The 54,835-nt window shown below is 46.1% G+C and overlaps 2 protein-coding genes across 4 annotated transcripts in view; both read left to right on the plus strand.

Annotated features, from left to right (window-relative positions):
- LOC135902408 (sodium/potassium/calcium exchanger 5-like) overlaps positions 1-3,756 on the plus strand; it is a 52,400-nt gene extending 48,644 nt beyond the window's left edge. For both annotated transcript variants that reach the window (XM_065432429.2, XM_065432428.2), the window contains exons 10-11: positions 300-401; positions 1,187-3,756. In XM_065432429.2, the coding sequence (XP_065288501.1) occupies positions 300-401; positions 1,187-1,506 (422 nt within the window). In that variant the 3' untranslated portion in view covers positions 1,507-3,756. The remainder of the gene's footprint in view (positions 1-299; positions 402-1,186) is intronic.
- A 10,791-nt stretch (positions 3,757-14,547) lies between these two features.
- Positions 14,548-52,522, plus strand: LOC135902407 (sodium/potassium/calcium exchanger 5-like). 2 transcript variants are annotated; one of them, XM_065432426.2, is made up of 9 exons: positions 14,548-15,035; positions 30,521-30,724; positions 32,543-32,626; positions 32,993-33,099; positions 34,904-35,004; positions 37,662-37,887; positions 41,852-42,065; positions 44,992-45,327; positions 52,044-52,522. In XM_065432426.2, the coding sequence occupies exons 1-9, from the start codon at positions 14,828-14,830 to the stop codon at positions 52,364-52,366; spliced, it is 1,803 nt and encodes a 600-aa protein (XP_065288498.1). In that variant the 5' UTR covers positions 14,548-14,827; the 3' UTR covers positions 52,367-52,522. The 2 variants fall into 2 exon arrangements, with proteins under 2 accessions (XP_065288498.1, XP_065288499.1); XM_065432427.2 differs by having other exon boundaries at positions 37,662-37,752.
- The last annotated feature ends 2,313 nt before the right edge of the window (positions 52,523-54,835 follow it).

The raw sequence follows: 54,835 nt of genomic DNA on the forward strand, positions 1-54,835 counted from the left end.
CGTTGTATCCAATACTGGTTTAAGCATACACGGAGATGTGGAGTAAAATAAACATTTGCCCTATTTAATGTTGGTTCGGTATATATCTGACAATTCGTCGTATCGGTGTTTTCTTCAAACGTACAAGTCCTAGTTAATGAAAATGAAAGGTAATAAGAAAAATAACGAGAACCGGTTCTGTTATTTATTACTTTTTCCTTTGTTTTCACCGATAATTTTACCTCAATTAACGAATGTATTGTTGTGAGTGAATATAAAACACCAATATGAAGTTGGTCTTTGTTTCTTTGTTGACGCAGGTTATACTCTGAACATACCGGATTCGGTTTCTGGCATAACCATTCTTGCGGCTGGAATCAGCGTACCTGAAATCATCACCACAGTCCTCATAGTGAAAATGGGTAAGCCGGACGTCGTTTGTCTGTTTTGAGGATTTTATTGAATGATGCCCTTACGGGAAAAGTTCATCTCTTTTCTTTGTAATCAAATGCACACGTAACACAGAAATGTCCCCTTTGGCAGCACACTGAGCAGATCTAAGCGAAACTTGTTCCATTCAAAGAAAAGAAACCTATACTAGTGACGGTTGGCACTATATTGTTAATTTAGGCTATAATATAGAATGCTTACATTGCAAAAAATACACATAGAACAACTTAATTGATTTTGCAACAATATAACTCCACAGAAATGAGGACAACAAAAAGACGTCGCCCTCCTGTAAATCATACGTTAAGCTTCAAAAGCAAAAAAATGATAGATCTTAGAAATTACAGCTGTGTTGTAAACAAGAATTTTGTAAAATTCACCTAAACTATCTTAGCTTATTTCTTGTAAACTAAAAATATTAAGGCTTCCCTACTTTCTCAGCTTTAACAACCTATTAATATGAAGAGTCAAAAGGAAGATGCGCAGTGACGGCCGTTAGCTGTAACAGGAACCTCAAGTAACGATAAATATCGGCATTTCAGTACTAATGACAGTGCGGACCAATATTTTCAAGTTTATCCTAAATTTTCTGCATACAAGGAAGTTCGCCTTCTGACTTGATAATTTTATTGACAGAGTACTCTGTGGATACAGCACATCATAAACATAGACTCGACACACTTCTGCAAGTCAGTGTAGCGCGTAAATCGTAGGACTGTGTGCGTGTTGTGAATAAGCGTGATGTAACTGTTCGCAGGTTTTGGCAATATGGCATTCAGCAACCTGATCGGGAGCAACATCTTCGACATCCTGTTCTGCTTGGGCCTTCCCTGGTTGGTGAAGACCCTCTCCAACTCCGGAGGCCGGCTGCGCATCAACAGCGGCGCGCTCACTTACACGACGCTCACGCTGCTGGCCACCACCGTGCTCATGCTAGTCACATTGTGTGCCGCCAGGTGGCGCCTCAACTGGCGCGTGGGCCTCGTCTGCCTGGGACTGTACGTCGCCTTCCTAACGCTGGCGTGCTGCTACGAGCTCAACTACTTCGGGCCTTTCAACCCGCCCACGTGCCGATAATAACGCGGAGACCTCAGTTCGGACGCCTGCATCACGTGCACTGTGCCGGTTTCAACTTCATGCAGCAAGGAACCAGACTCGTTGGTGCATCGTGTGCCGCTTCATTCGTCCACGCGTTTCTTTCACAGCGCCTACCTCAGGTGGACCACGGTTACGCGTATAACTTGTCACTGTAGGGGCGACGATAATTATGGATAGCTCCTCTTGAGCCGTGTTCAGTGCTCATAGAGAGCTGATGGTGCTACGTGACTTCAGTTGCCTCAGGACGTGCTCCTCAAAGACCTGCGACGAGCGTCGTGTCAGTTTGGTGTGTGACACCGATCACGGTCGCGATGACGTCCGAATGTGCGTGCATAATTACGCGCTGTAGAGGTACTAACTATACTCACTGGAAGCTGCGTGTTTGTGACCGACGGACAGTTTACACACGTTTGTACGCGCGTGCCGTGCACAAACGCACGGGGAACGAGCGCTTTACATTTACTTTGTTATACACCATAATTCGCTGTATCCAAAGCGTGATGTGAACGAACTGAGAGTAGGGAATTGCTACGGCGGTGCATTCACAGCTCGTGCCAGCTTCTCCGTCGTGATACCGTGTCACTCAGTGCACACGCCGCAGTGCCCCTGTTTTTTTTTTTAAAAAAAATATCCGGGGTTGTAACACGTGCCAAAAACATGATCTGATTATGAGGCCCGCCGTAGTGGGAGGCTCCGGAATAATTTTGACCACCGAAGGTTCTTTAACGTGCACCCAAAGCAACATGCACGAGCATTTTCGCATAATGACCCCACCGAAATGCGGCCGCCGCGACCAGGATGGAATCCGTGACCTGTGCCACTGTCTGCCTTGAACGCGCAACAGTGATTATGCTTATTTTTTTGCCCTATAGGTGACCATATGCGTGATATGGTGAAAACCCATGGCCTAATTCGCTAGCATCTTCGTTCGTGACAAACATTTTGCTTTGGCTGGCCACCTTCGCTGAAGTGATCTTCACAATCATGACTTGTCCAATACCCCTTATTACGAACTCCACTGGTGTACGAATTGCTTTGTGCATATGGTCATTGATAATGAACCATTATGAGGTAACGTATGTGGACCGTCATTGTTCATGGTGATGTTTAGCACGAACGGAAGTATTTGTTTTACTGCCTGTTTTTTCTCTTTCGTATACAAGTTGATATATGCAGTTGTGCTGAAGAGCACTCTCCTGGAAATTCACTTGTCGGCAGAGTAGTTATTTCCAAGCTACAGCGTTAGCAGTTCCTATGCTTTGTACCTACAGGCAAGTGCTGATTTACAAAAACATGGATTTAGTCGCGGTTTGCACTTGATGACCAAGTCGGCGGGTATGCATTTGGCTTAAGTTAGTAATTTTGTCGCTGCATTACTGTCGTCACGATGCGAACTATATATCAGAGTTCTTGTTGCAAATAATGTTGTAGTGGTTAAAAAGCAGGTTTAACATTTGGAGCGTGAGGTGTCGAGAATTCTCGGTGTGAGTTTTCGTTCTCATGGCACGTACAGCCTTCTGAGAACTGAATGGTACTTAAGAACCAAAACGTGGTAAAGGTACTGCTAGTATTGTTGGGTGAAGGTCGATTCTAGACTACCAACCAAAGCACCGTACTGCCTGTTGGGATAGTTTGGTAGATTTGAGTTAGATTTGGGTTCATCCTCATTGCAGTAAGGATGAACCGCATATGGCGAATAGAATTACTTAGATTGCATTCGAGTTCGTAATCGAAGAGAGCCTCTTGGCTCTCGTCTCCTTTTCACTGCCATGCTAAATACTTTGTTAGCAATATTTGTTACCTCGATTTAAGTAGGTGATATTCATTCATAAATTCTTAATTGTCTCTTCTTAAACGTAGGTTTTATGCTTACCGTAATCTGACTACAATTCATGAAGGAGTTCTTTCTCTTTTCTGTTCTATTTGCTTTCGATACAAGTTCAATGACAAACTGACCGTAAGACGCGTTGTGTTAACTTGTGAATATCAAAATGAAGTCCATCGTAGCACTTTCAAACGTATAGAATGTGTTTAAAGGTGAAGCAAGTAATGACGATAACAGTAGCAGCATAAGTATACAAATAAAGCTTTTAACTAGAGTAATATTGTGTTATTTTAACTTTTTTATTCAGTTCCAGAGTACAACAACGATATTATTTTCTTCGTTAGTGTTTGAGCATGAAACCTATGACAGTGCAACTAATAAAACATGGGGCCACTGTGGCGGAACGATTCTGTTACGATACTATTCTTTTTCGCACTTCGTCAGTGGTTCGAGCGGCGCTACGCCCATGTTATCACCACGACCGGCTGATCGTGGGTGATGAATAAAAAGAAAGTAATAGAATCAAGCAAATAGGATTCGCTACATTAAACCGGCCATGATTAACGCGGATGGTACGATACGAGGAATGACAGCTGGAACGGTGTACCAGAAATTGTGCTGCACAAGACCGAATATATGTGAAGACAAAACAACACCACCAACAAATTTAAACAAAGTCAACTCCACGTGACATCTGCGTAATGCGGTCAGGCAGAGAATGGTGCTTATGAATCGTATAAGTGTTCTGCATCGAGCGGTCAATGCTTTTTCGACGAATTGCGAGCTCATGCAGAGTGTAGCGGCGACGCCGAGTAGCTGGCTAGAGGAATATACCTCAGGCCGACCTTTCTGCGTTTCATATCGTTAAACTCCTCTCTCTCTCTCTCAGAGTGATACACATTGACCCACCTTGGCGTCAAAGAGGGTCGTTGAAGTGTTGCACATACCCAGTGGCACATGTACAGTAGCCCCAGGGGCCCATACCCAGCGCTCTTCAAGACCAGCCCACTGTCTTCGCATCGGCTTACACTTTAGACTACACTATCTTTGGGATCGGCCCACATTTTTCGGATACACTATTTTCGGGATGGACTCATGAAAACAGCGAGATAGTCACTAGATAGTCCATAAGGAACACTGGGTTGAACTCGCCAAGAATGATCCGCATTAGAACAATTGCCGAAGTAATTTTCTGCATTCAAAATTTCTGATAATATTTCTGCATGAAGAGAGGCAGTGGCTCATGGATACGTCACCTCAGCCTTGAGGCTATCTTCATCTGCGTACGGCATCTGTAGCAACTTTCACTGCCAATAGTTGCGTATGCTGGTTGGTTGGCTGTGGTATTAACCATTGCATACGGAAGTATTTGGGCATTCTTTTCTTAATTGAAATTTAAAAAATGTTTGTACATTTTGGTAGCTCACAACTTGTCTTCAGTACCGCCAACAGCATCAACTGATCACTGCCTCCCAATCCGACAATGTAGTCGTTGCTTGTAGGATTCTAGGGAGGTCTATTTTGGAGTTCTTGCTCTTTATAATTCTTACCGGCGACCTAGTACGTCGTTTCACCTGCATAGGGCGGCTCTATAACGGTGACAGTTTTCGGAAATCATGGCAAAGATGTATAGAATCGTAAAAAAAGCTTGAATTTTATTTAGCATTAGTGGAATATGGCATTCATTATATGACACAAAGACAGGGTCAACACTCAAAGTTTATTCGCAAGCGCATCAAATTTCTCTTGCAGTACGTTTAGGGAACGTATGCATTCGTAAAAGTGCGAACCAGCGCTAGGAAACCGGACACGAGACGATGTCGAGATGAAGCCCGAGACCACATAGCGCAGAACTAACAAGTGAACTCGGCGGCGTGTTGCGTCGCCTCAACCTCGTGTTCTCTGGCACTGGTGTTCGCATAATGAAAAAAAAAAGCCCAACGTGATGTGCTAGCATTGTTAAAGCTTTAGTACACAAGTAGCTCGGTGAGGAGTTCCGAAATAATAAAAAATAATTTTAGACCATGTCGGCGCTCTTAGATGGCACCGGCCCCTTCTCGTCATTTGGTGAACAACATGAAATCCCGATAGGCACCGAAGAACACTGAACACAGTCGAAGAACACGAACACACGCAAAGTTGTGTTCACGAGTCTAGGAAGCCCTAGATCTGTAAACTGTAACTCGGAGAAACAAAAGTTTACAGCGTTACGTTTAAAGAGATCCGAGTGACCCATTGTCCCCCCCTGGAATTTTCGTAAGGCTACACAGAAAGTAAAAAAAAAAAAAGATTCTGCAATTGAATCAAGGAGAAGCTTAATTATGCTTGCAGGGTGATATCAAGTCCATTTAGGAACGGCAGGTTTGAAACCTGACGTCATGTCGGTTCCAAAAAGAAACTCGAACTCCTATGCAGCATTTACGTTTACAAATGTGGCGACAAACCCGGCGACTTGCTTACTTATCCCATCATTTTATTTCTACTGAGACTTAGACCTGAACGGGAGTTTTGAGAAATAAGAATACTGCGATTGACCTTCTGAAAGAGAATTCATTTTTATATCCCATGGGATTATTGTGTGCAACAAACTGCTTTTCATTTTGGCCTTGCGTCCAAGGCACAGTTTCATGGACTTTTGCCCGATTTCACTTGTTTCTACCTTGGCATTAGTAATTTTTCTTGGAACGTACTCTGTTGTCTTGCCTGTTGTATTGTTTCTTCATCAGTGTAAAATATTGACTATTGTACCTTTGCCCCACCCTGCCACAGTTCCTTTAATGGCACTGCAAGTGCTGCAAATAAATAAAATAAAAAAATAGGCGAAGTAAGTCATGTGGGCCTTGCTCGTCGAAAGTATCTGTCGGTTTGCTCCCCTTCGCGTGCTCTCATCGCAGGCACCTTTGTCCGGTCACTGAGCAGCGTGAACAGCACTCGGATTACTCACCCACACACGCCATCGCAAAGTGCGTTTTTTTAGATGTTTTCCTCCCCCATGCAAGCACCTGTCAGCTTGCTCAGCGCACTCGCTCAGCAAGGCGCGTGACTTCAGCCGCGACCTTCATCTTGAATGACGCTATTCTGTGCATCACGTAGTAGAATGCCTGCGCGCGGATGATATACGGAGCGAAATACGACGAACCGCGACCGGAGCTGCCGCGGCGCCGCTTCAACTCGTTTGTCAGACTCGCGTTTCACGGACAAAGAGCACCATGCGCTAAGAACCGCGCTCCGCGGCAGGCTCGACAAATTTGACAACCGTCACATTACGTAAATTCTTGGACCCTGGTACCAGCCGACGATTGGCCGTGGCCGAGTTGTTATGAAAACGCTCATATAGAAGAGTAAAATGATCTCACAGGCTCGAGTTTTCGTTTACTTACAAACATATGATGCAAACAGCCAATTTCGCTACAGAGGGCCTAGAGGAATTTAATTTTATCTCTTTTATAAAAGCGTCGAGACTGTATTAAAATGTGTAGTCATTGTCAGGCGCCAGTATTCGTGCTTTTGCGGATGTATTCTTTTTGGATTGTCATGCAGACAGTAGATTGCTTCCACTCATCCTGTACCTCCAGGGAGCCGACGTTGTTGTCCCAATATCGATGTCGCGAGGACTAACTTTTTACTGCCTCCGCAACAACGCTCTTTACAAAAAGAACTTCGAAAACAGCCAGGAAACGTTCCTTCTCGTCGTCCCAGTTTCACTGCGCGAAGAAGTGTTGCAAGCGTGTCATGACGACCCGTGTGCCGGACACTTAGGCTTGGCCAGCACTTTAGCGTGCATACGCCAGAAGTATTACTGGCCGTAGGGGTTCTCGTCCGTTCAGCGCTACGTGAGAAGCTGCCGTGATTGTCAGCGGTGCAAGGTTCCTCCTTTGAAACCTGCTGGTCTTCTGCAATCCCTGGACCCTCCTCAAGCCCCGTTTCAACAGGTTTGATTGGGTCTTCTCGGTCCATTCCCCACGTCATCCGCAGGCTACAAATAGATAGTCGTCGCAACGGACTACCTAACGCGGTACGCAAAAACAAAAGCTATACCACCCGCCGTGGTTGCTCAGTGGCTATGGTGTTGGGCTGCTGAGCACGAGGTCGCGGGATCGAATCCCGGCCACGGCGGCCGCATTTCGATGGGGGCGAAATGCGAAAACACCCGTGTACTTAGATTTAGGTGCACGTTAAAGAACCCCAGGTGGTCAAAATTTCCGGAGTCCCCCACTACGGCGTGCCTCATAATCAGAAAGTGGTTTTGGCACGTAAAACCCCATATATTATTAAAAGCTATACCCCGCGGAACCTGTACAGAAGTCGCCATGTTCTTTGTCCATGACATCGTACTACGTCACGGGGCCCCGTTCTTCTTAATAACCAATCGAGGGACTGCATTTTGCTGACTTAATACAGGAGATCGTCACACTGACCCACGCCAATCACCGGAAAACTACGCCCTATCACCCACAAACTAATGGACTTATGTAGCGCCTCAATATAACTATCGCCGATATGATCCCTATGTACGTTGACGTAGAGTACAAGTTATGGGGCCAAATTTTACCGTACGTGACATTCGCATACAATACGGGTGTTAAGGAAACCACCCAATTCACACCGTTTGAACTGGTTTATGGGCGCTGCGTAACAACACTTTTAGACGCCATGCTCCTGATCGACAACGAAACAAGAAGCCACAATGCTGACGACATCGTCCAGAAGGCCGAAGAAGCTCGACAGCTTGCTCGTAACCGCATCCGCCTCCAGCAGAGTACTGGCGCCCGCCATTACAACAGTGGCCGAAGGAACATCCAGTACGAACCCGGCAACTACGTTTGGGTCTGGACACCCATCCGTCATCAGGGGCTGTCGGAAAAATTACTGCGTAGATACTTTGGACCGTACAAGTTCGCCAGGCGACTCCGTGACGTTAACTACGAGGTAGTCCCTCAGAGTACTACTATGAGCTCGAGCCGTCGATGGCCACGAGCCGAGATTCTCCATGTAGTACAGATGAAACCGTACTACGCCCGCGAAGATGTGTCCGTCTGATAAAATTTCTCCCCCGCCCTCTGTCGCCCTTTACTCTCTCCGATCACTGACCGGGACGGTAGCTTTTCAGTTGGGGAGTAATGACGCGAAGTAAGCTGCCCACTACGACTCCCGATGGCCAGAAGTCAGCTGCCCACTACAAGCACTGATCGCCAGAGGGAAGACGATGAAGAGCGAAGTTGTGCACCGAGTTTTTTGGGTGTCGGCCATCATTAAAAGAAGACTGTTTTGTTTCGACGAGCACGCATAAGTTATCTTCGTGACAATATCTTCTATTCTCTTATTCTCCCCCCGTCCCTCCCACACCCTTCCCACGTGCAGAGGAGCCAATGGCACAGTTATACTCAGGTTAACTTGTCTGCCTTGCACTTCTTGCGTTCCTTCTCTCGAGTTTCCTGGTTGGTATTGAAGGGACACCAAAGAGAAAGGCTAAATCTATTCTTACCGACAAATATTTCTTTCAAAGCCCTTCTTTGTTGATTTCGCGGCAGGAGCTTGAATACCAGACGAGAAAATGACGGCCAGACTTCTATTCCTTGAATTTCGCGTCGAGACCAAAGCGCCGGTGCGTGAGTGTGACGTCGCGGATTCCAAGCGTTCCGTCTCATTTGAGCCTGGTTTGGCTCTGTACAAGTTCTTGAAACTCGCTAAATTCAGCCTTTGGATTTAATAGAATGCATTGTGTTTCATGTTTACCGATAAATGGCTTACTTTCATATTTACTAATACATCCGTCAATATCCACGACGTCGCGGGAAGCTGGAGCGGGAGCTTCAAGGTTGTGTTACTCAACCTGTTCTTCGTCTTTGCGTCTTTTCTGAATTGTTGAGCCTCCTCCAAACGGCGAGAGTGGCTTTTCCGGCATTGTACATGGACAATTTATCAATACAACTTAACCAATCTTTCCCCTTTAGCATCCCTCCAAGTTTTCTTTTTTTTATCCCCCACCTCCTCCCCCGCGCAAGATGGCCAACCGAAACTACCTCTGGTTAACCTCCCTGCCTTTCTATGCATTTCTCTCTCTCTCTCTCTCTCTTGGATTCCCGTGGAAACGGCACTCGACCAACTCGGCACAAAGCGCGGTATCTAAGGCGAGGGACCATCGGATGCGCTTTGTTAGGCATATTGGTGAGCATGATGTCGTTATGTTTTCCCTTGTTGAGCAACTGCGCACGTGAAGAGCGATGATAAATGTAGTATTTGAACAATGATATTCGAGTTCGCCTATGTTTTTCGCTTCTAACTCGAGCTTATCAACGGTGAGCGAACGGAAGCGGCCGCTTTGTCTTCAGCGCAATTTCGTTTGCAGATTGGACAATGCTATCTTATCGATACGGGCAGGTGGCCTCTCTCCCACCTCTTTTGACATTGCTACAATTTTTCCTCGGCTAGAAGACATTAGTTACAGGCTAGTAGGCCACGCTCAATGTCGACATGTGGAAATTTTACGTGGCCGAATTGTGCAGCTCTGGAGTGGAGCGAGCGATTGAGAGGATGAGCGAGTGAGTGGATGAGTGAGTTACTTGTGTGCAAGGGCGACTATAGCCTTGCACAGCTATGCCGAAACGGCTCCGGAACTACGTTTACTGCAGAGGGAAGCGATAATTACGATGAAAATAAATTTTCCGGCAGCTGACTCATGCTTCAAGGCAATGATACAGTCGACAAAGCCTCCGCGGATTTACTAGCATTTGCTAACACACCGCGAGGGAATTTATATGCGTAACCCACGGGGAGCAATTGTTTTGCGGCCAGCATTATTTGGCTGAATAAAAAAAAATTAGTTATAGGGTTTTACGTGCCGCAACCACGATCTGATTATGAGGCACTCCATAGTGGGGGACTGGGGAAATTATGTATACATGTATATATATATAAACATACTGCCCATCCCAAGAAGGGATTATTACAGGAAGGGCAAAAAAAATACAATACGAAAATACAAATAGGAGAGTGAATATACAGGCGCACTAATTTCTTGTGGAGTGCTGAAAGTATTAAAGTGTTGTTGTTTATGGAAAACATGCAATATTAGCCATCAAGAGTACATCATCAATATGCACAAATACAAGGGGCCGTACAGAGTGGATTAGATGAACAATTGTTTTTGCATCATGCAATTTGGAAACCAAGAACAACAGTTAACAAAACTTTAATGGCATTGCAACACAATGGAATGAAGTCGACGAGTCATGTCTGCGAGGCATGTAGGTGAATCTCATAAGATTGTAGAAAGGTTCCTAATAATGGACTGAGGATAATGTGTGAAGGTAAGTTGTTCTATTCTCTGTTTGCAAGTGGAAGGAAGAAAAATCTAAAACAGTCGATGCTAAAACGGTAATCTTGTAGTGATTGGGGATTACCATGACGTGTCTGTCTATATTAAGATTTAGTCAAGTAGCGGGCGCTATCTATAAACAAGATCTTATGTTATAGCTGGTAGATTACTTTCAGACGAGCAAGTTTGGCACGATTTTGTAAAGGGAGTAATCCGCCTCTGTTAATTAGCTGGGCTGGGGAGGCAGTTAGGTTGTATTCGTTGTAAATAAATTAGATTGCCTTTCTCTGCACTCTCTCTAGCATTGTTATTAGTTTATTAGTATGAGGAAACCAGAAGACATTTGCGTATTCTAGGATAGGTCTAACAAATGTGGTATAGGGGAGTAGTTTAATTTCTGGTGCAATTCGATGGAGGCGCCTACGGCAGAAGGAGTCTTATCAAAGCTGTAGATGTTACGACTTTAACACGAGAGTCCCACCTTAGAGTGTCTGATATTACCAGGCAAAGGTATTTGTATTTTTTGAACTGTTGTCAATGGAGTGTTGCCAACTGTAATAATAATAATAATATATGGGGTTTTACGTGCCAAAACCACTTTCTGATTATGATGCACGCCGTAGTGGGGGGACTCCGGAAATTTTGACCACCTGGGGTTCTTTAACGTGCACCTAAATCTAAGTACACGGCTGTTTTCGCATTTCGCCCCCATCGAAATGCGGCCGCCGTGGCCGGGATTCGATCCCGCGACCTCGTGCTCAGCAGCCTAACACCATAGCCACTGAGCAACCGCGGCGGGTTGTTGCCAACTGTGTAAGGGTATATAGAGACGTTCTGCTTTCTGTTAATACACATGATATCTGATCTGCTTACAGTAAGACTCATTTGCCAGTTGCAAAACCAGTCTGTTATTGATTTTTAGCGCATAACTCAGTATATTGTGATCTTCGGGTGAGTTGATTTCTTGATAAGTTATTGAATCGTCAGCAAATAGTCTTATGTCAGTACTGACAATACCAGGCAGGTAATTAATGAATATTAGAAATAAGATTTGCGCAAGGTCACTACCTTGCGGAACACCGGAGGTAACCGCGGTAATGTCTGAACACTCGTGATTCACTTCGACTTGCTGAGTCCTGTTAGATAGTTTTTAATCCATTTCGTAATTAGTCCGTCGCCTATTGTCAACTGAAGCTTCCTAATCATTTTTTGGACGGGATGCTCTATCGAATTCTTTGGAGAAGTCAGGTTGGATTAGGTCTATCTAATTCTGGAGATCGATACTTGCAGATAGGTCATGGATAAGTTCTATTAGCTGGGTGACTGTTTTGCTATTTTCGTGCGTCCTTATCACTTCGCGTATAGTCGAGGACATTATGCTTGAACGTCTTTGAAGAATGATGCGTAATGTCATACACCATGGACAATGTGTTGAAATATCCTTCGTACTTTACGATTGCTGTTTGCTTCAGGGAAAGAGTTGGGGACAATTTTATGTATATTCGTAATATTTCTTGTTGGGTTAATCGGCGAAACAAAGCTAATAAAGGACATGCGCTAATCAACACATCCTTTTTCACACAAGTTCTAAAACACATCCCTTAAAAATAGCGTTGCCTGTCCTTTCCGTTGCGAGTGCGTAAATTTATGCCTCCTGTAACAGCAATTTTAGGAGAGGTTTTTACGCTGCAGGAGGAGGGGCAGATGACAATACAGAGGGTTCGGGAGGAGGCATTTTTTCCCCCGACACCACACCGAGTATGTGTGATTTGACTCACATTAGCAAATTTGTTTTGTCCTCTGTGTTGTGTGAATGTTGGCGCGTGTGTGTTGTGCGAGTCTCTTTGTGCGTGCGTGCATGCGAGTGTTATATTTGGACGTATGCAATCTATGAAAACTTATAACTTGTTTACCACATCCGTAAAGAACGAACAAGCAAAAAAACCTGATGTATTTTAAATTATTATTATTATTATTATTATTATTATTATTATTTACATTCTGAATTTTAATGTTCCTAGGATAGTTTTGTGATCCGACATAAATATAACCATACGAGAAACACCTTTCCAACTTAACGTTTTTATTGCCTAGGCTGCAGAAGTCAAATTTCAGTGCCTAGGAATTTAGGAGGTAAACCTTTTTGTCGCAAATTGAATTTTGTTGTCGGAGATGATTACAAGAGCCATTAGATACTGCTCCATCACACGCTAAGTCTACTATAGTCGAGTTCCCGAACATTGACGCACGTTTTGGCTGAGCGCTGAGTCATCTCAAAATTCCCGAAGGAATCAATAAAGGCAAAGATAAAGTGCAACGGAACAAGGGAAGTTTTGGTAAGTATGTGCCAGTTTTATCCATATTTGCATTAAAAAAGAACAACGTCGTTATCACTTGCTTTCAGTGTTCTTGTGCTTACCGCACTGTCCGAGGTCAGGTGACAAAATCGGAATATGAAAATAAGATGACCGCATGGGGGGGCTACTGAACATAAATATAGTACGGGAGCGCGGCTGCGGTTCCTGAGTCGAGTATCGCTTTAGTTGATTTTCTGTTACAGAGAAGGTTTGATTACAGGAAAAAGCGATGGAAAAGCTAAAATATATGCGCCTGACAGCGGCTTTTTTCTCCAAATGCTGCCCGGCAAGTGGAAAAATGCACAACACAACGAACGTGAGCAGTTAACATTACTGCTCTTACATTCTTTTCTTTCGCTCCCTTTTATCTGCTGGCTCGATCGGCACCTATGAAAGGTGCTGCATATGGAGAATCGGATTAAACGACGGAATTGTGGGCCGTGTAATTCGCCTCGGTGTTTAAAAACAAAGTAGCCGTGACGCCATTTACTCATTGACCAGAAACGATAGGTGTCTCTGTTCCGCATTCGGTTGGATGAGGGTGTTCCTCATTGATGATAACGAAGATGAAGCGGTTTAATTATTGGGATATTGTATAAATTTGAACGCCTCTTGTAGTATAAATCTTCGGATTTCTTTTTACGATGCAGCATACAGCACTGTCCACTGTAAGAAGGGTACTGTTTTGCACATTCAAACGGTCCGGCGGAAACTAACTTTATGCTCGTTCTGGCCCCCTTCCACAGCCGCCGCTGTGGAAGATCTGTTTATGAAAAGATGTCCTGACTACAGAATTTTTGTTGAATGACGCTTCACTGATATTAGAGAGAGGGCTAGTGAAGAACGAGCTTCCCAAGAACTGGTATGCACAGTTGCCCTTTAAGCAAAAAGCATGGCCGTCAGGTATGGGCCAGCAAAATCTTATCGTTTTTTTTTATCAAGGCAAGTTGAAACACATTCTTTACGTAGGCGGCAACCCGTCCCTTCATATTCGTTTGCGTTATCTTTTCCTGAACACTTCATTTTCTAAAGCACTCTACGTACAGACTGCGCTGTTCGCGAAGAGTAAAGGCGCATTTAGGGCATCCACAAGTCTATGGCTTCACGTAGGTTTGTCTAAAGCACGCCAGCGGAGGCGTGGTACGCAGCAGAGACAGTATGCTAGTATACATCAGACCGGGACGTAGGTATATACTGGGTTCGAAGCATGCATGAAGTTCGCGTCTGCCCATTTGCGCGCAAGCACTGGCTCTGACAAACATGCACTAGCTAGCGTTCTTTGACCTGCAGCCCACAGCTCGCGGGCTCCAGACAAGCGTTACTACTCGGAGGCCGTACTACGAAAAAAAGGAAACGAAACCGGCCGTCGAAATCGATGACGGCAGCAGCGGGACGATATCTGCGGCAAAGTCCACGACCCGACGGCGGGAGAAGGGCGGGTTCGCAGACAATGCAGCCTCGTGTTTGGGACTGCTCGAACATTTGAACCGCACGAGAAGGCGGTTGGGTGTGAGGGGGTGGGGGGAGGCGTTGCGAACGACGGACGGCCGGCGGGTATCGCATCAGCCCAGTTGATGACGCACTAGCGTCCGCTGCCGTATCGTAGCGGGGACGGGAGTGGGAGCGAGCACGGAGGCACGCGGTGTGGGCCGCGCTGTCGGTGACTGCGAAAGGTAGACGCTGGTGTAGGGCCCATGAGTCGTTCGCTGCGGCGCCACAACGCATAGCAGCGCCGCTGCGTGCACTGCCATCTGGGCAAGAAAACAATTTTGAAGCGGCGTATATGGCCTGGAATTGACCATGCCGGACTCGACGAGCGTCGCGACGCGAAGAACGGGGTTCTCGCGGCCCTCGAACCTCGCCGCCGCGCTGCCGCGCTTGAGCAGCAAACGACGACGCCTCCTCTGGCTTGTGCCCGTGTTCGTGATCGTCCAGTTCGCGTTCTTCCAGCGACAGCCGGCCTCGTCCCACGCGGCGCGCCTGGAAGACGGACAGCTTTTGACTTCGAGTAAGGATGCTCGCTACTTTTCCCTATCTCTTGTCGACGGTGGGACGAAAGTGGTCGTAATCCACTTCTTAAGTCGCGCAAGCATCATATAAAGCTCTCGTTGAAGACGTTCGCCAAATGACTGCGCTTTTTGTTAAAATGTTGATAATTCATTGTGCGCCTTAACTTGGAGGCCCGATTTCTCAAAAGAAGATTTCTGTCTTTCTTCTTTAACCACAAGTCAAGCCTGAACATTGCACTTTGGTTTAGGAATGCAAACTGTGCAGTGGAACAACCGCGGACAGTATTCTCATGCAAACATTGACAAAAATGTTGTCGGACAGAAATATGCCGAAGTTATAATCGTCGGGAGCGTGTAGATCGCGCCCCGTCCTTTGTGTATGTGTTGACGTTACAATGTGCGAATTTCATTGATATTGAAACGCATGAAGTTAATCTTCGCATGCGCATTGAAAGGCATCCTAATATGGCCTACTACGAGGTACATATATTGTGAATTTGACGTTAAATTAAAAAGGAAAGAGTATGAAATGTCTATATAATTCGAACGTCAAGAGATCGAATTGTGGTGCGTGTCCTGTTCTGAATGGTATTCAATTTTTCCCGCTGCCTAAATTTAAAGCAGCGGTAATTTGAATGGAAGAAGGCTGTTTGCCGATAGCATTCCATGTTTTTCGAAACTGGTGCTCTTCACTGCTTCGTACCGGAGCGTCATTAATGTAGAGCGAACAAGAAACCTGTACACACGCATACATACAAACGAGTTAGCGCAAAATCGTATCGAAAAGTTTCACTGCGCCTTGGTGAGCGCATTCCATGTTCTGACGGAGACGCGTGCTATGCGTGACGCTATTGTCACGTGGTAGTGACGGTGAAGAAAGAAGCAGTACGGTGGAATACAAAACTAGCTTTCATTGGGCGAACCTGTGCCCACAAAACAGGCTACACTTATAGCACAACGAATGCGGCGAACACGCTCGGCGATCGTCGAAAATCTGATCAGCGGGTCAAGCGCGTCGGCTTTTATAGATCAGTCGTCGAATGTTTCAGATTAACTGATGGGACCGCGTGTCTTCCACAAAGTTCTACACCATTCGTGTCACGCGATGAAATCTGATAACACAAGGTTCGGCGACAACAGACACGCGGATAGAAGCGTCGATAACTTTCCAGAAACGTCGGATACATGCAGTCGCGTCCCTCGCTCTGCGATTACAGTTGTTAAGCGGCGAAACGTGGTTGCCCGATAAAGATAAGTACACGTGTCACTATACTTTGCGCGAAATTCCGGCGCTAAGGCTACCGTGTTCTTTTTAAATGTGTTATTGTTATGCCACTTGAGATAACAGTTAACTTACTATAACGAAGCTGCTATTGCAAGTGCAAGTGTGTTGACGGGCTTTTTGTTCTTTCTAAAGACCAGGCATAAAATGCGTTTTTATAAACCTGGGCGGTTGCGCATCTTCGGTTGCACAATTTGCATCCATCGCAGGCACGCACTTTCTTCGTTCGGCTAAGATTCAGCGTAACCAGTTCTCCCGAGAAACGAAGTTACGCACCAACTCCCGACTTACTTTAGTGTTATCGAGGCGACGCACTTTCTCCAGATCAGCTTTGCTTATCAGTGCGTCCGGCCCTCGGACCGTTGCCGATCAATTCTGCAGGTTGCGATAGAGCGAGGCCGTTGCAAAACAGGGCATGGGGCGTCAGCTTCGCCCTGTTTAGATAGCGAGCTTTTCGATCAGCCTATCTGTTAATTTCGTAACGGTGTCGGCCATAGTATTCCGGAACAAACGCCGAATGCCTCCACGACTTTTCGTGATATCAGCATATCAGTGCGCACTGGCGACGCCGCTGCTCGGGCGCACGATAGGCCGTTGTGCTGGGCGACTCGCAAGTGTTACACAAAGCGCGTGAGACGCTCAGAAAGTGAGAGAGAAAGGGGGAGAGAGAGAGAATAAACCACTCGCATGTTTCTTCTTAAGACATTGCTCTGTGGTGGTGGTGGTGGTGGTGGATTGTAGCAACAGGCGGGTTTAGCCTGGCGAACAAGGCCGGCAATTGCTCCACCCGAGCGTCTCGCACAATACCGCTGATGGGTTTCACCATATGTCCATCAACCCAGCCTCTCTTAAGAATTCGATCAGGAGACGTGAAGTTTCTTTGCGTGCCATCACTGATCCCTCGGGAAATATAAGGTGTTGCAGGCTCTTTTTATCTGCATTGTTAATGTGATTGCACGTAGTTGTCTTTGAATTCTGTTTAATATGCAGTACATATTCCAACGGTTCTCTTTAGACTTCTAAGCTGGGCCGCTATTTTGTAGCGATGCCTTATGCCTTATTCTATGCTATTCTTATCATCCACCACACACGGCCGTCCGATCCCGTTGATAATGTGGTCCGACCGTCGCTTTGACCACTGGCCAAGCGCTAAAAAGCATAGAATCGGAAAAGGCATCGCTGCAAAATACCGGCCCTGTTTGAGAAAGCGTGGAAGTGACGAAAGACAAGGGATGTAGTACCATTTGCGTTGTTTAAAAAATTAACGTTAACCTATACCTGCCCAATGCGACACTTCGCTGCAGCTAATTTAGATTGACTGGATTAGAGAGTATTGCAATGAAATTTAATTATTTTGGCTGTAAGACTTTTTTGAAGCCCCGCTGAAAAGTGCCAGGAAAGGGATCGCTGAAGCGGAACCGCCACCAAATGTCTCGTTCGCACAAGTATGAGGGCACGGGAAGTATTCTACGCCATGCCTTACGCTGCATCCGATGCCTTCGAAGTTCTCATCGCTAACGTTCGAATTGCACTAAACGAATACAGCTCCCTCAGCCAGCCACCTAAGTCGTTCTCGATCGTCCGTCGGTACATTTATCATTACCACGACCAATAACTGCAACACATAAAATAACGGCTGAAGCAATGCAATGAGACGAGGTAACCCGTTTGAGGCATGAATAGTTTGAGGTAGCGTAACTTTAAGGTAGGTAACTAAATAGAATGTACTTGAAACTGGAGAGTAAATCCGTCTATAGGTGTCAGCACAACAACAAATACCAGTTACTTCAATAGCAGTAGCGCTCAAAGAACTTCTTGAAACGAGATGATGTGAAGAACGGGTTAAGGTGGTCTATTATTGTAATTCTGGTGCCCCCAGACTAAAACACCACTCGCACCTTACCTTTCCCTCTCGTACCCTAAAAATTAGGTAAACATCCTTTCGTAATTTTGGAGTATTTAAAAATCGCTGTCCATTATCCAGTCAGAAAGCGTGGTAATTCTTTCAAGACTCGAAGGGGTTGACAAAGCTGCTAGCATATATACAGCCTAGTAGGATCCCATTCATCTGGAAGGCATTAGGTTTTGAAATGACGATTTCTGTCTGGTGTATAAAAAAAACTAGAAAGAAAAGAGAGCGAAACAACAAGGTGGTCAATCAGAGGTGACGTCGGCAGTCGTTGTCGGTTTTCGGAAGACTCTGCAGCTGCTGTGATCTTGGATAGGAGTAACGAAGTGATATGTGGTCGTCGCAACTGGAACGTTCCCTTTTCAAAATATTATTTGGACAATGCAAGAAAATATTTCTTAGTTAAAATTTTTTTATGGGGTTTAATGCCCAGAAACTGCGTAGTGGTTTGTCAGGGCTGCTGTATTCGAGGACTACAGATTAACTACTGATTAACTTTGGCCACCTTGGGCTCTTTAACGTGCACCTAAACCTAAGATCATTGTTGCATTTCGCCCCTACTGAAATGTGGTCGCCGCGCACGGGAATCGCACCAGCGACCTCGTGCTCAACAGCAGAATGCCATAGCCACTGAACCTCCATGGCGGGTCTATAGTCTACAGAAAGTCTACGGACATTTGACGATACGGTTTACAAGCTCACCATAGACAAATCGTACAGGCCAATCTATAGACAATATATACTTAACATTTTACACATTCCGTTGAATGGTGTTATGTAATGTCTACAGATAAACATCTACAGGCTCTCTATATACTTATGACCCTATATATACAATTGCCTTTGAAGTACTTAGCTCAAGCAACGAAAATAATGAGGCTATGCATGCCCTGTGACATGTTGAGTTGCCTTCTTCTCAATCTCTCTCTCTCTTGTGCTTTTATATAGCGTGAAATTAATTTTCGTGCCTTATCTAGATGATTACAGTTGTCGCCGACAGAGGGCTATACCATTCTCCTTTTCAGCCTTGCATTGCAGTGCGCGGAGCTTGTCAATCAACGGAGCCTACACGATCTGCCACTGTTTGTAATTTCTGTAAATTGTCTACTACGAGAATGAACTTCCTAATTAGGTGGTTAAGACATATCCTGTCTTAATCTCGCTTGCAAATGAAACATTGGTGAGCGCCTTGGACTACCAAGGGGATGTTCTCTCTGCCCGCGCCTCAAACTTTGTCGTGCAATGAGTGACTAGCAACGCTTTTGACAACAGCGCTCTTTGGCGAGCTGTCGCTTCCGTTTGTGCAGGACAGAGCCTCCTAATGAAAAAAAAAAGAGACAAAGATGGTAGATCTATGCTAACTTCCTTCTTTACTTATTCATCTCATCAGCAAAGATGAGATATATATGTAAATATAGGAAGTTCGCATAGACCTACTAATTTTCTTTGTTTCATTTTTTGCTAGTCACTCACTGCACGACATAAAGTTTGCGGCGCGGGCTGAGATACCACTTGTAGTGTCCCTGTGCATCCTCCCACTTGCACTCAGTGCTCACTCTCTCCTTTCCTCTTTCTTATCCCCTTTTCCTTACCCCCATTGTAGGGTAACAAACCGGACGCTCGTCTGGTTGACCTCCCTGCCTTTCCTCTCCTTCCTCTCTCTCTCTTTCATCTTTGCTGATACTGGAGTCCACAGAAATCGCTCGTCTGAAGAAGTTTTAATTGAATTGATTAAATTGTATTCTGTGGTTTTACGTGACAAAACCACGATTTGATTACGAGGCACGCCGTAGTGGGGGACTCCGGTTTAATTTTGGCTACCAGAGGATCTTTAACGTGCCCCCAATGCACAGGACTCGGGCGTTTTTGCATTTCGCTTTCATCGAAACGCGGTCGCATCGGCCTTAATTTGATCCCGCGAATTCGTGCTTGGCAGCGCAACACCACAGCCCCCTAAGCCACCACGGCAGGTCGCAGAAATTTGCGCGATGACTGCTAGAAACATTTCGCGGGACACCGCGGTGCCCGCTCTACCAAGAAATATAACCACCGCTGGTTGAAATTTGTCAATTACTGTCTTCCATAATCTCCCAGACACAATAATGAAACACGCCGGTGCAGGTGTTCTACTCATTGTTTGCAAAGTTTCAATCCACTGCTTGTACTGCCGTTGTTTGTGTGGTTTCTCTGGAAATCGTCAATGCAACGATGAAGATCGGATGGAGGACTCGCACGGAAAAAAGCCTAGACGAGCTCATACCAACTGAAACTGTCACAAAATAGCGCAGAAATGTGAATCTTACACGAGAAGAATCAAGATAACAATAAAAACCACCATACACTGTCATGAGGGTGCGCACTACGGATAGCAGTGCTCACGTGTGCAGCATGGGGACGGCACGAAGCGGTGTCATTTGAGGCCTCTGTGAGCGTTGCTCCATTGACAGTGGCGATGTTATCTTCGGTACACGCGGATTGTGCGCGTAAGCGATGTAGCAGCCCGTAGAAGTGGCTATTCTATTTTCTGTCTGCCGTGCTTTCTTTGTCGATAGCTAGCACAGCGCTGCTGGATAGCTCCCGACAGCACGCACAATTCGACGAAGCAATAGCGCGCGTGATGTCCGCACCACACTGGTAACTCTGCGGGAATCGAATCCCGGCTACGGCGGCCGCATTTCAATGGAGGCGAAATGCGAAAACACCTGTGGTACTTAGGTTTAGGTGCACCGTAATGAACCCCAGGGGTTCCAAATTACCGGAGCCCCCGCTACGGCGTGCATCATAATGAGATAGATGTTTTGGTACGTAAAACTCCATAATTTATTTTTAGCCCTGTGGGATCGCACGCAAGAGTACGAATGACGTAGACAGAACCAGTTGGAACCGATTTCTTATCTTAGACTGCTTACTGTGGATAGTGGCCAGCGATATCACTTCGTGCCGGTGCGGAGCTGGTGATAAAGCAGATTATTTGTTTTGTCTCTAGAAACGTGTCGAGTTGACGCTGTTTAAAATAGTCAATTTGCGATAAAAAATGGGATGCATGACCTCGGTCGCTGGAGTGTGCGCGATCACATGATTGTCTAACACGTTTATTTGTGATCAGCAGGGATCAAACGACAGATATTTCTCCTTTATTAGCTGTGAACTATGGGCAGCTTGGTCGCAGAGTAAGGGCCAGCTATACCAAAATGTTATGTATCTGCGAAATTTGGACAGAAAGTTGCAACGAAGTGCCGTAAATATATATGTTTTTGGGGGGCGTACCCTCCTAATAACATGCTGCCAACTCTAAGCTGTTGAAATTCGATCGTCCTTTTGAAAGATCCTTTTCAAAAAAAAAAAAAAAAAAAAAAAGCTGCCCGTTGAGCTAGTTGATGCATTGCGGTGAAGATTTACAGATGTTCGCAGGGGCAATGTCCAAAATTTTTGGGTATCGGAAACGTATCAAGACGCAAACATGTTACAAGTGATTTCCTTAGGCTTATAGTGAAAGATGCGTTTTACGATGATGCATTAAACAAGGAAATATATGATTCTTTCTTGTAAAGAACATAAAAACACCAAAAGAACAGTTTTATTTTTCTGAAAAGGTAGAGTAATGAGAAGCGTATATTTCCTAACCTCCCCGCGTTGTATTCCAGCTTAAACCTAATATCTGTGGACAAGCATACACTACAGGGTAAATAATAGTCTCTTCTTAAACAGTTCCGTATGCAGTCCAATATATTACTGTTTTCGTAATATTCGTACGGGAGCGATGCGGATTGATACCAGACTGGTATGATTTCCGTAAGAATCGTTGAGGAAATAGATGGCATTAGTGGAGTGCATGTGATAAACGAAAAAGGGAAAAAAATCCATTTTGGAAAGCATTCTGCTGGTGAGAAAGAGAGAGAGAGAGAGGAAACGCAAGGAAGTTAACTAGACTTTGTCAACCGAGGATTTGCTTGTTGCCATATGCGGTGTCCGAATGGTGCCGAAAACACACAACGGAAGCGGAAACGGCAGTTCTAGGCAGTTGCTTCCTCTCGAAGAGAAACAGATGAAGGGAAACACACGACTTAACGAGAATTTCTTTCGTGAGACTCTCTCTAAACGCGGTTCACGCGACGCCATTTCGAGCGAAGATCGACAATGGCATAGTCTCTCTGGAATACGCAGCATCGGGCTCGAGCATATTTGGTGAATATGTTAGATTACCAAGATACGTGCGGGCTGATTTGTTTATTTAACGGAGACACTGCACCTTTTTGACGGAACGTTTCCATTGGCAAGCATTCATAAACGTATGCGAGGGGTGGTGGAGACGACGACGCAACATAGTTGGGTTCTAGGGACGGTTTTCAACACGCGTGAAGTGACGGAATTTTATGCGTGTATGGACGGCTGTCACCCGTAGTACCTATGCGCTAATGCTCCTTACATATATTTTTTTTGCTCGCTAGGCGCCTTAAAAAAAAAGCACACTGTTCCCGCCGTCGTAATTGCTCTTCAAGCGGCTACTGCCAATACGGCGCCTATCTTGTACATGCATCTTCGTACACTTTTCGTGAACAAGTGCGGGGCAGTGAGGTCGTGAAAACAAAACAAAAAGAAATGTTTTTTCGAACTCACAAAACAAATGTGCCGATTGAAAGGTGCTATCTTCACGTGTGTCTCCGACCAGAAAAGTGCTCTCTGAAATTTCAAACCGCGCAAGTCTCTTGGGGAAGTAAGCTGTGATGCCGATCCCGCGGGTTCTGCAAGCTGCCGCAGTCGGGTGCAGACCGCCACATATATATTCAATGCCTGTAACCGGCAGATCATCGTGTACTTTTTCGGCACGTAATTAGAATCGTTGTATATAAATGTACGGCTCATATAAACCTGTCATTCTACCAGAAACGCTGAACCCTGCGCTTGTTGCGAATTGCGCCACTTTTATTCTAGCGCCGCTATTTGCCGAGCGCCATCACGTGGTCAAAACGAGCTCTGCTGCGTTGCGGAGAAGCCATCACTTTGCAGGCGACGCCAATAAACCGCAGGACCAGACCGATCAAGTGCAATTGGCGTCGGCACTGTTGTTATTCTTACCCGCCGTGGTTACTAAGGGGCTTTGGTGTTGCGCTGCTAAGCACGAGGTTGCGGGATAAAATACCGGCCACGGCGGCCGCATTTCGAAGGATGCAAAATGCAAAAACACCCCCACTACGACGTGCTTCATAATCAGATCGTGGTTTTGGCACGTGGCACGTGTAACCCAATAGTTATTTTTTTGTTATTGCTGCTTCGGCGATGGTGCTGTCCCAACAAGTGTGTTCTGAAATGTTCTCTCGGTGAAATTGCGAAATGAATGTAATACGACGCAGTGACACGTCTTCCAGTATGATGGGGTGTAAGAAATAAAAAAAAAATAAGGGTGGTTTGTTTTTATGGAAAGACGGCGCTGCAGAAGTTGCACAATTGGACGTACTCCCGAGAATTTTACACGTAGATTAAGTACGTAATGCATGCAGCCTTAGTAAGCGCGTTTCACTGCTACTTAATACTAACAACTTGGCTAAATATGTTCATGAAGTGTGAAACGTCACATGGGGCCATAATGACGCATGAACGACACATGAGTGCATGCAATTCCTCGCATTTATCGCCTGGGTCATGTTCAGATGTTGTGCTTTTTAAACACAAGCAATGTTGAACGCGACAGCGCTGTTTGTTGAATGCGCGCATTCAAGTAGTTTAGCTGTCACGAGCCGTGAGCTCATGTATGCCTAATAAGAATAATAGCCAATCTAGGAACTATAGTAGCGTCAAATGCTATAGTATAGCATTTGACGCTTTGCATAGAAATAGGAAAGGCTCACAGATGGGGACTGCGAACATGCGCCGGTGTATGTGTGTTTGTCCCACGCTGAATTTTCAGTATTCATTAGACACTAAGTCACGTAAGCGTAAAATGCAGGCGCGTACATTTGAGGTGAGCGATCAACTTGTACTCACAACGTGATAACGAAAAAAAAAAGCTCATGGTTTCTATGCGTACGGGGAGTGGCTTTTTCGCATAACATTGGAGCTCAAGATGGCAGACCTTGGCGGAACTCTTGCTTCCAAGGAAGGCTGAGCTGCAGTCATTTGATGACTTCGACGAGAACTAATAAGCGTTATGTTCATAATGTAATATAACCTTCGAATGCGAAACTAACTTCTCTTGATGGCGAATGCGTAAGAGCACAGCATGAGCAAGGTAAGTGGAAGAAAAAGAAATTGTGGTGTTATATGGTACATCATGTTGCAATTAAAAGTAAAGGGCCGACGGCCTTTACCAGCAACGGCTGACTGGCCTTTCCATTCTTGATATTGGTTGTACTACATTCGAAGAGAGAGAGAGAGAGAGAGAGAGAGAGAGAGAGAGAGAGAGAGAGAGAGAGAGAGAGAGAGAGAGAGAGAGAAAGGCAAAGGAAAGACAGGGAGGTTAACCAGAGATTATCTCCGGTTGGCTACCCTGTTATGGGGGAAGGGAAAGGGGATGCAATAGGTGAGAAAGAAAGAAGGATAAAAAAAAAGGAAAAAAAACCCTAAACACACACAAGCACGTACACACAAACTATTTCTGTGGGCACTGTCACGCAACCCGCAAAGGCATTCCTAGTCTTACGCAGTGTCACCGTACAGTCCTGCGCCACACAGTGTACTGTCACAATTTGTCGGGAAGTCCCGTGTCTTTCAAGTATCGCAGCAGCGCCTTCATAGCGGATCGCGCTGATGTTCGCGTAGGCCAGGTTCCGAGGATCTTGTCTTCTGTCATAGGGCGCTTGTCCAGTTTGTCTAAGGTGGCTGAGAGGACAGTTCTTTGTGGGTTAAAACGAGAGCACTGACAAAGAAGATGCTCGATCGTTTCGTTGCACCCGCAGAAGTCACACAGTGGGCTGTTGGCCATTCCGATAAGGAAAGAGTAGGCATTTGAAAATGCTACTCCAAGCCATAGACGGATAAGAAGGGTGCAGTCACGTCGTGGAAGCTCGGACGGAATATGGAGTTGTAAATTAGGGTCCAGAATATGGAGGCGTGCACTTGTGAAATCGGATGAATTCCACTGGGCTAATGTCAGGTCACGCGCAAGTGTGGCAAGTTTTTTCGCTGCGTCGGCTCTCGAAAGAGGAATGGCAACGCAGTTGACGCCGTCATGGGCAGATCGGGCAGCTGCGTCTGCTCGACCATTGCCATGTATGCCACAGTGACTAGGCAACCACTGATATATTATATCGTGTCCTTCGTCAACTAGTCGATGGTGGACTTCTCTGATCTCTGCGGCGAGCTGCTCATGTGATCCATGGCGCAGTGCTGAGAGTACACTCTGTAGGGCTGCCTTGGAATCACAGAAGATTGACCATGCCTGGGATGGTTCCTCCTTAATAAAATGAAGAGCCGCACGCAGGGCTACGAGTTCAGCAGCTGTCGTTGATGATACATGTGACGTCTTTAGCTGTATCTTGACGGATCTTCTTGGTATCAGCACAGCGGCAGCTGCGCTTGCAGATGTAACTGAACCGTCGATGTAAACGTGTACGCGGCCACTGTCCACCTCATGTAAATGTTCTAACGTGGCCTGCTTAAGGGCAAACGAGGACATGTTGGCTTTCTTCATGATTCCTGGGATGGTGAGGCGTATGTCAGGTCTGTGCAGGCACCATAAAGGTAAGGATGGTCTTGCTGCAGGCATGTAGTTCGATGGCAATGAGGGGCGATTGGCATCAATTAAACGACTGAAAGTTGTGTGTGGCCTTTCTGTGGGTAGAGCGGCAAGATGGTGAGAAGGTAATCGGGCAACGTGCCGAATATGCGCCCTGAGAGCGTCGGTTGCCAAGTACGTTGATATTGGGTGATCTCGAGCTATGACGATCGTTGCCGCTGTAGACGCACACCTCGGAAGACCGAGACACGTCCTTAGGGCCTGAGCTTGTAGTCCCTGGAGTACACGCAGGTTTGTTTTGCAGGTGTTGCCAATCACAGGGAGGCTGTATCTTGCGAAGCCGAGGAACAAGGCGTTATACAGCTGCAGCATTGACCGCACCGAAGTGCCCCATGACTTTCCGCCGAGAAATTTGAGGAGATGTATTATTGTCAATAATCTCTTCTTCAGGTATGAAACATGCGGGCTCCATGATAGGTCTCGGTCAATAATTACCCCTAAAAAGCGGTGTTTTCGTGCATTTGCTACTGCTTGCCCATTGACCTTTACACTGTAACGCTTCATTTCCTTCCGAGTGAATGTAACAAGGCAGCATTTCTCTGAAGACAGCTCTAAGTTCTGTTTTCGCAAGTACAGAGATGTTATCGTAGCTGCCTTTTGCAGCCGTGCTCGTACCTGCAGCCGTGTTACGGCAGACGCCCAAATGCAGATATCGTCGGCATATATTGATACCTGAACTGTGTTGGGCAAGGATCGGACTAGGCCAACGAGCACTAGGTTGAAAAGCGTCGGGCTCAACACTCCGCCTTGCGGTACTCCACGGCATGTTTGGTGTTGCGTCGTGGCGCCATCCTCGGTCATCACGAAGAAATGCCGGTCGGTCAAATAACTGCACAGCCACTGAGAAGTGCGGCCACCGATTCCAGCTTCAGTAAGAGCATTTATAATGGCATAATGTGCTATATTATCATAGGCGCCTTTTATGTCTAGGAATAATGCAGCAGTGAGTCGTTTCCGGCGTTTTTGATGCTGAACGAATGTAACCAAATCGATGACATTATCTATGGATGAGCGCCCACGCCGGAAGCCAGCCATAGCATCTGGGTACACGTTGTAACTTTCCAGGTACCATTCCAGGCGAGTCAAAATCATTCGTTCCATTATTTTCCCTATGCAGCTGGCCAGAGCGATGGGGCGGTACGATGACAAGTTTAACGGTGATTTGCCAGGTTTGAGAAGTGGAACCAAGCGGCTGCATTTCCAGTCACGTGGAACCAAACCGTTGCGCCAAGACTCGTTGTAATGGTTTAGTAGCATGAGTCGTGCTGTTTGCCCAAGATTGGCGAGCGCCGCATAGGTAACCCCGTCCAGGCCAGGTGACGAAGAGCGCCTGCAAGTCGCCAGTGCCGCTTCAAGCTCCTCCAGCGAAAAAATTGCATCCATGTGGGAATCCCGTGGCACAGGAGTAGCACATGGTGTAATTGCGCGTTGGAACTGCAAGCTGGAAAGTCTTGAGCAAAATTCTTCAGCAATGTCAATTTCGCTGCGACCTTGGTGCAAAGCGAGGGCTTTGAAAGGGACACGCTGTTGTGGTGATACGCGAAGCCCACGCACGGTTCTCCATATTTGAGATAATCGCTGACGTGGATCCAAGGACTCACAGAAACGTTTCCATCTTTGAGATTGTAGTGCATCGATGCGACGTTGAATCTTCTTTTGCATCCGCCTTGCCTCTCGGAGATCATGGATAGATTTAGTTCTCCTGTATCTTCGTTCAGCCCCACCGGCGAATTGCTCGTAGTCGCTGCAGTTCTGCTTCAAATTCAGCATATTTCGGGAAAGGCTGGAAACTACGCGTAGCCTCTTGCATGGCTTTTTGAATTTCGTGTTCCGGACTTGAAGGGTTCCCTTGCTGACATACTCCCTCCATGTGCGACCGAAACGCCGACCAGTCAATTCGCCGGAGCGTCATGGAGGAGTATTTCGATAGTCCCTTGATCTTCAGGTACGTCGGAATATGGTCGCTTCCATGTGTTTCAATGTCTGTAAACCATTGCACGTTTCTTTCAAGAAGCCGAGAAACCAGGGTCAAGTCTAGGCAGCTGCTGTAGGTAGGCCCGCGTAAATATGTCGGACTGCCATCGTTGAGGCAGTAAAGGTCGTGCTGTGTGGCAAAGGATGCTATTCGCCTTCCCCTGGAGTCCATCTTCAGGCTCCCCCAAAGCGGATGGTGAGCATTAAAATCTCCTGTGAGAATCGTAGGGCCGGGTGTCGCTGATAGCACGTCGTGTAGTCGTTTAGAGTCGAAGCCACTTGAAGGAGCAATGTACACAGCAACGAGTGTGAACGTAAGCTTATTCGATTTCACGATTAAACAAACGTACTGGTTGTCGTCGTGAGGCGGAACTGGGTGCAACACGTAAGTCAGATCACTTATAATATATACAATTACCTTGCTTACATCACCACAGGTAGAGGACATGAATGCCTCATAGCCAGAAATACGTATAACATTCTGCACGTTCGGTTCGCAAATTACAAGGATGGGAAAACGGTTTTCGAAGACAAAATGTCTAAAATCTGAAATTCTTGATTTGAGACCACGGGCATTCCACTGCAGTAAAGATGCTTTCTTGACTTCCTTGTGGAAGGGCAGCGAGGGGCGGGCCATGGTGCTATGCGATGCTTTCAAGTACTGGAGTCAGCGCGTCCAATACTTGCAGTGCGCTACGAGCAGCTGGAGTGTCCATGTTCGTCAGTAGCAGACGCATGACATTCGTGAGCGATTTGAGCATGGCAATCACTTGTGAGTCCTTGTCTTGCATTTGGTCAACTGTAGTGACATTTGACTGTAAATGACGAGTCATTTGCTGTGGCTCTGGCGCGTGGCATGTTCTCGGCAGTGCCGGCCACGCATCACTTGATGAAGCATGGCCACTTCTTTCGTTGACATTCGTGCTCTTACTCGAGACAGATGGAACAGGAGGTGGCGTTGCCGGACGAGACATTTCCCTTGAACCGGAAGATGGTTTCATGGACTTTCGTTTCCGGGAGCGATGTCGCCTTATCGCTTCAGAAGCATCTCTGTGTGAGGATCCGTCTCTGGCCATTTTTCTCAAGATTTTCTGCTCTTTCTTTAGGCGTGGACAGTCTTTTGAGGATGCAGCGTGCGATCCTTGACAATTTGGGCACTTGAGCTCTGTTGCACGGCAAGTGTCGGTGTCGTGGTGTTCGGAACATCGTGGGCATATCGTTGTATTTCGGCAGACAGCACTCACATGTCCAATTCTTTGACACCTTCTGCACTGAAGTGGTTTTGGTACGAAAGGTCGTACCACATGACGAAAGTGGCCGACCTTTACATGTGATGGTAGGCAGTCACCTTTAAACACGAGCCTTACACAGGTCGACTTGCCAAGGCGCCGAGCTTGTAGTAAGGCAACACCATCTGTCGCAGGTTTGATTAAAATTGGCAGGTCACTGTCGTTAATGGATGTGTCAATGTCATAAACAACACCGGCCGTTGTTTCGTTGTCTTGCGGAATGAGGTAGTGGACATTAATGTTGCCCAGGAGCTTTACTACCATCAAAGCATTGATTGCGCTTCGGTTGTGGACGTCAATAGCCAGGATGTTCTTTCGAGTATTAATTCTGATATCTTTGATTTCTCCTGGGACAAGAGCCTCCAGAGAAACGGAAATCGCTTGTCGATTAAGGCGGTTGAGGTTGTCGGCAGGTGCGTCCGGCACAAAAAGAATTGTGTGCGCCGATGGCCTGCGCTGTGGAATGACGGTAGACTTACTTGACGAAGACCGTCCGCTGATGTTTCTTCTCTTGGCCTTCCGGTGTACCACTCTTTCGAAGCCTTCGTCATCTGAGGCGTCATCGCTTGAGTAGGAGTACAGCGCAGTGTCCTCGCTGTCAGCTTGACTCGGTGGGCAATTTCTCTTCCTCGGGCCGCTACCTGACGAAGCACTCACGTCGCGTCGGCATTCTGCCGACTCCACTTCCATTGCCGTGGCAATGAGAGCGGCGTCTCCCAGTAAAACACGGGAAAAAGCCGAAAATACTGCAGCGCGAAGGAATAGTGGTCTCTACGAGAATCACTTCGTCTTCCTCCTCACTACATTCGAAGATGACAGGCACACGAATGTTTTGAAAGCATTTCGCACAATATGCAATAAATAAAATATATTCGACCGCAAAAAAATAAAAGCAAGATCAAAAATCTTTTTCGAACCAAACCATCATCAATAATACTTCTCTACAGCTTTGCAGAGTATGACAACCATACAGCTGCTCTTACTGTTTTTGTACGATCTCTTTCCTACTCCTATCATTCGCGCCACCTTCGATCAGTAAATGTTACTGATTATAGCCACAGCTGTAATTTAGCCTACCTTCCCATGTATCACACTTAATGGGTTACGACACTGCCTCTGCGCAAAGCTCTGGTTAACCTTCCTGTCTTTCCTTTGTCTCTCTCTCTCTCTTCCTATGTATCTACAGTTAAAAAGAACATCTTGTTCATTGAGTTACATGCAGTACTGTGGAAGGAGTTGATGGACTTCGTAGCGGTATGCTAAACGTTTTCGTCTCTGATCGCCCGCTGCCGGCACAGGTCGACGACTGCTGCAAGACAGCAAGGGTCGACCGGAATGCGTGCGGCCTTCGATCGAAGACTTCCCTGGCGACTTCTTCACCCAGGAGGAGCGGCGACAAGGGGGCGTGGTCATTCATTTCATCATAGTCATCTACCTATGCGGTGTCCTGGGATACATCTGCGATGACTACTTCGTTCCTTCTCTGGAGATAATTGCCGAATGTGAGCCACTTCCTTTTGTTTATCCACATATTCGCTCATTTGTACATTTTGTGCATGCTGTTTGGAACTATTACGTAATGCTCGATGAGAGATTCATGAAAGGGAAAGGGGATACTCGCTTGATGGTCACACGATGATGCAACGCTTTCACAATGCATCGTCTGTCTTACGTGTTTTTGCACACTTGGTTTGGTTAGTCAACGTTCCACGTCCTGACTTGTGGATTAATTCGCCTTCGTGCTGCCATCCGCTTGCCACTTGGTAAACTCGGTAGGTATATAGCGAGGGCTCCAAAAGGAGCAAGAGCACCGGTTTGACCGAATATCTGTCACTAAACGTATGCAGACGACATTTGCATTTGTAAACGGGGACAAACAATTCAGGTCATGCAAACAACCTTGCGAGAGGCGCTTCACGAAGCAAATGAGTTCTCACAGGACTACAGGAACGGGGCATCAGCTTGCCTGGTGAAACGACAGCTGTTTTAGCGTTCACACTAAAACGCCTTCAGAATTTTAACCTGTCTTGATGGTCATAATCGTGACCATCAAGACAGGTGTTAAAGCAGTCAAAATCCTCAAAATCTATCACTTTCTTCAAGTTACCTTCTCCCTTCCCCCAGCGTAGGGTAGCCAACCAGACTATTGACTGGTTACCATCCCTGCCTTCCTATATTACTCTCTCTCTCTCCCTCTCTCTGTGTTTCTTCTGCACTGAGTATGGAAAGAAGTGCACCAGATTATTCCAATTTTAAAATATCTATCTTGAGCTCAATGGGAAAGCTTCACCGATAATCAGAAGATGAACGCTAACTATGAACAACCTTGTTCTACGTAGGCCTCAAGGCGTTGGAGATTAAGCAGGGGGTTACTTCTGTTAGTTAGTTGTACATATAGAGTGTGTTCTTGAGATGGTACAGAATTTTTAAAAAATCACCATTTGCAAATAAGACCATTCTAATCCATGAACTCGATTACTCGAACAGGCAGACATTACTTCCATGAAAACTAAAAACACGTAATCGTCTAATTAAATAAAGGAGCCCTCAAGTTTTTTAAACAATTACTTATGGTGCAAACTGCAACTTATGCGTTGTAGCTGTTGAGTATGCAAGGCTGGCATATCGACTCGGAACGAATTCTGACGATGGCACCAGTTTCTAGATATGCGCCCTCAAACTTGCGGTAAATATGCCCTGCGTGCTGTCCCACTAACTTCTTTTACAGAAAACGTCATCTTATGCATTGAAGTGCAAAATTTACTAAACACCAACGCACTTTAGTCGCACACTTTGGAAATGAACATATCCAAACTGGTGTCACCCTATAAAAGTAATCAGAAATAGATACGCCTGGCGAACTCGTCGGCAACAATTCGTAAATTGCAATGTGCGATAAATTAATTTAGTTGAAAAAATAATGAATGCAGTTTTGTTAATTGGTCAATTACGCATTTGGTTTCTCGCGCAAGTTAAGTCCGTCTCTTCGAGTAATCTTGTTCTAGGATTAGAGTTGTGCGATCTGCCACAGGCGATTAAAAAAAATTCTGAATAATGGCAAAAGGAACACCCAGTATTTCATTCATTCAATCTTCTAACAAGTTACAATAGCCGCTATATTGTCGCGTCCACGTGATTTTGTTTGTCTTACTTTTCAAGCGCAGTAAAATGGAGCAGTCCGAAACGAGCATTTTCTTTTCAACCTCTCCATCGGCTCCTCTACTTATTTTTACTCTGTTGGGCAAGTGGTAGAACCATTGAGCTTAGGCGCCATGATAAACGCGGTTGTGAAAACGTCCATGGTGTTATTTCTTTTTCAGCTCTTAACGTTCCAAGCGATGTTGCCGGAGCGACATTTATGGCCGTCGGTACTTCGGCACCGGAACTTTTCTCATCGATTATAGGTAAGCGGGTGCGCCTTTCATGCCGGTTCATAGCACTTGCATAGAATAATGTGAATGGCTAGCCAGGCCGCCGGCAATTCACGTTAGGTCTGCATGGCTACTGAGCACCGACAGAAAAGATGTGAAGGGTTAACCATTTACGCTATATGAGAAATCTGACAGTCGGTAGCCAGGGGACCAAATACAGCTAATGTTTGAAAATCATATACTTGCCCTCTGACCTGAATGAAGCAGGTCGGTCGAATATGTGACAACCGTGTGCTTCTGCTCTTGTCCTTCCTATGTAACTTTGTTGCAAGCATGCAATATAAGCTCGCGCCGAAGCACTTCAGCTAACAAAAGCAATCCACCTCTCTTCACACCCAGGTTCTTTCATAACAGAAGGCGACATCGGTCTCGGCACCATTGTTGGTTCGGCTGTATTCAACATTCTGGGAGTCACCGGCGTTGCAGGTCTCGCCGTGTGGAAAAACGTGAGCGCGCCGTTGTCCTCTTGACATTTTGGGCAGCCCTCTACTTCCCCTTACAAGGGCACCTGTATCGATTGTGTATGGGAAGCCACGTGTTTGCTGCCTTTGCAACAGACGTGGGCCGGACGACGCACGGCAAACCTTATCACGTTTTCTGCTGTCATCGTTGTAAGTCGATTTTTGTTAACGCGACCCTGCAGGGGCAGACGAAATTGATCGAATTATCCGGCGGGCGAACTAAAATACGAGATACTAAAAAAATGCCATAACAAATTACTGATTCATTTGGCATTATTTGCCCCATTTTCTGAAAAATATAACCTAGCAATTACATTAACGCTTTTAAATGAAAGATAAATCTAGCACGTACCCCATTTTTTAACAAAAAAGAAGAAGAAAAGAAAGAGGCAAGGGTTTAATTTGTCTTGCGCAATGGTAGCATGTTTTCTAAAGCCAGCTTCGCCGCACTATCTTTAATGTTAGCTTTAGTACACAACCGTTATGCAGCAAGGCATACAAACACTGCAGAGGCCAGTTTTAGTTTTATATTGTATTGCACCACACAGACAGTTTTTGGCCCAGTTCTCGTGAAACAGTAAAGGCGCGCGTTAAAAACGGGCAAGTACCGTAATGAGACGTTGTGAGCCACGGTTATTGCTTAAAAATCGTCCTATCACAGGCCTAAAATTGGTGTTTTAAACGGGAGATGGCGTGTTTTGAACGCATTCCCTGTCCCTTAAGCTGCGCCGACACCATAGAGGTTGCTATTAGGTAGTGGGATCACCATAGGAATTTGGCGTATGCGTGCTGGCTGGTTACATTTCAATTATCTGTGGAAGACAAATTTTAGGGTGTAAATAACGCAAGTTTGGGCCCAAGGAAATTCATGGGCGCCAGCGTTAATTTGGTCGGGACCGAAATAACCGAATAATTGAATTAACCGGAGTTGAATACACGGAAGTATTTCTCGCTAGCGCTATGGCGCTGCCCTGATGAGCACAAGGTATCGGTTTCGATTGACGGTTACGGCGGTCGCATTCTGGTGGAGATGGTAGGCCAAAACACTCGTTTACCACGCTTTCGGTGAATGTTGAAAAACCCCGGGAGGTCAAAATTTATCCGGAGACCGTCTCCCGTGGCGTGTCTCATAGCCCCATTGTGCTGCTTCTTAATCTTACTTATACCCCTCAATGTAATTTTAATTTATTTTTCCCTGCCATCACCATAAAAGCTAAGCGGTGGATGATAAGGTCAGCAAAATTTTTTAAGGGCTTGCATGCAAGTTCTCGTAAAAGCTAACAAAAAAAAAACAACCAATAAGCTCAATTCTGCTCTGTCGGATATTTTGTTGGGCGTCCAGCAAGGCACAATTCTGGCACGGCTATTGGTGATTAGGGACATTTCTTTGGCGCATGTAGTATGCAGTGGCTTGAAACTTACGGCGAGGCGGAACAGAGGTGAACCCATTTAAATGAATATTTCTGTGACCTTTTTTTCTGTGCCAACGTGTCTTTCGCTGTCTATATTTCTCAGTTTTTATCTTTGCATTCTGACTTGATAAGATTATTGTTTATCATACAAGAATTTTTATAGTTGACGGAGTTTGTAAGCTTTTCAGCTTGGTGTATCCACATTTGTGGGCATCTTCCAGCGTAACGAAGGATCCGTACTCAAGCAGGGATCGTGAGCAGGAATTAGGAGCAGAAACGCAGTTTCGCTCGGCTAACTTGATGCAGTCAGTTTAGCGGGAAGTCTTGATGGTGTTAGATTGCAAATAACCGTTAGATTTTGACTCACTTTACTGCAGGATGTCCCCATCGACTGGTTTCCCATCACCCGAGACTGCCTAATGTACGGCATCACAGTGCTGGCTCTCATTGGCGTCATCAGTAACAACATTGTTGAATGGCAAGTATGCACTAAAACTGAACTCTGCAGATGGGGCTGATATGAAAGAAAATGCATGTTTTGTTTTCAAGGCCTTCGCTTGGTTCTGCATTAAAGTAAAAAAAAAAACTACTATGACGCAAATTGGTAAAGATGGTAACTGTTTAGCAAGTATCAGCAACTGATGCATAAATTTGGACATCATATATAATAATGGCTAGGTCTTATTATTGTTCGTTTTTGACAACGGACAGCTAGATGATAAATGATGATAAATGGTAAGGAGGAGAGAAAACTAGGAAATTATAGAACAGCGTGTCGCTGTCTTCGGGCTGTGGGCAGTAAACAGAAGGACATGGAGGTTGAGCAAGAACAATAGCAGGTACAAGATGAGCACTGCTACTATAGTGCCCCTGTAACTAACTAATTAGCCTAGCAATGACAAAGAAATTGCATCTACCGAAAAAGCAGAGAGGTTTGCGTGAGCTTTTGCGCTCTGGCCTGTTACACTGCGCTGGGGGATCGGAAAAGAGTTGTGAAACTATAGTGATGAAAAGAAGGGAAGAAATGGTTGCGTATGTACATAACGATACGACTCTAATAAAGCCGCGCGAGCAGTCTAGTGTAATTCCAATAACGCTTTCATTGCCTACTTCGCAGGCGTAGTATCAGGCCATGGGCCGAACCCATCGAGGACTGGTTATCGGGCACAACGATCTCGTATTCGCGCATCGTTCATGTTCGTATGATGTGACTTTTAGTGCGCGCTAAGTAGCTCGAGTAGCTGAACAGAACGTCTTGAATGAAATGTATGCGCCACAGCACTTGCTGTGAGTGTTATTTTCACGTGGCATTGTTGTGGGTGGAACGGAAAGAAACAGAATCGTGACGTTCAAAGGATGTTACCCGCTAGCTAAACGTCGTGCTAGGTGTTACGCCTTGCAAAAGCATGTTTCCCCTAGAGGGACTAACCGGCCACATAAATTCAGTACGATATTCACGACGCAATGACGGTAATGCTATGCTTGAATCCTGTTTGCGAAACGCTCCAATTCTAGGACTTTGTTCTCGGTAAGAGTTTGAAGTTAGACGTTTATTGCTTTCAATTACAGAAGGCTGGATAGCCGGTCGCACCTGAGCAACTTGGCTCTTTGGAAGAATAATTTCTGTATGACGCACAACACCCATGCTATCCTACTGAGGCGCGAAATTATGAAACTTTTTTTTTTTCCTGAGGAAGGAAAGGGCAGGAGGTTTGTGCTTGTAGCTGACCATGTGTCCCATCTAGCAATCAGAGCTGGTAGTTAATTTTTCTGAGCGCCTCATGACAATTGCAATGAGTGGGAACGGTAACTTATTGGTACAATAAGGTACAGATTACGAAACAAAATTTTTGAAAAAAATACAATGTAGAAGTGGATGGAAATATCGGAAAAACTCAACGACAGCACCGTATCAGCGATTTTGTGTGCACAGGAAGAGTTCACTCAATACCAATTACTCAACGCATTTTTCTTTTTTTCTTTTATGAGTTTGCTTTTTTATTGAAACGTCTCTTCTGTGGGTGCAATTTATGATTGTCTGGTCAATGAATTGGCTTAACAAATAGTTGAAACAACTGGACAGAGAGGGACAGAATGGACAGGTACTGTGATATTACAAAATTTTATCAAAACTCCAGGCGTGTTTATCCGCCCCCTAACCCCAAACTCGACAGGGCCCAAGTGGTAGACTGGAGGCAGTTACAAACAAATACATTCCCCAACCCCGTCCATTTCAGGAGGATATATCCGGACATCTACTCAGACGATAACTGCAAACTATGCGGCAGGGCTCACGCATCTCTTAGACACATTCTCTGGGAATGTGAGGTTAAATGCAAAGAAAATGCAGTTTCCCCAGATGAAGCTGCGGCGCGATGGACGGCCGTGTTGCGCAGCTCAAACCTCGAAAATCAACTATGGGCCATCCAGCAAGCCCGTGAGGCGGCGAGGAGACATGATCTCCGGACCTCCTCGGGGGCGGCCTAGGCCCAGGCCACGAATTTGCCGGATTCTCAATAAAGTTGTTACCACCACCACTGTACGTTCACTACGCTTTTTGGTAGCCTTTACACTCCTGTAAATTCTTAATGCTGAAACAAAAATGGCATTAGAAACAGACATATCGTCGTCTCAGCTCTTTCTTCGCTTCATAGCGCAGACTGTGGATAGTGCATAATACCTTGGCACTCACTAAGTATCACTGAAATATCAAAGTGCAGCAGAAAGTGATTGTGTGCATCCTGGAGTAGGTTAGAAAATAAAATTAAGGTATTTAGATAGAGAGCGCTGGTGTGCACAGGATGCCCCATGATACCATACCACCTGCATTTCAGTCTACTTTCCTTCAATTTCGTTATAGTATTTCGCCAAATTGGCAGCGCCCCAGTGCATTTTATGCCTAGGCTGTTGCAAGTAGGAACACCTGTTTGTTCCTGGAAAACATTCGTCCCGGAAGTGCTTCCGAGAGCTCTTTTCAAGCTGTTTCCTCGTACCTTTTATTCATTTCAGTTGTTCATTGCAGTACCACGAAAACAAAAAAGCAGCACAGTCTTTCATGTTGACTTGGCATTGTCACCGGTCTTATCAGTATTTTTGCTTTCTTTACCCTCTCCCTTTCACCGTCTCTGCTGGCAGGTACGAGGCCTTGATACTGATCCTCATGTTCGCTGCCTACATCGTGGTGCTGTACTACAACTCGCAGATCGAGTATCTCGCGCTGCTTCAGGTACGCGAGTTGTGGCTTCGTGCCGCGGTGTACCAATGCGCAGGGGACCTTATCGGGCCGGGTATGACCCCCTGCCCCGACGAAAGCTGCGCCGACGACATCTACCATTACCACTTCTACGATTGGCACATTAAGGCACGTCTCGAAGGACGGCAAAGACCTCGCATGGCCGCAGACGACCACTGCGGCTACTCTTCGCACATACGATGGTCCCTCAACTATAATTCCCGCCGTCTGTCCGTGGTCTGCGTCACTGCGAGGCGCTGTGCTAACCCTTACTGTGCTAATCCCATGTGCTGCATGTATGGTCACTCACACTAAACTGTATAAATTTAACTAACTAACCTAATCAGCTAACTTGCACCTAAGCAGCGTTAGCCAATTTGCATGTTGAATGAGCGACTATAGCTGTAGATAGGTGTCACTTTGTGTTTAACCGTCTCAGACGCTGTGTACACAAATGTGTGCCGCAAGATAGTGCATCAACAGCAAAAGCACTGATGAAAGTAATGCTATTTAAAATGTGTCGCATACATCTTTACACACTTATGATTGGAATAGTGCTGCAATTTTTGAATGACGGGGAAAATGTTTTAGAAAAATGAATGGGAAGGTGGATGGTTGGGTGTTTTCCCCCGCTGTCAGCATGTTGTATGCAGCGGATTCCTTCCTTTCATTGTTTTTCACAATATCATGTACCAGGCATACCTTTGAAATGGCTGTATAAGGGCTTTTCAAGCTTTTCAAAAGACGAAATAGATTATTTTGTCATATTTGATGTCCCTGTAGTGAATTCTTGCATGGAGTTCACATTCTGTAAACTTGACAGAACTCACTAAACTACTGAAAATTCTTATTCTTTTCTGCAGCTGTACACTTCTTGTGATACTGAAGAAGCAAGAATGTGGTAAAAGCAAGTTTTCAGCCGAAGGGATAAAGTGACGTCTGAAAGGGTTAAGCAGATTACGTCTACAGTCGAACTGACTTCACAATTTTGAAAACCCGGGGGACAGCTGAATTGTCCCTGATCAGATAATGGCTTTGCAAGAGCTGGAGCGATCGAATCGTCAAGAAGCCGCAATGGTTTGCTTCCGGATCTTGCTTAGCAATCATTGGTTTGAGGCGAGTGAAGTTAAAGTACTGCAGAGCCCCTTTTAATAGCAGACAGCATGTCCGCGGCGCGAAGACAACTTGTTCAGTGTGTTCGTGTTGTGTACAAATGGGGCGATTTGTTTTCTTTCGTTCAAATCCAGTACTACCTAGAAAGAGAAGAGAAGGTATACGAAAGAAAAAAAAATACCACCGACGATTACGATACTCCCTGATGCGAAATTTGAGCGCAGCTCTATACGTGTTTTTATTGCGGGCGTCAATATATTCTATTATGATTGTATAGGTACATGATTTATATTGGGAAGAGCACGCTGTGAGTACGCACTTAGTTTCGATACAGACTATGCGCGCTACTTTGGCGCCATATCGTAACCATCGTCGCCTCACAGCCCGGTTTGTGCGGCACAACGCTTTTCTTCTCCCGCTTTCGTTCCACCAGCGACGAGAGCGGCCTTTCGTCGCGGGGAAATTGTGCCGCCAATGTCAGCGGCGACAGCACCCAACGGAGCGTCACATCGAGCCTTATGCTATGTTCAGACTACGTTCGTAAGGCGCCGATTTTTCGTAACATACGTAAGCGGAAGCGCAACAAGCATATGCGTCTAGTTCAGACTGCGAACGTAAAGGTACCAACGTGCGCAATTCTCGCAAAAATCGTGGGTGAGAGTGTTGAAGGGTCGGCAACATTTACGACTGTTATGTTACGACCGTTGCGACACAGCCAATGACCGATAAGCTTTCGGCTTTCAACAACCGGTGACGACACTTCCGTCCTCCCGTCTGCAGACAGCTCCGGGCGCGGGAAGTGCCATTCCGCCATTCCGTGCGCACGATTGGCTGTGTTCGTGAAAATTTTTGCAGTGCGCCTTGCGAGACTGTTTTCAGTTCATCTGGTTTATCCGCCGAGGAAATCGATGGCCGCAGATGCGTGCTCCGAACTTCGATGAGTGGTCTCATTAGGTTTCCAAGGAAGCGGAACTGCTGGGGCGACATGCGCATGATGTTATGAAACATCGCAGCGTCACCAAATCGGAGCTTGGCGAAAAGTTTGTGAAAATCGCCGTCCGCGGCCCTGTCGAGAAATACTTGCCGCACCCAAACCCTTCTGCGTCGCCTTCGTCGTCTTTGGGCGATTGAATACATGACTATAAGTTTGTTTTGAGCGTGAATTTCTTCGATCTCGGCCAGCGCTCGCATGTTGGCAGGAGCCATATTGGACCGCTGGTGACGTCCATTCTGCAGCTCCAAATTTGATTGGCCTGTTGTAAAAGCCGTAATTTAAGCAGCAGTAAACGTGAACAAAGGTGCCGGCTTAACTGCCGTAACGTTTTTTACAGCCGTTACGTTCGATACGCCAAAAGAGCTGTTACGCGCGTTACGACCGTAGTGTGAACATAGCATTACTTGTAGCCGCTCGCTATCGCCCCTTGCAGGAGCAGTGATCCCTGTAACAAACGCTGGTGCTGCGGAGTGACGTCAGAGGCTGATGTTAGCCCTCCCAACCTCAAGCCACCCTAATCTCCCCTCGCTCCCTCGGAAGCGCAGATAAGATCACACACGCGGCGGCGGATGCCGTGTCCATCGACAAATCAGCGCACGCGCAGGCCGTTCACCCTCCGCTCCTCCTACCCTTTCCGCCTCATGCTTGCACTGTACCCTCCTCCTCCACTTTCGTCCTTGCGCGCTCTTCTTTCATTTCACGCTGCGCTCCGCGTTCATCTTTCGCTGTGCTCGTTCGCTCGGTTACGAGGTACAGCGCCGCCGAGGCAAGCCGAAGCTGAACGCAGGAACGGGCGCTCAAGCGCTGCGCTCTAAGATATGCAGGGATGCTAATCAGGATGGAAAATCCGGTTGGCTATTATAATTTTTTTCTGGTTAATATCCCCGCCTTTCTCCTTTATTTCGTATATCTCTCTTCTTTCTAAGTGGCACTGGTTTTGACTGAAAAGAAATCGTCCGGCCTGAGCCGGCGAATGTGAGGAGACTTGTAAAGCAAGATGGCACGTTCTACATTTTCGAAAGACGTCTAGTGACATTATCTGCGCGCACGGAATTTCATGCAGCTCTTTAAGACTGCGTTCATTGCGACCCTGTTCTTTCCTCTCACGTAATTACTTTGGAATTCTGGAATAAGGGATGCATGCACGGTCAAATACTCAACATACCATGCCGCATCTACAGATGGGTGCTTTGAAGGACCCTATGTTGATACTACTTTGAGTGTGCCTCTTCTTTACACTGACAATGCCTGCTCTCTTCATTATGTTTCTAGTTCGTCATTTCGAGATTTACTGGTAGTTTTTCATAATGAATAAAGCTAGCTTAATAGTCGTGATGTTTACAAAGTGTATTTTATGTATGATGTACACTAAACATAAAAAAAAGAATGTTTGTATAGACTGCACGATTTTTAGTGGTCACAAACCGCGTTAGATGTTATTACAGTGTCAATCAAATGTGATCCTATAAAAAGCATGCAGTGTGTAAGCATGCAGAGGACGTTCGCGCTGCCAGAAAATTGGTTGGGCTACGTAAAGCAGTGTAACATTCTTGAGGCGTGTGTTGATTGGGTTTGCTCCCATGTCTGTCTGTTTATATAATCATATAGAACGAAAGCAAATAAAGTTTAAAGCACAAAAATGATCGAAAGCTGACTTCACACAATTGTTATCACGTGGGCCGAATGAGGCCTTTAGCTGCAGCAGGGTCTCTTAAGATGACAGTCCTCTTAATAGTAAGCAGAGAGCGGAAAACTCAACAAGATAGCCACACGAGAGCTGGAGGAACTTTCTTGTCGTGCTTGCGGTCCGGCTGAGTATATTGCGTCGTTGCAGTACCTGTCATCGTATTACCCTTATACTTAGGGAACCGCAATACAGAACTGCTGTGGAAAGTCGAGGATGTTTTATGTGACGAATCAGAGAACGTGTTCACCACCTAGCAAGAGCACTGACGCGGTCACTATTCTACCGGTTCCAAATCGTAGGTTGAATCACTACGGCAGAGGTGGTTCCCAGGCACCGCGGGCCCGAAACCACCAAAGGGGAGCCGCAAGTCAGTCGCCGAGGAAGCAACGCCGCTGCTTGGAGGTGGCGACGAAGAGGCGCCTGCAGTGCCAACGGCTCGCTCGAGGAGGGACTCGGCTATGTCCGCGGGACAAGAGCGGCTGCGGCGAGACAGCGCTCTCCTAACCGAGAGCGGTGCGTCTTCCCTGGATCTGTTTTTTTCGTACCAGTCGATGAATATGTCAAGCTAAATGATCCGGTTTTCGATAGATAACAGACATCAAGCAGCACTGTAAGAAAACGTTGGAGCGTTCTGTTCCAGCTTTCTTTTGTCGTCGGCTGTCCCTTGTCGCGGAATTGTTTCCGACACTCTTCATAATCACCATCAGCCTGGTTACGCCCACTGCAGGGCAAACGCCTCTCCCATACTTCTCCAACTACCCCGGTCATGTACTAATTGTGGCCATGTTGGCCCTGCAAACTTCTTAATCTCATCCGCCCACCTAACCTTCTGCCGCCCCCTGCTACGCTTCCCTTTTCTTGTATTCCAGTCCGTAACCCTTAATGACCATCGGTTATCTTCCCTCATTACATGTCCTGCCCATGCCCATTTATTTTTCTTGATTTGACACTCTTAACGAGTGTTTACTGAAACAGCAGCGAAGTGCTAGAAATTGCGTTTGCCTTGTCCGTGCATCCATTCTATTACGCTGACGAGTACGTTTGTCATCGTCGATGACGCATAGCGGTGATGTCTGTCGTTGTCAAGGAATCTCGTCCCCCTAGCGTCGCCGTTGTCACAGTGCGATGAAAAAAAAAAATCACGGAGCACTTATCCGTACATGGATGAATGCGAAAGCATTGGTACCACTGTGCGATGCTTAGACATTATGCCACAAGGTTGTGTGTTCGACTCTAAACAATGGTCGTGGGTTTGAATGATTTATTAACTCTACCTTAACTAACTGTGCCTTACTTAACTTCGCCTTAACACCAAAGGTCGTGGGTTTGAGTGCCTTAATTAACTCTACCTTAATTAGCTGTGCCTTACTTAACTTCTCCTTACACCAAAGTTCGTGGGTTCGACTCTCAATAATGGTCGTGGGTTCGAGCGCCTTAATTAACTCTACCTTATTAACCCTGGCGTGATGAAGGGTGGCAGCAGCGGCGAGCGAATTTCCCTTCATGCTCCCTCTCGCTTCAACGCCAACGAGGCGCGCGAGAACACAGCGCACTAGAAGCCACCAGCTATCTCGGTTCGGTTAGCCTTCGAGCCCAGCGCAGATAATCTCCAAGGTAGGACGCGCGCGGCCGCTCCATGCGCAGCCGCAATAGAAGCGGAGACGCGTGCTACCCTGCTCTTCCGCGGCGGCCTAAATATTGATTTACAAAAAAAAAAGAAAATCCGGATTCACAAATTACGTAAAGAGACCAAATTTGAAGGCCGTCTCAAGTATGCTGCTGTCACGTGGGGCAGTTAGGTGCATGGACGTTGTCCGGCTAAACAATGAAAACAAAGAAATGTGACTCTTTCACGCGAAACAAACCAAAATAAACACGTGTGCCAAGATTATTTGAATCGAATATACTCAAATAGGAAAATATCCAACCGCCCAGAAAAATGTTTTTTTTTTTCCAAACAGCTTCGAAGAAAAGTTCCTTAAGGCTATGCATTTTAACTGAATAAATACAACTCCCCCAGACAGAGGGAGTCGTAAAATGGCAAGGTCGGTCCATGTGTGTAATTCCATTATACAACATGCATCACTATGTCACACAAGAAGTAAGTTGCGTACATCACAAAGGGCAAGTCAAAACTTCTTAACATAATCGGCGCTATTATTTCTGTGCTATAACATAGTTATGTTACTGTTCAATATATTATAAAACATGTCTTTTTTTCCAATTCTTACTGCAAATTAATGAGCTTTTATACAACCACACCCCTCCCCTCTAGAAAGCGCGTTATAACCACCGTGTCCTAGTTGGGTTCCCTGTAGTGGGTGAACTTTATTTGAGGAAGAAGGAGGCAACGGGAAATAATAAGGTGGTTTTCACTGTGGGAGAATGCTGCTGTCACGGTATATGAGTTCGGAGGCGGAGGAACCGCTGAAGTCTGATGTCTTACATTGTGACATGGGCACTGACATGATGAATACCGTTGTTGTCGGAAGTCGGCTGAGAGATATTGGCTTACTCCCATCCTATAGTGTGCGCTCGACGGGGAACGCGTAATGCAGGTAACCGCAGTGACTTCAATCTCGCTTCGTCGAAGTCACCCTCCGTCGCCCTTACCGCACGATGTTCACCCTGTCTTTTTTCTTGCTGTAGCAAAATGCGTTTATTCTCGCTATAGGTGCGGCTTTTATTTTCTCAAGGCATGCTAGCCTTGAAGTTTTAGCTAAGTTTAGTTTATTTGTTCACATTCACAAACGATAAATTTTTGTGAATACCGATATCGAAAGCTATAGTATCTACCCGATCATGGTGCCTATGGTCGGGTGGCAAAGGAAGGTCATTTGTTTTTGTAAGTACTTGGTAACAAACGCGTAAAGAAACAAGCAAGAGGCAGTAGTAACAGCGCCATAGAAAAAAAGAACAGCTGAAATAAAATAAACGAGCTCGGCAAGACAGAAGCAACAATGGAAACTCGCGCTTAAGCGTGTCCATGCTGGATAATTGTTTGTAGTTAACAGGTGTCGACTACCAAGAATGTAAATGGGCGAACATGCGACAGAGAGTGTTCCGTAGTTTGCCTTGGCTTGTGGTAACGAACAAAAATCATGTATTAGCTCGAGACTGGTCCACTCACTCGCTCCAAAAATTATGTCGCAGTGTATACAGCGTGATGTGTTGAACCTCACTTAACGAGAAAAGAAAAACATGAACCTCAGGACGAGCGCTGCTGCTATGCAGTGTCCCTGTTCCACGGTTGTGATTCGCGCTGCGTCATGTGCACCGTCTAGATGAACCAACTCTCTCACAAACTGAGAGAGTTGCTGCTGCTTCTGGAAAGAAATGTGGCGATGTAGACATAAATGATGTTTTTTCCTGCTTGAGAGTTGGGATAAACTGAAGCCAATGTTTTGCTACCAGCTCCTTACTTGCCTTCTCCCGACAGTGTGCAAGATCGTCGAGCAAGAGGAGCACGAGAGTGTGTGGTCGATGCCTGACGAGGGCTCGGTCAGCCAGATTCTGTGGGTGCTGTTCTGGCCCGCGCGATTCCTGCTGCACTTCACGGTTCCGGACTGCAGGCGGCCGTCGATACGCAGGTGGTTCCCCCTCACCTTTGTGCTATCCGTGGTTTGGATCGGCGCCGTGTCTTACGTGACCGTCTGGATGGTCACCATCATCGGCTTCACCCTCGGCATTCCGGACTCGGTGGCCGGCATCACTCTCCTGGCTGCGGGAACCAGCATCCCGGAGGTCTTCTCCAGTGTCATCGTGGCGCGAAACGGTGGGTGGCATTGAAGCGGATGGAAGGCGTAATGTGAGGGCCCCCTCATTTCCCTATAGAATCTGCTTTGGCTCCTCGTATGCTCTTTGCCCACTGTAGCGGCACACCTTACTACCAGCACTAAAACGCGTCATGCATCTGGCATGTATGCCGCCGGGCTCCTATCTCACGCATACCTTTGGGGAGAGAGGGAAGCGCGAGGGAGGAGGATCCCTCTGGACGATGAAAATGGTTAGAGACAAACATCCTTGTAGCATGTGAAATACCCCAAGAATGCTAATTGCTTTGAAAAAAAAAAGGTTATTTCATTTCAGTGACAAGGCAAGTGAAAGTATAGGCACTGCGCTTTTGATGAACACTTTGAAAACACGTTGACGTAGTTCCAGTCTGCCGTTCCACATGAATATGACTGCAGCGTTTTCACATGACATTGATATAATTTCAGTGTAGGTCGATTAATTGGACAGCGTCCGCAATGCAGGAAATGAAGAGAAAGGATCGAATTGTTGGCAAGATTCTCCAGCGCTACATCGCCGCAAAGGCAGTTAAGCAGACCGATCTCCCGATGACTTCGACTATACCCCTCTGCCCGAAAGTACGCTTGTAGCTAAGCCTGATAAGGCTAAACGACAGCCATGGCAGTTGGGATGAAAGGCGCACGATTCACCGATGACGGTGATCTTGAAAGCACTAGAACGGTATGCGCTACAGTCACTCTTCGCGTGACGAACACTAAACCTGAAACATTTGCTGCAGAGAAGGTCACGTAATGAGAAGTCTCTACACATTGTTATATGGCGTCAGCACATTGAAAATGTCATGCCAGCGTTGTGAAGAGATTGTGTGCTCCTCTATCCTGGCATACTCCTCATCTTAGATTTTGCTGGAGCTACCTTTATGTCACCGCGTACCCCGCATCTCCACCACTTGAGAGACGGAAGGCGACCAAGCTATTTTGAACATGCGAGTGACTGAACGTGAACACGGAGGTGAAAGGCGATGATGACGCTTATTTAGATGTAAATAGTAAAGTGCACGCTTGGCGCTCACAATACATTTATTTATCAAAGGGAATGTGTATTCCACTCGGCTATCGCCATAGTTACATGGTTGCTAAAGAAACAGAGAAGTCTCGTAGTTTCTGTAGGTTAATTTTTTTAACTTGGCATACCTGGTTACCGTTTGAGATAACACTGCAGGGAGGGAATCTCTCGAAGATCCTGCAGCAGGAACAGGGTTTAGGAGGTGCCCTTACACCGAACACCTATTCATTTTCTAGCAAAATCCACAATTGAGCTAGCCTAAGCGTAAAGCTAGAGCCTGCCTTGAACCCAATAAGGTGAAGCGCAAAATGAACATCGGCGCCATGCTGCAGGGAGAGCTTGTGACCTTATGCTCTGAACGTGCTGATTTCGGTCTATATTGGTGCGAAGCTTAGCAAGAGCCTTAAACTGTCGTCATTTCTCTCGATCTTTCCCGTTTGATTGAACAGCGCTTTAGCAATGACGAAAGTTTAGTTTGCAAAGAGTTATGGACAAGAAGTTGATGAGAGATCTTGGGAAAACATACTTCTATGCCAAAATGCCAAAAGGATATTAAGCACGAGAGCGTGTACACAAAAGCGGTAAAGGAGAAAAAAAATGGTGGCTGAATGCAGATGTGCATCAGAGGAGGATATTAAAGTAGGGCAGAACTGCTGCAAAACATATACTTCTAATGCTTTTCACTATGGAAATAAGGGCAAACAAAAAGTGCCCTCGGGTGGCCTCGCGCAGGTTTCAGTCGCGCCACCGAACCCATGGTGTGAGCACTCTCGAGAGATATTGATGGGAGCAGCTTTCAGTAATCTTGTTCGCTCACGAGGGAACGCCATTAAGGTGCACCACCGCGAAGGTAGAAAACCTCTGCTGGGAAACCACGTTGTGAAATACTTGTTTCCTTCAACTTCGCTTATTCCACAGTTCTCCAACTATGAGGAAACTTTTGTAGGAGGCGCTGAATGTAAATTGGCGAGATACCTTAAGAAAGAAAGAAAACGCTCTTCGGTGTTTGAAACAGATCGGGTTCAATCTTTAGTATAGCGGCTAGCAGGCAAGCATGGTATGGACTGGGAGTGGCCCTTTTAATGTGAACAAATGCTATGACCTCGGAGATGGATCGATCATATTCACTCTTTCGTTCCTCGCGCTTTAGTTCATGCTCGACGCGACGTTAGAAACACACACACGCGCGCGCGATCAGTCCATAGTAAAGGACATTAGAAGCACCACTGCATACTTGGAGTGTGTCCCTAAGCTCGGCGTAAACAGCTATCTTGCCGTTTAAGACGGACAGCCATCAATTAGGTCTTGTCCCAATCATGACTTTGACGGTAAAGAAGACAGCTTTGGGAAGATATCAAAGTCTGTAATGATGTATTTTACAGAGAAGTACTGCATTGGGGAGCTATAGCTATATATACGGAATGCAGTGTGTCAAGGGGAAGAGAGAGAGAGAAATAAAGTTTATTATTCCCCACCAAAGAAACGAAGCCCCACTCCTGACCTCCTGGTAGACTCATGCCTTCTGGCTCAGAAAGGTCTCGACGTACTGCACCAGAAGCGGCCACCATAGTTTTCAAACTTTCGTGGGGAAGTAGTCCGCCCCTCCCAGTTGTGGGACACTGGTTGGGTGGTAGTTTGGAAAGTATCCTCTTTCTGAAGATGGAGTTGATGGGGCACTCCCACAAAGTTTGTTTACTTGATGGATAGGCCTCGCAGAGTTTACAAGTGGGGTAGCCTGGGTATCTGTTAACGTAATGGGTGTAATGTGGTGTGTGTGATGTATATTTGTGATATTCATATGATTGAGGCGCCCTCCCGTGAATGAGTGCAGGATTGTATGTTGAGATAAGTTCATGGCTCCCTGCGAGACTTCAGAATATGTAGCCTTTCCTTCCGCTGCATCTTCCGCTCTTCTCTAGCGTTGCACATGTCTTCAACAGGCTAAAGGATAGGCGCTGATGTGCTCTTAGATCGCTGATGGGCTGGAACACATTGTCTACGTAATGTAGGAAGGGATGCGCATGCATGTACGTGCTGAGCTTTGTGCGTAGGTGTAAATGAAGGTCATCATTTTGAATGTCTCGGCAAGTGCCTTGGTTGTCTCTTCGGATTATAAGTGTGTCAGACGTACGTGTCATTTCTGTTATGGCGAGCATTATCACCACCAATTTTGCGTCTTGTGGCGTTGGTACTCTTAAGTAACTTTTCACAAGCGTCGAGTCGTGCCCCATTAGCACTGTTGTCGTTTTCGGCGTTATGACTGGCATCTGCTTAGCACGTATTTTTATCGTCTGTCTGCTGCATACATTTATGCTTCTTATCCGCCGTTTTCCATTCTTTTCTTGGTGCACATTCTTTGGAATGCGATTTACTTTTATCCTTGGCAAGCTATCCCAATGTGTTAATGTCGGCGGAATGGGGGTAAATTAGCGACCCTCATAACATGATTGAAGTCTCTGTTTTTGCATCTGACTGTGGATGTCTATTCTGTCTTTTAATGAGTCAGAGAGGCCGGTTGCTTCTATGTTATTGATGGGTGTGAACTTAGGAGCTCCCAGGGCAAGTCAAGCACACATTGCAATTGTGATGTTTTTTGCGCTGCGTGCTGGTTATCGTAGCATATGGTAGGTAATACATAACCCTGAAAACGATCAGGACTTTTATAACATTACGTAGTTCATGTTCTTTCATTCCTCTAGCTATTCTACGCATCATCAAGGATCTGCACTTCCGCACCATTGTCGTTATTTTGCCATTATCCTGCCGAAAGAAACCGAGGATCTTTATGGTATTCTTGCGGGGTAGAGGTGCGTGTATCAATTGGAGATTTATTAGGTTCATATATTCTTTGGTTCGCTTGGTTACATCTTCAATAATGACGTCTCCTCAATAATGAAGTCCTGCTAAGACAATAGGCTCAGGTCTTTTATGTGTTTTACGAGCCACTGAATGTTATTATTTGGCTTCTTAGAAAACCGTTAAGCATTTGTGAAAATTATTTCCTGTACCATCTTCGGAATCCTGCAATTCATCGCAACGCGATCTTGCTCCTCTGTATTTACTCCTACTGTGTCCAGTTGTACCACCGATAAGTCATTCGTAATTACGGTCACGCTCGGTGAGTTAATGTTATTTGTCTCCTTCCAACATTTTCTTTTAATATTGGGTTGCCGAGCTAACTGGTATACTGGTACTGTTGTTATGCTGTTCGATTGCTGCAACATGATTATATCAGGGTGTCTACGCTCCTGTACAATTTACTGAAACACCGTCTTTAAGGCTCTGCATTTCCATTGCCAGATTATTATTTTATTTTCAGGTGGAGAGCTGCTTGTATTTCCGATACTGCTATTCATGATGGGTGTCACGTTCCTTGGTGATCTTATATTGTTCTCTGAGTACGGAATTCCTACCTTGTTAGGTGGTTCATCTTGCGAGTGATGCGAGATATTTTGGGTTCGCTTTCTTTTCATGTCAAGAATTGCCTCTATGCAATTAATTGTCATCCTTGTTCATTTTTGTCTATTTGTGATTAGTGCATTTGGTCTGGTAATTTTCATCACCACGACCCTCTTCAGCACTTCTGCTTGCAAGTTCAAAATCTTTTCCTGCATTTCAGTTGCTACAACAACGATTTGGTATGGTCTGCTTTGGATATCTGCCATTTCTGTCGTATTGTTACGTTGTGTGCATTCAATTCTCGCTGGTAAATGTGAGATTCTCTGAGATTGCTATGTCTGAGCAGATTTCAGTGCCTGACTACAGGAAGGCTGGGAATTAGCAGCGTCGTGTGAGGGCAGAGAAGACTTGGCAGCTGGCAAAATGTGCGAACCACTCACCCAGGTATGCTGCTATTCCCGGAAAAATCTTTTGCCTGTAAGCGTTGCTGGAGTGGTCCTATTCTTTTCTTCGTTTCCTCTTGGTTTTTGGTGTAGTTGTGGTATCTCTCTGCCATCTTCCTTGCTAGCTACGGCGCTCTTGTTCTGGTCGTTGTCTTTGCTGCGGCTGGGGCTCCGGTCACGTTACTTTTCTGGGCTACTAAGTCTTTTAAAGCGGTTTGTCCTTGAGAGCTCAAGGACAAATCGCTTGAGAGCTAAACCTTGAGAGCCAAGCCGACTGCGTGTGCTACAATGGGTCCAAGGCAGTCTTGTGGGAGCTATATTGCGGTACCATCGGTGACTTTCATGATTACGATGACCTACCATGGCGGCTTTCCGGATTTGGTGCTGCGCTGCTAAGCACGAGGTCGCGGGATCGAATCCCGGCCTTGGGGGCAGCATTTCGATGGGGGCGAAATGGAAAAACGCCCATGTGCCATGCATTGGGGCACGTTAAAGAACCCCAGGTGGCCAAATTAATCCGGAGTCCCCCACTACGGCGTGCCTCATAATCAAATTGCTGGTTTGGCACGTGAAACCCCGAAATTCATGATGACGGTGGCATGCGCTTCAAGACGCTGACTATTCACTCTAATGGTTTGCCAGTCTTGGCCGGGGCGTCCTTCGGCCTCTTGCATTTCCATCGTGCTCGGTGCTTTCCAGCGGTGCTGGCCGCCGCGAAGGTGGCAGTGCAAGGGCGCGGGCGCTCGGCCTCGTGCAGCTAGAGTTAGCACGTAGAGGCCACCGGCTACGGTACAAAGCGGTTCATCGTTCGATGGGAACGAAGTGTGAAGGTGACATTTCACGTTATAGTAGATCTGAATATGTTCGCTGAACACTGGTACGAAGATGACGAGGTTTCGGGGGAGCACTGAAATCGCTGAATGTTCTCGGGAGCTCGAAACGAGTACGTCCGGAGGCATCGAGAGCAGTTGGTGCCACTCATCAAGCGAAAGCTGTCCATAAGTCTTACGATCGTGTTGAAGGCTACAGTAGGCGTGGCTGGGACGTCTAAACTTTAGACATGAGGCATTGCTGATAGACATGGGTCGGGCCTCATTAGAAGTTTTGAAGAAAGACTTCGGAACATGGGTGAAATAAAATGGGCGGCTAAAGTGCGCAAATATCTGTCTGAAAAGCATGGACACAGAATGGAAGAACAGGCCAAGAAAGCTGGCACCCAGGACCCACCAACGAGGAATTGGCGACCAGGAGCCATCAAAAAGAAAGTGAGAGAAACAGGGACAGTAAATTGGATGCAAAGTATGGAAACAAAGAAGACCACAGGAATGAGCAAGAATGACAAGAAAAATTAGAAAGGAACGCCTGTGCGATAACACGAAAGACAGTGTCTTACTATTCGAGGCCTGAGCTTTAATGCTTAAGGACAAATACATACCGGGGCAAATATTCGCGACTGGATGAGGCATGTGTGTGCTACAGCAAAAAATCCGGAGACACTCAGCGCATCCAAATGGAATACGAAGGTATTCACCCAGCGAGATCTGGGGGATATTCTGTAACAGTCCACCTAGTGGACTGTCCATTTCGGCCGCTGGAAATGGCGAGACTTTTGTAGAGAGCGACGAAATTCTTGAGAGCTAAACCAAGGAACTCAAATGGCGGAAATGTGGTTCCATTTAATTCAGGAATTTTCGTTGAGAGGTTTCACTGCGTAGAAAGCCGCAGGTCGGTTTAGGCAGCTTCAGGGGAATGATTGTTTTGCATTTAGATGCAGCTCGAATGTTTGTCAGAAGGGTGTTTCATTTCCTTCTCTTCTTTTTTTTATACGCAGGACTTGGCAACATGGCCATCTGTAACCTCCTGGGCAGCAACATCTTCGACGTGCTCTTCTGCTTGGGAGTGCCGTGGTTCTTCAAGGCCCTGTTTGCCTCGAGCTCTCACGAGGTCTTCATCAACAGTGCTGCCATGACGTACACGAGCGTAACGCTCCTGTCCACGGTGTTCATACTGTTCTTCATATTCGTACTCACGCACTGGACGCTCAACTACAAAGTGGGCTTTGCCTGCGTCTTCATGTATGTCATCTTCATTGTGCTCGCATGCATGTACGAGCTCAACGTCTTCGGCGAGTTCAACCCACCGACCTGCACATAGGTGGCGCGATTGCCGCCTCCCCTCGCGCTCTTGGACTGACGGTACGCGCGCGCGCTGGACCCTGTTTGTTGGTACAATGCGTCGTCCGAACGCTGCGGCAGTATTTAAACGACGTTAATGTTTTGTAATATAACTACCAAATGTTTCCTTTCTGGCTTGGACTTGCGTAAGTAAAAAGTTACAGGCCACATTCCGTACGCAGTAGCTCGCAATTCATTGCGCGAGCGTCTGTGGCTGGAAACGTGAAGATCGGACGTCGTGATGCAATGAAAATATCAACGTGCTTACGCGGCCCTAGACACCAGTTGGTATCTTGTCTTGATGCCGATGCAAACTCGAGGAAATTTGCATGGTTCCCTATGCCATCGCCATTTCCTTTTGCCAAAAAATCAAATGGCGGAACAGCGTAAAGTAACGGGGAAAGCTCTCGCGAGCTTGAAGTTCACTCCGTGCTGACGGAGAAACTCCTTCATGCTGTCAGGAATTTCTCTGAAGGCTTCCCCGAAGTGGGGCGAGTATTGCGATGTGGGTTTTTTGGTGATTTACCTCGGGAAGAGTGAGGTATAGCGAAGAAATGGTGCAAAGATACAAGGAGATATGTCAAACAGCAGTGTGCACGTGTGTGTGTGTTCAGTGGGTCGTGTCTTGCATTTGTTCCGTTCTTGCGCAGTACATCGCTTCTTTACAATATTTGTATAACCAGACATTTTTTTTCTCCTTTAAATCTATAGCACTCTTTATTGCGATAAGTACCCTCATAAGTAGCCGAGCAACAGGTGGGAGAACATCTCTGCCGATTAAGAAACCCGCTGGGTTCCTTGCTGTATTGGTATTCGAAACGGCCCTTTTGCAGACGTCGAAGTCCCATAATGGCCGACCATGTGACTGGAAGCGCGCTTGTACTTACTTTATAGGTAGGTACTCAGTGCCAGCTTTAGTCTGCCTCTCGCAGCCTTGGTGGATGCTGTTCAACAAGGCCATCAGTGGTTGGACAAGAGGGGTCCTGGGACCATGTATATTAGTCTCTATTAGACCCGCTTTTGAGATGCGATCCCTTCCAAATAGCCAAGCACCAGGCAGGGGGACACCTATACCCATGAGAAAAATCGGTGGGTTTCCGGAGGCAGCGGGATTCGAACCCAGTTCTTCCCGTAAACTAGGCGTAGGCTCTACCGCTAGGCTACGCTGAGCTATTGCAAGAAAGCTCTGTTGTAAATCCTGTTGCTTTACAACAGGTAAAACAACAGGATTTCAGTTCAGGATTTTAGGATTTCAGTTCAGTTGTAAACCTCGGCTGGTATGAACCGCTGTTGAGATTTCCTGAGGTTCAGAACGCCTGAGCTTCGAGTTATGTATTTACGTACGCACGGGCCTGTGATGGCAACGACGTTCAATTTGGGGCATCTTTTACTTCGCAGCTTGCAGTTACCCTCATGATGTTTAGTTTGACATACAGTTCCTACATTCTTTAAGCCAAAGACGGAACAATTCAGTATATTTCTACCTGACGCGATAGCAGGAACCATGGAGCAATGACTTTCCATTCATTATCGTACATATCCGGTTTCCCCTGAACTGCGCTACTTGTGTGTTTGCGCAAAACTACCTGTTGAATGCTTACAGAATATTAGGTTAGAATAAATTTGAACCATATGCGCAGTAGAATATACTTTCAATGAAATCTGAATACTTTGTTGTCTTAAAGGGACATTTCCCAGATTTATGGGCAACAGAAGTTAGCTCTAAACACATCTGAAATCATTGGCGTACAGTATAAGTGCATAGATGTGGGTATTGGTTTGGGGAATTACTGTAAAAGCTTGTACTTAAAGTCAAGATGTCCCGCTCCGAGAGCATGTGTGCTTTATGCATATAGAACAAAAGCAGCCACGCACTGCCATTCTTTAAACATTGTAACGAAGTATTCTGAAGAGGTATTTCCTTGCTTCATCTGTGGGTATTTTTTATTGAATTTAAATTTGTACTTTGTTCTCACGCGCGATCCGTAGCCGGCCATATTGTAATGATTGATTTCACGTTTCACCGTTCCAGCAGTTATCATAATACCAGTAAATAAGCAACAGTGCCGTGGTTTTATATTATGCAAGATGATTTTAAGACAGTGTTCTGAATTAATTTTTCAAAGTGTTTCATACTCAGCCGATATGTTGCTTAATGTTAGCTGAAGAATGAGGTGCTAGGCTTAATATTTGTTCCATGAACTTTATTTACACCTCGTGCTTCCTTGTATTCTACGGTCCGGTTTTAGCCTTACTTTATTAGACAAGATCACATTTTTATACGGCTCCCTTAAAAAAAAAAATAAAAAGCAGCTCACTGCGTTTGAAACATAACTCTCCAAGTAATTAGGGTCACCGCTCCTAGCTGCAGGTGTGCTGGATGCTTAGGTCCGTAATTTAATATCCTTTTTTGTGGTTTGATAGTTCGGGGGCGTCATGTGCCTATTGC

This window comes from Dermacentor albipictus, chromosome 1, assembly GCF_038994185.2.
Source record: "Dermacentor albipictus isolate Rhodes 1998 colony chromosome 1, USDA_Dalb.pri_finalv2, whole genome shotgun sequence".
Taxonomy (NCBI): domain Eukaryota; kingdom Metazoa; phylum Arthropoda; class Arachnida; order Ixodida; family Ixodidae; genus Dermacentor; species Dermacentor albipictus.

Coding starts and splice junctions, on each gene's coding strand:
- LOC135902407 (XM_065432426.2), top strand. CDS start 14,828: ATGCCGGACTCGACGAGCGTCGCGACGCGAAGAACGGGGTTCTCGCGG. Junction 33,100..34,903: donor GTCTCGCCGTGTGGAAAAAC/GTGAGCGCGCCG, acceptor ACTTTACTGCAG/GATGTCCCCATCGACTGGTT. Junction 35,005..37,661: donor AGTAACAACATTGTTGAATG/GCAAGTATGCAC, acceptor CTCTGCTGGCAG/GTACGAGGCCTTGATACTGA.